The sequence below is a fragment of the Cricetulus griseus genome, chromosome 3, assembly GCF_003668045.3.
Source record: "Cricetulus griseus strain 17A/GY chromosome 3, alternate assembly CriGri-PICRH-1.0, whole genome shotgun sequence".
Lineage (NCBI taxonomy): Eukaryota > Metazoa > Chordata > Mammalia > Rodentia > Cricetidae > Cricetulus > Cricetulus griseus.
In genome coordinates this window covers 273,772,184-273,842,026 of record NC_048596.1, presented here as the reverse complement: position 1 = coordinate 273,842,026, position 69,843 = coordinate 273,772,184, and the positions used below count along the sequence as shown (strand labels likewise).

Genomic DNA, 69,843 nt, shown 5'->3' with positions numbered 1-69,843 from the left:
CTGTGCCCATCTGCCACACCCTGGTGCTGGCATCATGGCCCCCAGCTGTAGAGGAAAGGCAAGTCATTCAGGTGTAGCAAGCCCGTGGGTGTAGAGCCTGCATGTTCTGTTGCATCTCTGCTGGCCTTGCCTGTTCATCTCTCCGCCACTTCCTCCCACGGGCAGCTAGCCCACAGTCTGGGCATCGCAGTCCTCTCAGGACCTGAACCCACCTATTTGCCCTCCTCTGCCCATATGTGCTGGCTCTTCTTTGTGCAGAGTTCCTGATCACCTGCACCATTCTGCTCATCAGCTGAGCCCAACCTCTAACTCTCTTTGTCCCCCCAGTCACGTGACACCAACAGAGTGCCGAGGACAATGTCAAGTGTCAGATCCTGCCCTTACAGAGTTCATACTCCGAAGGTGGAGAAAGACAATATACAAATAGCCAAATAAATGGGACCACACACAGCAGGATCAATGCTGTGACCAAAAGCAACAGGCCACCTTCAGGTGAACCTGGCTAAGAGGTCGTGGTGGGAGAATGGCAGATATTCACATGATGCTCCCAGAATTCTAGGTGTGTTACCTGGCCAAAGGGAAGTGAGTTTGAAGATGGATTAAGGATACAGAGAATTGGGCTGGCCTGGTGCTGGGTTCCCTATCTAAAAGTCTGGAATCTGCAGGCAACATCTCTGTCCTCTGTGCTAGAATTCCCATTTTTTGTGCTAATGAGGTCAGTGCCAGGTTGGCTGTGTGGGGAAAACCAACTACATGATTGGAAGGTTGGAGGCATAAGTCAAAAGGTATCAACCCAACCTCCAGTGCCGGGGGGGGGGGGTTAAGCTAAAGACAGACCGGCCAGTGAGCCAACTGACCCCTGTAAAAAGAAACCCTGACACAAACTCAAGAAAGCCTCCCTGGGCTAGCAGTGCTCTGTACAGCCACCCATGGACACCCAGGAACTCATTCTTGCTGTTCAGAAGGCAGCGAAGGCTGGGGAACCTCACAGGCCACCACCCCACCCCCTGCAGGCCTCCGGTGTGGCTCGCTTTCTTGGTTCCGATTCATATCTTTTTTGCATTTGTAAGTACAACCCTTGCCGGAGCCCTAACAGTCTTCACCTTCCCCCTCTTGAGTTCCAGTTGAGGGGGTGGTCAACTCCCAAATTTGTAGCTGGGCTGTCAACGATGAGGGTGGTGCTGAGACACGTGGACATGTGATGGGTGTCTGAAGGGGAGGGCTTATCTTTAATCTCTGCAGTCTACCTTGATTCTGGTCATTGGTGTCAGAAGTTATTGTATCTTGCTAATCAGTTGTCTTTGGGTCACAGCGATGACCCTGAGTGACCTGCCACGCCACCATTCCTACATGGTTCCTTCAGAACGGAAGCACGAATTCCTAGCACAGATAACACCCAGTTAGTTAACAATAATGCAGCTCTGGAGGAGAGGGTAAGGGGAAGACATGAAGGGGGGACAAGGAGTTTGTGGGACGGAGGAAGAGAAAGAACCAGATACTGTGGGGAGGATTCAGCCCGGGATGCTGGCTGTGAGCATCCAGAAGGCTAGAGGCTTGTAGCTCCGAGAAGCTAGGAAAGTTCTCAGGCCTCCAAAGGGAACACCGCTCTCAACATCTCGATTTTAGCCTGAGAGGAGCCACCTCTCCTCACCTCCAGAACAAACTGTGCTCTCTTAAACTTAGTGTGTGGTGGTTTCAAGTCTTAATTTTCCATTTACTTAGTGTGTGTGCTTATGTCACAGAAACACCTTGCTGGCTATTGTAGTCAGTTTTGTTCGTTTGTCAGTAGGGAATAGATATCGGGGGATTATTTCATCAGGGAAGGGTCAAGGAAGACCTGGGCAAAAGGTGAAAAATAAGATGACAAATGAATCTCTCCCCATGCCTTGGAAGTCACACCGTCCCTGATCTGTCCATAATACCCTCAGAAACATAAATTTTAACTATTTCAGTTAAAACTCACCAAAGACCTAGGAGGGATGTCCTGAGTGATTTTCTTGCACTTACAGTGTTTGTTTTCTTTAAAGACTAGAGTGTGGGTGCTGGAGAAACGGCTCAGCAGTTATACACACTGGCTGCTTTTCCCGTCTCCCAGAGGACCCACAAGGCTGCTCACAACCTGCCTTTAATTACAGTTCCAGAGGATCTGATGCCTTCCTCTGGACTCTGGGTACAATGCACGTATGTGGTGCACAGATACAAGCAGGCCAAACACCCAATACCTAAGATAAAAATTAAATCTAAATCTTAAAAACCTAATAAATTAAATTTAAAAACCCTAAAGTGTACTTGTCTTTATGTGGTATGTGTTCTTTGATCCTCACACACACATCCATGTGTGGTTACCACAGTGGTAGATACAAGAGAGATGGAGAATGGTGCCAGTGCTACGGCCTTCTCCCACCCCCCGACCTAACACCATTGGTTCCTCGGGAGTTTTGCTTTGAAAAGAATGCCCCTCAGATGCAATGACCCAGGTAGCCTATGAGACTGGCTTCTCTCTGCACGCCGAGGTTGAAAATCTGTTGAGGTTCTATGAATTAATAGTGTGTTGCTTCTTATTACAGAGTGGTGTCCAGTGGATGAATGGATATCTAGGCTGTTCCAGATATTTGGAATTCCAGTTTTCACAAGACCCTAAAATTTGAGGTTGTCAGGTCACATGGGAACTATACAGTTAACTGTACAGGAAGCGTGAGAATTGTCTTGAATTCCCACCAGCAATATATAGGCAGCCCAGTTGTTCTGTGTCCTTGTCAGCACTTGGTACTGGCAAGATTTCTGTTTTATACATTCTAATAGTGTGTGATTAAAACGTATCTCCCTAGAGGCTGATAGCATTAAGCATCTTTCATGTGCTTACTGGCAGTCCCACAATCCTCTCTGGTGAAGTGTCTGCTTAAACCTTTTGCAGTTTTTATTTGATTGATTGATTGAAGATTGATTGACTGATTGATTTTTCTGTGTTGCCCTGTCTGTCCTGGAACTCACTCAGTAAATCAGGCTGGCCTCAAACTCAAAGATCCACCTGTTTCTGCCTCCTGAGCTGAGATTAAAGGTACAAGCCACCATGCCCAGCTTTTTGTTTTTATTTTTAGGATTTATCTTATTTTTAATAATGTGTATGTTTCTGTGTCTGTGTGTAGCATGCACACATGAGTGCAGGTGGCTGTGAAGGCCTGCAGAGGGCGCCAAATACCTTAGAGCTGGAGTTACAGGCGATTGTGAGCAGTCCATCTTCAGTCCTGGGAACCAAATTCTGATCCATCTACAAGAGCAGTATGTGTTCTTAACCACTGAGCCATCTCCAGCCTCCAACACTTTTGCTCAATTTCTAATTGGGTTCTTTGTTTCTTCCTGTTGTGGAGTTGTTTTGTTTTGTTTTGTTTTGAGGTGGGCACATTGAGACAGGGTTTCTCTGTGTAGCCCTGGCTGTCCTAGAACTTGCTCTGTAACCAGACTGGCGTCAAACTCACAGAGATGCACCTGCCTCTGCCTCCTGGGCGCTGGGATTAAAGGTGTGAGCCACCACTGCCCATCTCCTGCTATGTTCTGAGGGTTCTTTGTAACTCTAATTATGCATTCACTAGCTTTGGGGCCACACACATTTTCAAGTAAAGAGTGTCTCTTCCATCTCAGGCAGAAGTTTCCCTGTGAGGAAGTCCAGTTACCCTACTCTGGTTGTACTTTGGATATTGTCTAAGACTTGGTGACCACTCCTTAGTCAGGAAGGGTTTTTCCTATGTTGTTCCAATAGTTTTTAGCTTATAATCGATTAGAGTTCACTTTTGTAAAGGTTTAATGCAAGATTCTTTTTGCCTATTAAAGCATTTTACCTACTGTGGGCTTGTTTATTTTGAGACAAGGTTTTCTGTAGCCCAGGCTGGCCTCAGAGTCACTATGCAATCAAAGAGGCCTTGAATTTCTAATCCCTCTGTTTTTACCTCCCAAGTGCTAGGTCACCTATGTGCACAGTCACACCTGGTCTGGGTAGTGCTAGGTCACCTACGTGCACAGTCACACCTGGTCTGGGTAGTGCTAGGTCACCTATGTGCACAGTCACACCTGGTCTGGGTAGTGCTAGGTCACCTACGTGCACAGTCACACCTGGTCTGGGTAGTGCTAGGTCACCTATGTGCACAGTCACACCTGGTCTGTGTAGTGCTAGGTCACCTATGTGCACAGTCACACCTGGTCTGTGTAGTGCTAGGTCACCTATGTGCTCAGTCACACCTGGTCTGTGTGGCGCTAGGGATTAAACCCAGGGCTTCATTTGTGCTAGACAAAGACTCCAGCAACTGAGCCATCTGCCCAGCTCCTTCAGCTTGCTCGTGTCATTCTTTCGAGTCTTTTATTTTCTTAGAGACAGTTTCTCCTTATGTAATCCCAGGCTGACTTTAAATTCACAGCAATCCTCCTGCCTCTTTATTCCAAGTTGCTGGGATTTGGGCTGTGAGCCATCACTCCTGGCTCTGTTTTTTTTTTTTTCTTGTATTTATTTATTTGTGTGTCTGTGTGTCTGCCTGTATGTCTGTACGCACATACTACAACGCATGTGTGGAGGTCAGAGGATGACTTACAAGAGGCCCTTCTGTTTTGCAATATTATTTCAACATTCAAAGGTGTGTTACATTTGCTTATGCTGTATTTGTTTAGCAATGTAAGGATGTATGTTTAATTATGTAAAGATGTGTTACTGTTTCACTTTATCTGCCTAAGGTATCTGATTGGTCTAATAAAGAGCTGAGCATCCAATAGCCAGGCAGGAGAGGGATGGGTGGGGCTGGCAGGCAGAGAGAATAAATAGGCGGAGAAGCCTAGGCTCTGGAGAGGAACAACAGTAGAAGGAGGAGAAGAGAACGCAGGACACACCTAGGGCCAGAAGCCAGGCAGCTGCCAGACAGACAGACAGCAGTAAAACTAAGATATACAGAAGGAAAGAAAAAGTAAAAAGCCCGGAGGCAAAAGATAGATAAAGAGAAATTTAAGTTAAAAGGGCTAGCCAGAAAGGAGCCTAAGCTAGGCAGACCATTCAAATAAGTCTTGGCTTCATAATTTGGGAGCTGGTCAGTGGCCCCAAAAGAAAAAGCCTGGAACACCTCTCCTTCCACTGCTGGGTTCTAGGATCGAACCAAACTCGGGTCCCCAGGTTTGGCTTCTAATTTTTTTCTGTATCTCTTTTTTTGTGGGGGCCTACAATAGACATGCTAACTTTTCTTTGTCTGTGTAAAGTTGCTGTCCGCCCATTCCCCCTCACCTGCCCCCTTTACACTGTGTCTATCTTCTGGATAACACTGTTACCATTGGAAACCCAGATAGTAATAGCAGAAGAGAAGCAGCCTGGGATACTTACCCAGATAATGGTCATTTCTGCTGCTCCCGCTTTGGTTTCTTCCTGATAACATCACGCACTTGCTACCTAAGTGACTCCTCCCAGAAGCCCCGGTGCAGGTCTCCCAGCAACGGGTTCTCATGGCCTCCATCTAAAAACCACTCATACCCTCTCTTGAGGTCTGAGGTCACAGTTCTTTTACTTCAGCACTTGAAGAATATTATTCCAAAGTCTGGAGAGATGGCTCAGTAGTTAAGAGCAATGGCTGCTCTCACAGAGGACCCAGGTCTGGTTCCTAGCACCCACACAGTTCCTGTTCTCCATCTATAGCTAAGGTTCCAAGGAATCCGATGCCCTCTTCTGACCTCCACGGCACCAGGCATGCAGGTGATGCCTGTGTATACATGCCAACAAAACACTCACACACATCAAATAAATAAATCTACGTTTAAAAACTTTTTAAAGAGACAGGAATTGGAGGAGGGAAACGAAACTCAGAAGGAAAGCTGTATGGGTGAAAGGGGTAGGGGGCGGGGGGGGGATAGGGGAGTCTGGGCTAAAGATAGACTGAACAGAGAGAGGTGAAGATACACGACCAGATAACGTAGAGCAGTCTCGTCTCTCCAAGACCTTGAAAACCAGGCCACTCTCTGTTCTTTGGGAGAGTAAGGAACAAAAAACAAAATTATATAGGGCAGGACAGGGTTGGCATCCCAACTTGACATTGGGTATTCAATAAAGGAGTTGATGTGGAGTGGGAAGATAGAGATACAGTGTAGCACAAATTCTAGTCGGTCCTCAAAATAATAGCCTGGAGTCAGATACTAATGGGAGAAAGCTGAAAGATCAGAGAAGCAAAGCAGCCAGCCACTGGCTCGGAACGGAGGGGCGATGCTGTCCGCACACTGCATCTCCAGACGTGAACCCCAGACTGACCTGAGCGCCTGTCTCCTCCCACCTCAGATTCCTCTCTAGTGCTGGGATCAAAGGCGTGGGATCCTAAGTACTGGGATCACCTCTGTGTGAGCTCTGTTTCTCTTTTAGACAGATTCAATCTTATGTAGCCCACTGTGGCCTTAAACTAACACAGATCCCTCTGCCTCTGGCTCCCGAGTCCTGGGATTAAAGTGTGTGCTACCACTCCCTGGCCTCTAGTGGCTTAGCTCTGCACTCTGACCTTCAGGCAAGCTTTATTTGTTAAAACACAAACAAAATATCACTAAACACAGGATGTAGAAACTGACTGGCCTGGCTGGTAGGACTCAGTCTCACGTCTCTTGGCATCCCTTCCCCCGCTCCCAGAAGCCTGCCTCACCCCAGGACACCCCTCAGTAGTGGGCGATGGGCAATGGGCGACCCTGTTCTCTTCTGGGGATCTTCCTTTGGATGATCAGATTACTGATGCTGGCCCAGTTGTCCCTTCAAGGTTCCAATATCCTTTCCCAATCTAGTAGCAAATGTTGGCCCCACCCCTGTGCTGCCCTGACAGAGTTCATAGGACAGCTCCCTTACAGGCTTTGCTTCCCACCAGATTTCCAGCTGGCTGAACACTGTGTGGACTTGGGTCAAAGTTTCTTACCCACAGTCTACCAGGCTTCAGCACGTGGCCCCATCGCCCTTCTGCCGGGTTTCCCAAGAGTACTTCGGAGGATCTCTGGCTGCTGAGCCACTGTACAGCAGGGGCTTTGAAATGGCTTCTCACTTCGGCTCCATCGGATGCACCAAGGAGAGAGAGTTTTGTGTTGGAGCAGCTGAGTTTAAACCTGCTGGCCCTCTTTCTAGCTGTGTGATAAAGGCAAAAAATCTCAAAGTCTATAACCCCAGCTTTGCTTCCTGTGAGACAGGGACCCTTATGGAAGTGTGTCAGGGATAAGGTACAACCACGTCTATAGAGTTCTTTCTCTTGGGATGCATGCTCAAGAAGCCATAGCTGGGGGCTGGAGAGATGGCTCAGCAGTGAAGAGCACTGGCTGCTCTTCCAAAGGATCTGGGTTCAATTGCCAGCAACCACATGGTAGCTCACAGCTGTCTGTAACTCCAATTCTAGGGAATCTGACACCCTCACACAGACATACATACATGCAGAACACCAATGTAATAAAAACAAATAAAATTTTTAAAGTCATAGCTGCTCTTGATGTTATCATGATCATTTATGTTGTTCAGTTGAAGAGTTCTGAGCTGGCAACTACAGAGTTCAGAATCTGTTCATGTTAAACAAAATGGGAAGATTCTATTTGGGGCCCTAGATTGCCAGGCAACTGTGGGACAAGGTAAGAGGACACTAGGGACTGAAGGCTACTGTGAGGTTCTCAGTTTGGGACACTCCCTGCCCTGCAGTATGACACAAGCTCCTGTTGGACATAGGAAGCAGGCTCCCTTCTTGTCAAGACCACACTCAGTGAGGGAAGATCTTTCCAGAGAGAAGTGGAGACAAGGGAGGGACGAGGTGAGGATTCCTAGAAGCCCCTGCTCTTCCTTCTTAGAGCTACGACCATAAGCAGTTAGCTCAGTCTCTCAGCTTTAAATCAAGGCTACTAGTGGTAGAGACTGAAGACTTCAGCCAATGATGTAAAGAAGGAAGTATAAATTGGGCTGGGACACTGAGCTAGTGCCTGATTATAAAATATTATTATTATTATTATTATTATTATTATTATTATTATTACACATGGCTGCTCTTTCAGTCCCCACTCCCACCCCCGGGTCTTATTGACCTTGCTTTCCAGATAGAGAAACTTACAGGGACTCATTGATTTAGCCAAGAACACGACAGAACCTCGGTTCCAAACACAGGGACTATTTGAAAGGTAGCTTGCTTCCTCACAAGCACGACCCATTATCAAGGTGGGGAGGGTAGTGAGGGTGCTCTACTGTTGGGGGAGGCTCTCAGGATGAGCAGATGACCAGAATATAACAGGCGTGGGGTGAAGGGTCTTGTGAAATGGAGGGTATGGGGGTCCCTCCATCTGAGATCCTCCATATGTTGAAACAAGGTGTTCTACACAGAGTGGTCCCCTTGTGTGTGCAAAGCGTGTCTGCTGTCAGCACACATGTACCTTGCTCTGCACATTTCCTTTTGGTTTTTCCAGACAGCGTTTCTCTGTGTAGTCCTGGCTATCCTCACTCCAGAAACCAGGCTGGCCTCGAACTCACAGAGATCACCTGCCTCTGCCTCCCACTGCTGGGATTAAAGGCGTGTGCCACCACCACCCGGCTGCACTTTTCTAATCAAGAATGACAACTGTTTTTCAAGAATTCTGTTAAAATGCCTAGCCAGCTGTGCCTGCGGGCTAAGATAGGGTTCTAGGGTTGGAGGTCACAAGGGTTAAAGGAGGCCTGAGCCAAGCAGACATTACTGTCCTATCCAAAGGGCATAGCTAGGGAAGGCAGGATGCCAGGGACCAGAGGGACAGGGACCAGAGGGACATCAGGCAGTTAGAATGTGATTCTGCTGGGAGCAGCTGAGCAGGGCTGGCCACACAGGGGCAGGGTGGTTGTCAGGGGATATGACAACACTCAGACAGTGTTGTCTGTCTTTCCTGTTTTTACTTTTCTTTTCTTTCTTCCTTTTTCTCCACTTAGGAAAACACTGTAATGAGACAAGGCCATGGAACAGAAAGATTGATTGTGTCACTATGGCCTTTAAGGGGAGAAAGGGAAAAAATCAAATTATTGGACAGGGTGTTTTTAAGGAGCTGCTGCTTTAATTTATTTTCTTATATTTTGTCAATAGCTGTTGTTTTTTCTTAAACAAGTGCAGTGCTTAACAAATGGATTTTGCTTGGGCAAAACCAACAGTCATTTCACACTCTTCCTTCTTAGCTTCCTTGAAACATGGGGAGTGGCTGAGCTAGCCATGGAGGGGTCTGACCGCCATGGCCACAGGTAAGTTGGCGGGGGGTGAGGAGGAGGAGTGCTGTGCGGGTGCCAATATGACTCCCAAGTCACCTGGAGAACGTTTCTTCCGATGTCTAGCCCCCTTCTGGAGTCTGGTTCTGGGGGCTGAACTGGATCCCCAAGCTAATTTATCACACTCAGAAAGTTGAATAAAAGCAGCAATGAGGCTCCAGCCCCAGCTCCTCAACCCAGCCTCCCTGTCACCCAGGCTGACTTCATCTCCTCCCAAATGCTGGCCTCTGCTTCCTGCCTGCCTGGAGCTCAAGCTCCCTGAAGAGGCAAAGTTTGGTCAGCCTGAACACTCTGGGCCATCACCACCATGCATTCATGCGGTGGTTTGTTGGAGGGGTGTATATTGTCACCACATCCATTCACGAGGTGGTTTGTTGGAGGGGTGTATATTGTCACCATCCACTCACTCAGTGGTTTGCTGGAGGGGTGTATATTGTCACCACCATCCACTCACGTGGTGGTTTGCTGGAGGGGTGTATATTGTCACCATCCACTCACTCGGTGGTTTGTTGGAGGGGTGTATATTGTCACCATCCACTCACTCAGTGGTTTGCTGGAGGGGTGTAGATTGTCACTATCCACTCACTCGGTGGTTTGTTGGAGGGGTGTATATTGTCACCATCCACTCACTCGGTGGTTTGTTGGAGGGGTGTATATTGTCACCACATCCATTCACGAGGTGGTTTGTTGGAGGGGTGTATATTGTCACCATCCACTCACTCGGTGGTTTGCTGGAGGGGTGTATATTGTCACCACCATCCACTCACGTGGTGGTTTGCTGGAGGGGTGTATATTGTCACCACCATCCACTCACATGGTGGTTTGCTGGAGGGGTGTATATTGTCACCATCCACTCACTCGGTGGTTTGTTGGAGGGGTGTATATTGTCACCATCCACTCACTCGGTGGTTTGTTGGAGGGGTGTATATTGTCACCATCCACTCACTCGGTGGTTTGTTGGAGGGGTGTATATTGTCACCATCTACTCACTCGGTGGTTTGCTGGAGGGGTGTATATTGTCACCACATCCACTCACGAGGTGGTTTGTTGGAGGGGTGTATATTGTCACCACCATCCACTCACTCGGTGGTTTGCTGGAGGGTTGCATATTGTCACCATCCACTCACTCGGTGGTTTGTTGGAGGGGTGTATATTGTCACCATCCACTCACGAGGTGGTTTGTTGGAGGGGTGTATATTGTCACCACATCCACTCACTCGGTGGTTTGTTGGAGGGGTGTATATTGTCACCATCCACTCACTCGGTGGTTTGCTGGAGGGGTGTATATTGTCACCACATCCACTCACGAGGTGGTTTGCTGGAGGGGTGTATATTGTCACCATCCACTCACTCGGTGGTTTGCTGGAGGGGTGTATATTGTCACCATCCACTCACGAGGTGGTTTGCTGGAGGGGTGTAGATTGTCACTATCCACTCACTCGGTGGTTTGCTGGAGGGGTGTATATTGTCACCATCCACTCACGAGGTGGTTTGTTGGAGGGGTGTATATTGTCACCACCATCCACTCACGTGGTGGTTTGCTGGAGGGTTGCATATTGTCACCATCCACTCACTCGGTGGTTTGTTGGAGGGGTGTATATTGTCACCATCCACTCACTCGGTGGTTTGTTGGAGGGGTGTATATTGTCACCACATCCACTCACTCGGTGGTTTGTTGGAGGGGTGTATATTGTCACCATCCACTCACTCGGTGGTTTGCTGGAGGGGTGTATATTGTCACCACATCCACTCACGAGGTGGTTTGCTGGAGGGGTGTATATTGTCACCATCCACTCACTCGGTGGTTTGTTGGAGGGGTGTATATTGTCACCATCCACTCACGAGGTGGTTTGCTGGAGGGGTGTAGATTGTCACTATCCACTCACTCGGTGGTTTGCTGGAGGGGTGTATATTGTCACCATCCACTCACGAGGTGGTTTGTTGGAGGGGTGTATATTGTCACCACATCCACTCACGAGGTGGTTTGTTGGAGGGGTGTATATTGTCACCATCCACTCACGCGGTGGTTTGCTGGAGGGGTGTATATTGTCACCACCATCCACTCACGCGGTGGTTTGCTGGAGGGGTGTATAGTCACACTTGGGTGAGGGGCACTGCACATGGCATTCAATAAGCAGTGACCAAATACACAGAGAAAAGGCAGAGTAGCCTTCCCCACAGAACAACCGGCCCACAGACTTCACCACACAGTGCCAAACAGAGCAGGGGTCTCAAACCCAAAGATTCCCTCGGATCCAGCAAGCAGTTAGGTGAAAGGAAAACTAGGCAAGACAGTGTCTTGGGTTTTCTAACTGGGTCTACTGTCCGAGTCTGCCTTGTAGAATGCCATCCCATAGGTAGGTAGACATCAAAAGCCAAACCGTTCATGCATCTCTATGACCTGAACTACCACCATCCCTGTACCCACTACCTTCCCCCCACCCCACCCCACCCCACCCCACCCTACCCCACCCCACCTCCCGCCACCCCCACCCCACCCCCGCCACTTCTCTGCTCCGTTTTTTTTTTCCGTATTTATTTTTATGCTCATTGATTGGTGTTTTGCCTGCATGTATGCCTGTGTGGGAATGTTGGATCCCTGAAACTGCAGTTACAGACAGTTGTAAACTGCCATATGGGTGCTAGGAATTGAACCTGGGTCCTCTGGAAGAGCAGCCAATGTTCTTTTTGTTTTTGTTTGTTTGAGACAGGGTTTCTCTGTGTAGCTTTGTAGACCAGGCTGGCTTCGAACTCACAGAGATCCGCCGGCCTCTGCCTCCCGTGTGCTGAGATTAAAGGCGTGCGCCACCACCGCCTGACGCAGCCAATGTTCTTAAGCCTGCCTCTGCTCTGTTTCTTAAAAGGCATCTTTGATTTGCAGTTTGCTTTAAGCCCGCCCTCCCAGGAGGCCACACCCCCCTCCCCTCCCACTCCCATGCTCATCCGCGACCCCAGCACCCTTTACCTCTGTGAGTCTTAAGCCCTCCAGGAGCAGAGCTGAAGCCACCCTCTGCCGGAGACGCTGTGACCAGGTGGCCTGTCCCTCGAGCCAGCTTGGCACAGCAATCGCCCTAGGACATCCCAGCCTGGGGCTCCGTAGCCAGCACAATGCCAGAGGGTCCTGCAGGGCCCGGGTGAGTTTGCACGACTGTGGGGCTACCAGAGACGAAGGCAAGTGCGCCTCCCGGGAGCACTGCTCCTACCGACTTAAAATAATAAATTGCTGGCGCGCTGGGAGGAAGCAGTGCGGAGCAGCAGCTGTTATGGTAAATTCCCAGGGGCTCAGAGAAGTGAGAGGCTGCAGGGCAGGGCTAGGCCTGGAACCCAAGCTGCCAGGCCTGAAGCATACCTGCAACACTGCCCCCGTGCGTCTAAACCAGGAATCTACTTGGTTCTGGTACTTGAGGTAAGGAAATAAATGAGTCTCACTCTGGACCCAAGCTGGCCTGGAACCCACGATTATAGGCCAGACTGACCTCCTCCTCATGGTGACCTTCTTGGCTCCATCTCCTGGAGACCCGAACCCATGTCCAGCTCCTTCCTGACTCTTCTTACGTTGAGGCAAAACCCCAAGGTCCCTGCACTGAGACCCCCTAACAACTGTGCTGACTGGGCCCTGAGACTGAAGGCCCTAGAGTCAGCAGACTGTCCCCTTCAACCGCCCTTGGACATGGATGGAGGAGGAAGAAAAGAGAGACCATTGACAGTTTAAAAGGTTGTTCCAGACAGTGGTCAGGGCTGTGAAGAATAGCAAGCAAGAGGAGCAAGGGGGGCTTGCCTGTTTCTAAGCTTGAGGACCTGAGTTCAACCCCCAGCACTTCCCAAAAACATAACTAGGCATGGGTGCTGGAGAGGTGGCTCGGTGGTTAAGAGCACTGGCTGCTCTTGCAGAGGACCTGAGTTCTGCTCCCAGCACCCACATGGTAGCTCACAACCATCTAAAACTGCAGTTCTAGGGGATCCAACAACCTCCTGTGACTTCATAGGCACCAGGCATCACGTGGCACACATACACACACACAATACGTAAAAAATATGTGTAATACAATGTTTAATTCATTTAAAAGACTCAGTGTGGTGGTGGATCACTTGTAATTGCAGGGCTGGCAGACACTTCTGCATGAGCACCGGCATACAAACACACACACACAGTCATGCATACACACACACACACACACACAGTCACACACACAGTCACACACATACACACATACAGAGTCACACATACACACAGTCACACATACACACACACAGTCACACATATACACACACACAGAGTCACACATACACACACACAGAGTCACACATACACACAGAGTCACACATACACACACACACAGTCACACATACACACACACACATACACAGAGTCACACATACACACAGTCACACATATACACACACACAGAGTCACACATACACACACACAGAGTCACACATATACACACACAGAGTCACACATACACACAGAGTCACACATACACACACACACAGTCACACATACACACACACACATACACAGAGTCACACGTACACACAGTCACACATATACACACACAGTCACACATACACACAGAGTCACACATATACACACACAGTCACACATACACACAGTCACACATACACATAGTCACACACAGAGTCACACACATACACACATATACACACACACACAGAGAAACACACACAGACACACAGAAACACACACACATACACACAGAGACACACAGAAACACACACATACACACACACACACACACACATAAACACACACAGACATACAGAAACACACACACAGAGACACACACACACACAGACACACAGAAACATACACACACACACACAGTCACACATACACACACACACATACACAGAGTCACACGTACACACAGTCACACATATACACACACAGTCACACATACACACAGAGTCACACATATACACACACAGTCACACATACACACAGTCACACATACACATAGTCACACACAGAGTCACACACATACACACATATACACACACACACAGAGAAACACACACAGACACACAGAGACACACAGAAACACACACATACACACACACACATAAACACACACAGACATACAGAAACACACACACAGAGACACACACACACACAGACACACAGAAACATACACACACACACACACACACACACACACACACACACACACACACGGTGTGTATGGGGGATAACAAGCAAGAACCAGAACTAATGGTACAGATCTGTAATCCCAGCCATCCTGGATGCTGAGGCAGGAGGTTTGACAGTTTTAGGCCTGCTTGAGCTACAGAGCGAGTTCAAGGCCGGTCTAGGCAAGATCCTATCTCAAAATTAAAAAGCGAACAAAAGGTCAGGGAATGTTGCTCAGTGAGCCAGCACTAGCTTAGCATGGGCAAGGCCCTGGAACAACCCTAAAGAAAATGAGGTACTGCTGTCTGACAGAGCACTTTAGGGTGCTTTGGAAAGTGCAGAAACACCCTCCACAAGGGACCACTGGGTTGTCTCAAGTGTAGATGAGATGAAGCAAGCATTCTAGAAGAGGGGGCTGTGGGTGTAAAGGGCCTGGAGTGGGCCTTAGTCTAGCTTCAGCAGCAGGGAGGACCCCAGTACAGAGCCAGCTAGCTCTCCTGGCCAATGAGTCCAACAAAAGTGCAAGAATAAGTTGTTGGCTGGGCCCTCTTACATAGCCACGTGTACCAGTCAGTTTAGCATCACTGTAACAAAAGATCTGAGGCAATGCATGTGCAAAGGCTTATATAGCTCACAATTCTGGAGGGTCCAGCTCAAGAAAAGACAACCCTAACTCTGAGTGGGTTCCTGTGTGATGAATCCATCTGCACGGGTATGCTTCCGTGTTTACTCCTTGCTGTCTGCCTGCAGCAGAAAGTAAGTTTAGGTCATCAGAACATTTCTGATTTAGACTCGGTTCATCAGGGTCTCTTTATCCCATCTCCTTTCCCTGGATTCCCAGAGAATATAGGTGAAGTGGCTCCCCAAAGTCACTCACCAGGACGGCTGGTGCCTGGATGCCACCTCCCTCCTCCATTGACAGGCAATCGATGAGGGGTCTGTAAACCCACCTGGTTTCTGTAAGGACCAAGGCAGTTTGGCTGTGGCCTCACCTCAGCAACAACTTAGAGATCCCTGAAGGCCCTCCCTGGGAACTGGGCTGCTCTCTCCAGGCCCTGGGGGATGGAAAGCTCACCAGGCTGTCCCCCACACCACCAACTATCATAGTGGGGCACAGGATCAGGGGGCACTGGAGCCTCACCCTGTCCCGGAAGGGAGATTCCCTCCAGTCAGATCCACAGCTGCACACGAGGGGCTTACCCTCCCCAAGCCCATCTCTGGAGATTAGGCCTAAAGTGCACAGTGACTCCCCACCATGTCCCTGTAACTTGGGAAAGCTCCAACCAGAGTTGTCTGTCACTGGCGTTCTTTCTTGTTCCTGCCAGAGTTTTAACCCTGTTCTTTAAATCTCTGTGACAAGTTTAGAAATGACCAGAGAGCACCCAAACCTGCCATCTGTGATGGGACCTGGGCTTTGGTGTGACGGTGTTGCTTTCTCCGATTATCCACTCAGTCTGCACCTCAGACCTCAGTTCTAGGTCCTGGGGTGGGGATAGAGTGGGGGAGGACTAGCCACTGCGGTAGGGTAGAGTCAAAGTGTGGCCCAGCCCAATCTGAAGGGAGGAGCTGAAGGTGGGGGCCGCCTCTGGGGCAGGTCTCTGAAGGCATGCCTGAGGAATGAGTGACTACAGAATTAGAAGGAAGGAGCCCCAGGGAATGAAATGCTGAAGCAGCATCCAGGCTGTCAGTGAGAGGAGTCCCTCACAGGGCTCTCACCTCAGAGGAAGGGCTGGCAGATTCCTGACCCTGAGTTCATTATGCCCTCACCTAGCCCCTGGCAGGCTCCTCGTCTCTGAAGCCTCGGGAGTAGCAGTGGCATTGGTCAACCATTTTTCAGTTCCAAGTGACCATGACTGTCTTTTCACAGAAGAAATATACTGTCTCACAGCCGAAGATCAAGAGGGCACACCTTGGTCGTTCAGAGCTTTTCAGGAGGGACTAAGGTTAGATTAGGAGGTGGCTGGAGCTGCTGGAATAGCCAGAGTCCATCGGAGAACAAGCTAACCCAGGTGAACTGAAAAGGCTCGCCCCTCCTGGGTAATTCTCAAGGCCTACTTTTGGCCATCCCTCTCCTCCCCATGAGGCCCCAAGCTTGATACTCCAGAACTGCTGCCACTTGCCAGTGGAAGATATGTTTGTCCATGAGAACAAGGGGAGCGCACTCGCGTGTACACACACACACACACACACACACACACACACACACACACACACACACACACAAAGCCACGAGTCAGCAAGTCTAGTACTCACCCCCTCTGGAGAAAACCGTATTCTTGTACCTGGAATGAGTACAAAGGATGTTCCTTAAATCACATCTGTAGTTGTGATAAGAAACTACCCAAGTGTGTATTGAGGGGACAGGAAATCCACAGACAGGAACCCTGCAGGACAGTTCTGGGAGAAGCCTGCAACCACAGGCACCTATGAAGAACTTGGAAGCGTCCTGAGTGAAAATAGGTAGAATGGGGCAGTGTAAGAAGGGGAACTGCCCACAAAGGCAGAACTGCCGTGTTTATAGCACCTGTGAATTATAAAATCAAGAGGGGAAAGTCCTTGCCCCTGGGTTGGGGCAGAGGGGTGCGACTGGGGCAAAAAATGGGCAACGGAAGTTTCACCTGTAATGTTATTAACTTTTTCAAAAGGAGAATGAATCCTTTATGACGTGTGTAATTCATCACAATCAAACAAAAGCAGGGACTTCCAGCTGCTGTCCCTCTCAAGGACCCTCCTGGCTGCCCTGCACTGCCCCATCTGTTCCCTGTCACCCCCTCCAACCCTCCCCGTGTCCTGCCTCTCTGTGGACCCAGAGCCGAAGGCTGTTAGGTCTTCCATTTAAAACTCCTCAAGCTTGCTGCACAGGGGAGTTTCTTATTCCCTCTCAGATGTAGCTGTCTGTCAGCAGTAATAGTCTCTTTCGATTTCATTTCCTTCAGCTCCTGCCAGCCACTGCCAGAGCTTCCTTCCCGTCCCAGCCTCACCCCTCCCCAGCCCCCAAGTCAAGGGAAAAAAATACATTTTTGCCTTTACTATGATGTATGTGATCCCATAAAATAGTGAAACAGATATGAAAGGTTGAGAGAAGGTAGATAAATGGCTCCTATTATTCTACCAATCAAATGAAATACCTCTCCACATCCTCATTTGAATGATAATAAAACTCGGAGAGGCTGCGGTTCGCTGTTGTCACCACTGCTAGCAGCCTCGGTGGCGGTGGCGAGTCACAGGCCAAGGTAACCTTGGGGTGTCCTCCGCAGAGGCCGGCTTTTGGCTCCATCCCATTCCTCGAGTGTCCACCTCCCCCACCAAGGAATCCCCGTCTTCACATACAGCCCCCCTCCTCCGCCCTTCCCTGCCCTGAAACTGGGCTGCTCTGGACTATTGCACACCCATCTGCTCAAGTCCCAGCACCCTCCAAGATCCACAGGGTAGAATCAAAAGCCAGAGTCCCCGGAGGGTGCCATTCTCTCTTCCACAGCCTGCCACTTAGGGTCTCAGCCTCCCCAATGGCCTCCTCAGAAAGCCCCTGCCTGTCTGTCTACCCAACCTAGGCAGTGCCACAAGCCCCATCCACGATAGGGCATAGCCTTGTGTTTAGTTCAACTCTAAATTCCTGGGGGCCTGGGGCCACCCAGAGTGCCCATGACTTTCATTCATTCCATGTGCACCGTGAGAACAGGCATGCAGCCCTCCTGCCCTCAGGAGGTCCTGGTGGGACCGAGACCACCTCCCTCTGAGCCTTCGATTGCTTCTGCCTCAGAGGCTCCGGTGCAGCTTCACAGGTGTCCCTTGTGAGCTGAGCATGCCTGATGCCAGTCCCCACCCTCATCCAGGGGGGACACTTAGGGCTTTGTATTCCATTCCCTCCCTCACCTCACCATCCCTCACCTCACCAGCAACTAACACCGCAGGAACCCTTTCCTACCGCCTCAAGCCTGCAGCCCCTCCCTCCGCCCTGATGGTACTAACCCTGGCCAGGGAGCCAGTCTGAACCCTCTTTGCTCTCTCAGTCCTCAGCAGGATTTCTCATCCTGGGGGCCACACTCTAAAGAGACTGTCTTTTAACTTGTCATGGCAGATGGTCCTTTATGTCAATGGTTTAGCCTGGAATTTTTCACTTTTACAATGGTGGAAGAGCCTATGCAGACAACGGGGCTGTTTCTCACTTTCAGCGCGATGTTCAATAAATTTCCTGTGATGTTCAGCACTTTATTTTAAATAGGCTTGTGTTAATGATTTGCCCAATGATGCTGATGAACGGCACACTAGGCTGAGTAAGCCACGATGCTCTGCAGGTCTGGAAAAGTTAGTGTGCTTCCCGCTTAACAATATTCTTGACTTACAATGGGTTTAAAGGCAAGTACTGGACTTAGATTTCCCATTCTGGCCTAACTTTCACAGTTACTTTGCTTAATTAAGGTGGCCAAGTTCCTGGCCAGAGACTGACCAAGGTATGACAGTACCCAAGCTGGCCTCAAGGAATTGGGACTTCCCATGCCACCTGCTGAACTGGGACACTCAGAACCTCTCTTCCTTACATCTGCAACAAATCCCTCTTCTCTCCAGTACTGGGACATGCAGCAGCCACCAAGACAGTGGTAGTAGCTCCTGTTTTAGAAGCAAATAAAGTGAGCCCTTGAGAGCCAATGGCAAGTCAGGGCCCAGACCCTTTCCCTCTTTGCCTATACCTCAGTCTCCTCATGAGCATGGGGGCCAGGATCCTGGTTCCTCCTCCCAGAGTTTCCTGAGGCCAAGAAATGGACAGGAAGCAGAGGTTAGAGGGGATTTCCACAGGACAAGCTGTCACTAAAGACTCCCAGTCGACGAAGGAGGGGAATGTAAACTACAGTGTACAGGATAGCTGAGCACAAGCCACAAAAATTTTTAGATGTGCTGGGAGAGACTTCCATGTTTATTGACAGTATGTCTGAAAGCCTGCTGGGACTTTGAACCTGGGAAGATTTAGGGGGCAGGGGCAGGATAAGCTGTTTAGAGCCTGCTCCAGCCATTTCTCACTCTCTGTGAGCTCAGGACCCAAGGCAGCCCCCAACAGAGATGTGTCAGTTAGTAGAATTGGCATGGGGCTTTGGGAAGCCTTGAGGGAGAGTCCCACTACAGTGTATGATGGAGGAGGAGGGGCCCCAAAGCAAGCATAAGCTCTCATGCTGACCCCTGACAGGGAGATAAATCGGGAACAATTTTGTCGCAGCCCAGCCTCCAGAGTGGGCAAGTGGGCACAGCCTGCCCCTTGCTCAGGCATATGACAGGCCTGGAATCACAGACCTGGACAACCAAATGGTTTCCTTAGAGGGACTGAAATGGCACACTTTGCATCTCGGGAGCGTAAAGGCAACTGCCCTATCCCTAAGGGAATGCTATAGACTAGGGATTCATAAAGAAGAGTGTTTGGCTCATAGCTCTGAGAACTAGAAGTACCCATCTCAGGCATCTGCCAAGAGTCTTGCCCCAACAGAATGTACTGGAGGCATCACACAGCAGGACAGAGTCCACTTTTATTAAAAAGCCACTCCACAGTGCCCCACCAGTCTCTGATGGGCTAATCAATTCAGAAGGGCAGTCGCCATGTCCCAGCCATCTCTCAAAGGCCCCTTTCTCAACACTATGGCATTGGCAGCCAAGCTCCCAGCACACAAACTTTTGACACATTCAACCATAGTACCAACAAAAGGCACACTGACAGAGCCAAGGCCCTTCCCATGTCACTACAGGGCTGACTGAACAGGGACACTCCGGTACCACCAAAGAACTAGTGTACAGGACTGACAGTTGTGAGCTATGGGACACCCCACACGTCCCTGAAGCTCCATCTGTACCTCAAATCAGGGTACTTCACCCAGTCATAGGGTTAAACAAATACTGTATTTACTCACACGAAAATATACAGACTAGAAGTGAAAACATATGTCCACGTAACAATTTGTACACAAAAGTTAATAGCAGCTTTTTGTAATTGCTCAAACAACCCAAATGCTGCAACAATGGTGGATGAATAAACAATGGTGCAGTCTCAGGGCCATTACTACCAATAAGAAGAAAACACCTCTGGGACTCCTAGGAGCGTAAGCCAACCTCCAAAACCTCATGGGAGTACAGAAGCTCAAAAAGCGGTGGATTCATGAACAGTCATGTCCCACTTTCTGTAATAATGGCCTTTGAAGTCCCGGAAACACAAATCGCAGGTACAATGGATCTGTTACTCCTACAGAAAATGGGGTTAGACTCCTGCAGGCCTCTGCTTACGTTTTTGTCAGTTGATCAGTATGTAACTTAGTGATGTGTGTTTTTTATTGAAAGGTACGACACTTTAGTGTGTGTGTGTGTGTGTGTGTGTGTGAGAGAGAGAGAGAGAGAGAGAGAGAGTTAGCATTGAACTTGTGTCCCAAAGCCCACAGGTCACACCTGAATGAGATTTATTTAGCATGTGTGCTGTCTGCGAGATACAAAGCAAACTTCTTCTCATGATTAGGACCACCTACCAGAATTTCTGCCTTACATTTTGGCCTATTTAAAACAAGGACATTGTCAAGAAAAAGCACCAAATGACTACAAAAGGTAGCACTAAATAAATCGTGAAAGAGCTGCTTGTTTGGTGTGAGCATTGGTTTGAGTTGCTTAAATATTCATGTTTCATATGAAGTCACCACCCAACTGAAAGTTACTCTTTGTTTTTTAAAGGTTTATTTATTTACATGCATGTGTTCAGGTCTGCTTGCGTGAGTTGATGTGCCCAACAGGCAGGCACGGTGCCTCAGGAGGCCAGAGGGTATTCTCCCCTGGAACCAGAGCTACAGAAGGTTGTGAGCCATCTGATGTGGGTGCAGGGAACTGAACTCAGGTCCTCTGCAAGAGCTGTAAGTGCTGTAACCACTGAGCCTCCTCTTCAGCCCCTAGAGTAGTTGTTTAGGAAGGGAACGTTGTTTGGTTCAGCCATATCTGGAAGCATGCACGTGAGAGCAACTGACAATCCCGGCCACAGAGGACCACAAAAGCTGACATTCCAAACCACTAGTGGCCACAGAGGACCACAAAAGCACTGCAAACACTAATTTGGAGTTACAGATACCTTACTGATAGTAGGCAAATTTGAAAATATGGAACCCCCAAATTCTGAGGGTTAGCTGTGCAGTTGGCACTCCACTACCAAGGCAGACTGGTTCCAGCCCCTCCCCACAGCAGACACCAACAGTGGAGGATGCTCTAGCATCCTGCCCAGTGGTCTGGATTTGCACAGAGCTGACTCACATCCTCCCCCGGTGCTCCAGCACTTCTGGATGACTCATAATCCCTGATACAATGTACTCGTTATGTAAATAGTTGATGTACATGTTATGTAAATAATTGGATCTTTTAGAGAATAATGGCAATGAAAAATGTGTGTACATGTTCAAGAAAGGTGTAATGTTTTAAATGTTTCTGATGAGAAGTTGGCTGAATGTGAGGTTGAGAAACTGGCAGATATAGAGATCCAATTGTTTATTAAATTCCAAAGAAAACAGACTCAACCCACGGTGGCAGAAAGCAGCCTGGTGCCATGTGGCACGTGAGGAAAAGCAGAGGTTCTGTTGAGGCAGCACAGGCACCTTCTGGGTGACGGGAGGGTCTCAACCCTGATGGTGGTGGGAGTCAACAGAGACAAATGCATATATAAAATGCGTTGAAACACATACTTAAAATGGGTACATTTCACCATTTGTAAGTTGTGTCTTAAGCTGACTTTACAAAAACTAGCACTTAGTCCAACCTGTGGCCATGCCTTCACTCCTCTGATAAAGAGAGAGGAAGAGGCAGGGATTGCCAGCTTGTAAATCCATTTGGAAGCTCTGTTTGCACCTGTCTCCATATGTAAGGACAGGTCCAAGCCAGCCCTCAGCGTCTCCCATTTTCCTATTTCATCAATCAAGACTCTTCTTTATTTTTATTACGTGTATGTGTGTATGTGTGTATGTATGTGTGTATGTGTGTATGTATGTGTGTATGTATGTATGTGTGTATGTATGTCTGTGTGTATGTATGTGTGTATGTATGTGTGTATGTATGTGTGTATGTATGTGTGTATGTATGTCTGTGTGTATGTATGTATGTATGTATGTGTGTGTGTGTGTGTGCATGTGTGTATGTGTGTATGTATGTATATGTGTGTATGTGTGTATGTGTGTATGTGTGTGTGTATGTGTGTATGTGTGTATGTGTGTGTGTATGTGTGTGTGTGTGTATGTCTGTGTGTGTGTATGTGTGTATGTATGTCTGTGTGTATGTATGTGTGTATGTGTGTATGTATGTCTGTGTGTGTGTATGTGTGTATATATGTCTCTGTGTGTGTATGTGTGTATGTATGTATGTGTGTGTGTATGTGTGTATGTATGTGTGTATGTATGTATTATTAGGTAGAAGAGGGTTGCTACAGTGTGTATATAGAGGTCAGAGGTCAACTTTCTTTCCAAAGCTGGGTAATCTCCTTCCAACGTAGGGATTCCGGGAATCAAACTCTGGTCTTCAGGCTTGGTTACAAGCGCCTGTACCCTTTGAGCCATTCTCTTGGCCCTTAGTCAAGACTGTTGATTGAAGGTGGCAGAAAACAAAAAACAAAAAGGGGACAATAACAAAAAAGAAAGGAAGAAAGAAAGAAAAAAGAAACAGCTCTGCCATCAGACATGGCTAGATCTAAGGACTCAAGGGTGGTCGCCAAGGTTGGCCATGTTTTACTGGCCTTGTGTTTCTCCATGTCATTCTTGCAGAGGACCATGAGTAGAAAAGCGGTCATGGGCACATCTGGAGCTTCAAGGAGAAGCATCAGCCATTTGCCTGCTCTCCATGGCCAGAAAACTGGAACATGCTGCTGCTAGCCTGGGTTCTGTGCATCCTCCTCTCTGAGATCTCCACAAAGGAATACCCAGTGGATGAGCAAGAGGTGGGGACCAGGCAGGAACAGCAGATGCCTGACACTTGGTGATCCATGAGCCATCTGTACTTTGCGAGCACATCACCGACATCCTAAGAACCCAAACATGGCAGGAAATGAATGAGAGACAAGAAACTGACTCTATTTCTGAGCCCTGTAGAAAACAGTAGAATATTCTGACTCTGTATGACTCAGGAAAAGGAGAACGTATGTGTGTATGTGTGTATGTATGTCTGTGTGTGTGTATGTGTGTATGTATGTATGTGTGTATGTGTGTATGTGTGTATGTATGTCTGTGTGTGTGTATGTGTGTATGTGTGTATGTATGTCTGTGTGTGTGTATGTGTGTATGTGTGTATGTATGCCTGTGTGTGTGTATGTGTGTATGTATGTATGTGTGTATGTCTGCCTCTGCCTCTCAAGTGCTGGGATTAAAGGCGTGCGTCACCACCTGAATCGAAGCCTCTAATTACTGCAGCTCCTCCTGGCTGGAGCACTTTCCATATGGTCTGTGCTCCGTGCTCCCAGATACTGCAGCTCCTCCTGGCTGGAGCACACTTTCCAACTGGTCCCTGCTCCGTGCTCCCAGTCTGGAACCCAGGACTCATCTCTTCTCTCACCACAGAGATCCCACTGACCAGAGCATCTCATCTGCCTTCTATACCAACACTAATTCCCTTCTGGTCACAGAAAGCAATGTCACCATCATTCTGGCCAACCCATTTGAACCTGTCAAATACATGAACTTTCTCAGGCTCTTGGTATTAAAGGGTTTCCTTAAGTCCTTTAGAATCTTCTTATGGACTCGCTGAATTTTCACTCAATTTAATAAGCACTAAGTATCTGTTAAGTTGGAAATGAGACAAAAGATAGTTCCTGCCCTATCTCTTCCCTTCTAAGTTTTATGCTTATTTATTTTCCTATGTTGTTGCATCAGCAATGAAGTACTAAGAGTCAGTAGCCCCACCCTCAACTGATGTCTCAATGTTAAGAATAAAGGTGGTGACGCACGCCTTTAATCCCAGCACTCGAGAGGCAGAGGCAGGCGGATCTCTGTGAGTTCGAGACCAGCCTAGTCTCCAGAGCTAGTTCCAGGACAGCCTCCAAAGCCACAGAGAAACCCCTGTCTCGGAAAAAAAAAAAAAAAAAAAAAAAAAAAAAAAAAAAGGATTTTTGCTGTTGTTTTTTGAAATGGGGTTTCATGCAGCTCAAGCTGGCCTTGCATTCCCTATGCAGCCAATTCTGGCCTCAAACTCCTGGCCCAGCTGCCTCTACTTCCCAAGTGCTGTGATTAAAGGTAGAAAAGAAGTTCTGGCTCTTTATTTCAGTGAGCCTCAGTCCAGGATGACGGGAGGCGTGGCCGCAGGGGTGGGTGACCATGTGATAAGACTGTGCATCTCAGCAGACTGGGGAGCAGAATGCTCAGGCCAGAACAGGAAGTAGATGTCAGTCTCGAGGCCACCCCAGTGACCTGTGTCCATCAGGTAGGTGCTCAAAATTTTATAGTCTCTCAATTCAGCACCAGCAGCTAGGGGCCAAGTGTTTGCACCCATGAGCATGTGGGAGGCATTTCACATCCCAACAATAACATCCATAGATGTATTTTAAATCATCTCCAGATTAGTTATTATACTTAACAAACAGTATGTAGATAGTTATTATACTATATTGTTTAGAGAATAATGACAGGGAGGAAAACTGCCCATGCTCAATGCAGATATAATTTTCGAAATGTTTGAGCCATGACTGGTTGAATTAACAGCTGCAGAACCCACTGATCCAGAGGGCCAACTGGACTGTCATTTTCCCTGGAAAAGGTTATGGAGAAGCCTAAAGGAAAGTCAGAGGCAGTAAGGGACAGGAAGGAATATTTGGGTGGGATAGCTACAATCTAGTTGTAAAATGTCCCCACCGGCATCCCCAGGTGGTGGCACTACTTAGAAATGCTTGGACCAGAAGGGTGGTGTCCAGGTCAATGGATTAATCCATTGGATGAAGAAAGTCACTGGGGGTGTGCCTTCAAACAGTATGTCTTGTGTCCAGACACTTCCTTACTTTCTCTCTCTCTCTCTCTCTCTCTCTCTCTCTCTCTCTCTCTCTCTCTCCCTCTCTCTCCCTCTCCTTCCTGGGTGCCATCTCTCTCTCTCCCTCTCCTTCCTGGGTGCCATAAAGTAGGCAGCTTCCTCCATCACTTGTACCCCCTGACAAAGATATTCTGCCTCATCTCAGGCCTGCAACGATGGAACCAGGAGACTTCGTTCTGAAATCTCTAAAACCATGAGCCAAATAAGCATTGCTCCTTTAGGTAGACACTCTATGGTATTCTGTGACAGCAACAGAGCCCTGCAAACAACTTCAAGGGTAAGATGGCATAGCAACACACACCTGCAATTGTAGCAAGAGGATCACAAGTTCCGGCCAGCCTGGGCTACATAGTAAGACTGTCTCAGAGAGAGAACGAGAGGAAGAAATGAAGGGCAGAAAGGAGGGAGAGAGAGAAGAAGGAAGGGAGGAAGAGAGAGAAGGACGGACCGATGGACAGATGGAGGGAAAGAGGGACTGACCAGGCACCAATGGAGATGCAGCCTCATGGGGTAAGGAGCAAACTAAGCAAGGCTATGGGGGTGTCAGCATGCTGTGAGAGCAGGGAGTGAGTCACTATGCTCCCCTCACATGAGCCGTCACCCTGGAATCCCAACACTTGCTCACGGTGGTCTGCGGCCTCTTAGCCCCACAAGAACCTTGACAACACCATCCAACTTGGGCATCCAACAGCAAAATCAGTGCATATGGCAGAAATCAAGAGAACAGTCAACATTACCCTTGAAAATCACTTAAATTGCCCATAAAAAGCATACGTGGGTTTAATGTCTGAGGTCCTGAAAAAATTCTAGAACACTCCTGCTTGTCTGCCAGGCTGGCTGCACCCTGCTCCAGTGTGAGGCTTTACCACGCCTCTTCAACACACATTTATAGACATTCAGGCTGTTGGGAGGATTGGATGAGGCAGGCTCACAAGTCAGCCAGAGGCTGGACAAGGCAGAAAGCCTGAGCTATTCATGACTTCTAAGGCTGGCTGAGGCTAGCCCGAATACCTGAGTGTTTCTGCTCAGCATCGCTGGCACAACGGCTGTCCCCTAAGCCTGACTTCCCTGAGGTTTTCAGGCACAGTGAACTCCCATGCCTCTGCGATTAGCCAGCATCACATCAGAAGGATGTAACTCCTTAGACCTGGAAACTTGCCTTTTGGCCTTTTTCAACCAATTTCTGGTCTTATCTCTTCCTCATGGGCCCTCAGCTGTAGGGGCCCCCTTCTGTCTTCTCAAACATACCCATCCCATCATCCCATCACTGCCTTGGCCTGTCTTCTCTGCTTGGAATGTTTTCTTGGTCACCATTCAAGTCTTAGAATACATACCTCCCAGCCAGATCCTTTTTTTTTTTTTTTTTTTTTTTTTTTTTTTTTTTTTTGGTTTCTTTGGTCTTTCGAGACAGGGTTTCTCTGTATTGTTTTGGAGGCCGACCTGGAACTCACTCTGTAGACCAAGCTGGCCTTGAACTCACAGAGATCCGCTTGCCTCTGTCTCCCAAGTGCTGGGATTAAAGGCGTGTGCCACCAACGCCTGGCGCCAGATCCCTTCTTAAATAGTAATTTAAGAATAGTAATTTAGAATTTTGGTACCCAGCACCAAACCTCGTCTGACTTCTTCTGACCATCCCTTACTACTCTTCTCCCCTACCTCGTGTCCACCAGCTCCTTGCACAGAGCCTGGCTTGCAGTAAGCCCTTGGTAAATACTGTTGACTGCCTGAACAAGAGGATCCTATCATGACCTGTTTCAGGTCTGCCCCCATAGCTGCCCTATCCTGGAAAATCCCCACAGTGAGTAACTAGAGATGTCACCTTGAGCCTGGAGAGCTCACAGCCTCACCAGGACTTTTCTAGAACTGGGGTCTCACTTCCAGGACTGGCCTCTGTGCCTGGGGCCAGTGGCTGCTGAATTCCAGGGCCACCTTCCACCTGTCAGCCTGTCCTGCTGTAGGGCCAGGGTAAGGGCAGGATGAGCAGAGGCAGCCATGGAAACTAGACTTTCAGACCAACCAGCTCAGCGTCTTCATCTCCTGCCTGTGTCTGCTCCCTGTGTGGGCCTCCAAGTGACCATCCCTCACGGCACCGCCTGCCCCATTCATCCCCATTAGCTGATGTCCACCCTGGGCCAGAGGGAGATCAATTACCAGGCTGGCCACTGAACCGTGTTAATGAGGATGTACGCTGCTGGCTGTTGGAGCAGGGGAGGGGCGGAAGGTCAAGAGAGGCAGAGAGAGGCCCCCAGCCTTCCTCACGGGAGCTTTGGGGAAGGATCCCTCCACAAGATGCCCTTTTTAGGTGTGAGGAATGCCTCTCTGCCTGGAATTGCGTTATAACTCTAGCTGGGGCCGTGCGGAGGAAGCAGCCTACCTGGAGCTGGGTGTCAGGGACTCAGGAACAAATGATGGACAGAGGGACATCCAGACATCCCCACCTCCCATCCCCCTGTGCCTTTGCTAGGCCCTTCTCTCTGCCAGAGTGCCCCCCCCCGCATCTACTCCCCCTACAACAAGGGCCTCAGCACTCTTAACCCTTCTGCCAGACAGAAGCGCTGCTGCAGTGCTGGGCTCCCCTGCCCTGGGGCTCCCTCTGCTTCATTCTGTCTGTGCCTCATTCCGTAGATCTGTGTGAAACAGACTCAGCCACACTCCGGGCGGGGGGGGGGGCAGCTATGAGGAAGATAGCTTCCCTCATCACACTGGCAAAGATGGAAAGGATATAAGTCCACTAACAACAGGGCAAGGTGTCACCTTGCATTATCTGTGGGACTGAAATGGCTGTGACTTCTTCAGAGGGCAAAGCAGGGATGTTATGTAAACAAAAACTACCCATGTCCTTTAACCCAGCAATTCACTTCCAAGCATTCGTGCCACGGGCATATGAGTGTGCAAAGGTCACGGCTGCCTGTACACACAACCCAAAGGAACCCAGCAGGCCTGGGCTCTGTGCATCATGGGAAGACAGAACTATTTCCTTCAGTTGTGCCAAGTGGGCCAGTTCAGGTAAAGAAAATGCTGTGAGGAGCAGCCAGCGCACAGTGGAACCGAGCTCTCTGTCATCGGTTTGCGGTTGCTGAAGGGCTCAGGAACAACTCCACGTACTGATGGGCAATTATCTCCCCGAGATGCTGGGCAGGACAAAATCAGCAGTGAGAGTCTGCGTCTGGCTTGCTTCATTTCTTGAGATTTGCTTTCTGGTAAATATGCCGTCTCCAGGTGGGGCAGGGGCACAAACAGAGGTGGTGACAGTAGCCTCACCCCCCCTGACAGAAAGATTGGAAGATGGCAGGGAGAGGGGTGCTTTCCATGCAGTTTAGGGATTTTGGTGAGCTGAACACCATGCATTAGAACATGTAAATCGTGAATCACTTCTAAAGACTAGTGCTGAGTTTTTGAGCCCTGACTGTGAGCCCCCAGGACAGGGGGAGGCCCACACCTGAGTTCCAGCTCCAGAATGATTACAGTGCATTTCCCTCACAGGAAGAAGGGTGCCCTGGCACGGCCTGGGAAGGAAGGGCTGGGCTCACTGCCGGCTGCCTTTCTCCAGGTAGCAAGTCAGCCGGACAGCCAATCCCCACACAGCACAAACACTATACAGGACCCAGGCACACAATGTGCCCAAGCCTCCAGGCACCCAAGGAAGCTGCCAGTGACACTTGGGCCATAGCACAGGTCGATCTGCATACAGGGTAGTGATGTCCCCATCTCTGTATATCAACAAAGGAGACAGGAGACATTGTTGTGGCAACAGCCTTCCAGTTAATTGTGTGGCTTATACATGTTTTTTGGGACTCAGATCTAGTAATGTGAGGTGGGTATCAGAGTGAGAAGCAGAAGTGAGACCCTAGCTGGCCTTTGCTGGAATCACCTCGGCCATCAGCAAAGACTTGGGGCCACCTCCTCCCCTGTCCTTCAAATGAAGCAGTAGCTGCTCCAGGCCTGGGCCCCAGATGAGAAGGTTTGACCACCCCTCCAGACTAACCTAGTGGAAAGAGCTACCCACCCCTCCCCACCCCGCCAGGCTGGAAGGGCCCAGTGCTGCCATTTGCTGAGAGGCAAAGCCTGCAGATGAGCTACCAACTGCCTGCCGCATACCATGTGGTGGTAATGGGTAGGGACAGAAAGCAGGTGGCAATGAGGGGAACAGTGCCCTGGCATTCATAACACACAGGGAATGACATTAAATATTCTCTATGGGTGCACAAAATGAATGCAAATTTTAAAGTGTGTGAAAGTTCTGGCAAGAGCAACAGCTGGCCCTTTGCACTAGTCCCCTCGGGTCTGCATGTAAGGAGGCCGACGACCCAGGTGAGAACCCTGAAGGACCAACACTACTCTGCTGCCAACATGTGCTCCAAAGTCAGGCCTGTGGTGGCTGCATCTACCCTAAGTCACTTTCCCTCTTTTTAAAAATGTTTATTTACTTAGAGGGGAGTGTGCACTTGTGTGGAGGTCAAGGTACAATCTGCACCTCTCACCATGAAGGCTTCAGGGATTGAACTCAGGTCATCAGCCTTGATGGCCAGCACCTTATCAACTGAGCCACTGTGCAGACTTTTTCCCTTCTCGTGATTCCTCAAGCAAAGCAACCATTTGCATAGCGTCTGCTTCTATTTTATCTCATAAGTAATTTAGAGACGTTGATTTAATGTACAAAGGAGGAACTGGAGAGATGGCTCAGTGGTTAAGATCACTTGCTGCTCTGCTCTTGCAAAGGACCCGGGTTCAATTCCCAGCACCACAGGGTAACTCCTGTTCCAGGGAATCTGGCTCCCTCTTCTGGCCTCTATGAGCATTGCATACACACAGTGCACATGCATACATACAGGCAAAACACCAATACATGTTTTAAAAAGTAAACAAGTCTTTTAAAAGAATGAAATTTGGAGTATTTACTGACCTAGCAGGGAAAAAGAGAATGAAATCTTTTAGTTTGCAGCAGTGTAGGTGTCAAGTGAAATAAGCCAGACTCAGAAAAACAAGCACCACGTGATGTCATAGAGGCTCATTTCCTGGTGTTGAGAGTGGGTTTAGAGGCTCATTTCCTGGTGTTGAGAGTGGGTAGGTGGCTCCCGGAGCCTGGCAGAGTCGGAAGAGGGTGATGGGAAATGGTGATCACTGGTGCTGGGTTACAGTTATATAGGAGCAGAGGGCTCTACACAGCAAGGCCCTGAGAGCCACTGTGAGGTCCTTTCCAGAAGGAAACATTCGACGTAGACAGCTGGGTGGGGTAAGAGCACCTGTTTGTTATGATAAATCTTTCCGCCAAAAGCTGCCGAGCCCCACGGCCACGTGTGCACTTTTGGCCAGCCACCCGGCCGAGTTAGGCCCAAATGAATACACAGAAACTTGTATTAGGTTCAATGCTGCTTGGCCAATGACTAGGATTCTCATCTGCTAGCTCAGTCTTAATTATCATAAATCTATATATGTTATAAGATTTATCTTATCGGATGCCTTATTGGCGTCCCTCCTCGCCGGTGGATCACATCCTGCCACTGGAGAAGGAGCAGAGGGGAAAAGAGACACACTTCCTGTTTCCTTGCTTAGATATGAGTTTCCTTGCCATGTCACTTCCTGTCTGGATCATCACTTCTCTACTACATTTCCCAGAATCCTCTTTGACTCTTAGTCCTTGCTTGACATTGGCCAAACAGTATTTTATTCAACAATCAATAAGATAAACATACAAAGAAGTACATTCCCCATCACCTGTTGGTCTTGCAAAGGGCCCTATGATGGCTCCATGACTCCAGTTCCAGAGGGCCCAATGCTCTCTGGTGCCATAGGCACCAGGCAAACACATGGTGTTCATATGGACATGTAAGTAAAATATTCACACATAAATTTTTTAAGATCTAATAAAATTTTTAAATATTACATAGTACTCCACTAATGTATGCAATTTTATGCCTTTATGTGTTAGTTAAAATAAACTAAATAAGTCGTGGGCTAGCTGGCGAGGCGGGCCAGCAGTTAAGGGCACTGGCTGCTCTTGCAGGATTCCTGGGTTCCATGCCCAACACTCATTGGTGGCTCACAGCCATCTGTACCCAGTCCCAGGGCATCTGACACCGTGTTCCGGCCTCTGCAGGCACCAAGTGTGTATGTACATTGTGCAGACACACACATGCAGGCAAAACAGCCACACACATTTAAAAAGGGCAAAAAGGGCTGAGGATGCTGCCCCTTTACACAAAGACTTGAGCACCGTGGATGCTGCATGGATGCTGAGGGAGACTGAGCACGGCTTAGGGCGTTGGAGGACAGAGGGGACATCTGTTTGTTTTTAGCTAAAATAAGTCCCTTTTTTTACCTGTACTATCAAAAATTCTTTTTTTCTAATTGTATTTATTTATTTATAGATTTTACTTAAATTAGAAAGTCTTATTTTACATATCAATCCCAGTTCCCTCTTCCTCCCATGTCCGCCACCAACCCCCAAAAATACCTTAAAATTAAAAGTCTTTACTACATCTTGCCTTCACAGTGAGGCCCACTTGACCACTCCATTTCTTTATTGGTGCTGGGGAGGAAACCCAAGGCCTCATCCATGCTATGCAAGTGCTAGATGGCCAACCAGACTCTAGCCCTGACACCCTACAACACTAAGGCTAGCCCCCCCACCGACTCCCACCCACCAGAACATCTGTGGCTCCCAGAGTTTGGTTCCTGGTGGTGTTTCTTTGTCCCTGTCCTCAGACCAGGGAACAGAAAAACTCCAGGCTGTGAGGCAAATCCAACCTGTAGCCTGTTTTAACCAAGCTCCAGAGCTAAAGATAATTTTCTGTATTTTAATGTTAGAGAAATCAAAAGGAAGGCAAAGATTTATGACAGCTGAAAACAAGATCGCATCCCAGCTTCTGCAACTGCAGATCCTGTCCCTGGAACCCGGCCATGGGTACTTGTTTACATCCTGTCTCTGGCTGCTTTCTGCCATGGAGGCAGAACTGAGGGACTCTGTGGCTATGTGACTCTGTCTCAGAGTATTTGGCTCCTTGAAGACAAAGTCTGCTGACCCCTACGTCTGGATATCTCCATGGAAACGTAGAGGATCCCCTCCCTTTTGTATTCCAAGTACCGAGAACACTGCCAGCACACAGTAGGTGCTTAGCAAACCTACCTGAGTGAATGGAGGTGCGTGTGGAGCCTGTTGCTTCAGCCTGCTAAGGATTGTGATCAAGACACACACAACCCCGCCACCATTACCATCACATTCTCCAGTTCTGTCTGGCATACAGCACTACACAGTCTCCTTAAGCACTGGGAAAGGCATCCCCGGGGGTGCCAGTTGCTCCAAGTCCCTGGAGGAGGTCATGGAGAGGGCGGCAAGTCCTGACCTTGGCACCAGTAGGGTGGGCCTCTGTGTCTCTGGGATGGGGCATGCCTGGCTTGTTCAAAGGGATCACTTGTCACCTGCTGTTGGCCAGGGTTGATGGGCTATGCTGTGTGGGTTGCACTTTGCTGCTCTCTGGTGGTCATTTGGAGAGGCTGTCACCAAGGAACATGTGATTGAGCTTCGTGGGACACCTGCCTTCAAACCCATTAGACCAACTTACCAGAAATGTAGGAACTTGTCAGCCTGGGCTCTGTCCCTCCCGGCTCCCCACTCACTGATCCTGTCCCTGGAACTCCCTCCCCTTCGGGTATCAGGAGTCACGGCAAGTCGTCAGGCTAGTCTGAGATGCTAGCTACCTCTCTCTCCTAGGGCTCTGGAGGACATCCAGCTTGACGCTACTAGTGTGCACTCCATCCTGACAGTTGGAAGGTGGCCTTGATCCCTACTGACCAGAGAGCACCTAGAGGGCTGCGCGGTGGAAGCCTTGTCTGTTCCTTGTGTTTTCTGCATATCTGGAAAGACCCCTCTGATGGTGAGGACTGCTTGGTGCAGAAAACTGACTGCTCCATGAGCTGTTGTGAGAATGGGGAGTGGGTCTTCAACCAACCCCAACGTGCACTGAGGAGTGGTTTATGGTTTGGATTCAAAATATTCTCCCAAAGGCTTAGGCATTTGAAGGCTTGAATCTTTTTGTTTTGTTTTGTTTTGTTTTTGTTTTTTTGTTTTTTGTTTTTTGTTTTTTGAAACAGGGTTTCTCTGTATTGCTTTGGAACCTGTTCTGGAACTCACTCTATAGAGCAGGCTGGCCAGAGATCCGCCTGCCTCTGCCTCTGCCTCCTGAGTGCTGGGATTAAAGGCATGGGCCACCAACGCCTGGCCGAAGGCTTGATTCTTACACAGCAGTGTATAGACGTAAGACCTTTGGGAAATGACAGGCTTATAAGAGCTCTGGCTTCACTGATGGATTAACCCATTGATGACTTCATAACTTGAAGAGAGGTGATAAGAGGGGGGACTGGCTGAAGGGAGTGGGTCCTGGTGCACGTCCTTGGGAGTTATACCGGTCCCAAGCCCTTCCCCAGGTGCTTCCTGGCTGCCCTGAGTCAAGCAGCTGCTCCACCATGCCCTCCCTAGCACTAACTACAAGGCCCAAGAAACGAAGGACCAGATCCTCTCAAACTGTGAGCCAAAAGAAACAGTTCTTGATTTTTCTGAGGCATCTTGGCAGGACAATACGTTGACTCAGGATAATCACATGCTTCTCACCACATCCTCGCACCACCAGCAGCTGCTCCTTGCCTGCCTCTGCCTCAGAAACCCCAGGCTCTGCCTAGGGGGCCCCGCCCCCGCCCCCCCCCGTGGGCAACGGTGTGTTTGTGATAAGCAGGGAGGGTGCGTGGAAGATGGGTGGGCAGATGCGTGAGTGGAGGGAGCACTGAGATCCTGTAAGAGGATGAGCTGAGCTCTGCAGAACTCTGGGCCTGGCCCAGGTCCCCACTCCTCTACCGTCTGGCCACTTTGGGTTCTAAATACCCTGGCCCCTCCACTCCCTGTGCCCGCGCCATCCACTCTTCACCCACTCCCACCTTCCCTGCCATCCCGGCTCCCTCACACCAAGCCCACCACGGCCATGGAGACCTTACAGAAGCTGTCACCAAATGTAGATCACTGTTCCCCAGAGATGGCACCTTTCCCAACCCTCCACCCAGGCTCCCCAGCTGCCACTCATCTTCATAGCACATATCACCAACAAAAATGCTTGCCTCCTCACCATCTGTCCCCCCATGAGGAGGCAGCACAGGGCAGGGACTTTGCCTTTCTCCCCCGTGTCACTACCTAAGTAGATTCTGACCTCACCTTTGGCGAATAAAGATAACTTTACACCCTTACGCCCTTGGTTGCTAGTTCAGCATACAGTCTCACCAGACTGATCAAGAAGACACATGCAATGCCAAACTCCAGCACAAGGGGGCGGTAGGATCTGTGCGCCTCATATGCACTAGGCAGCCTCCCTCCCCTCTCTGGGTCTGTTTCCTCATCAGAAAAAGAAACTGCAATTCACAAGGGAGAAGTGAAACCATCTGAAATGAGAAAACAAGGCTTTTTGAGCTGTATTTATTGCAGCGTACATACCACCACAGTCAGCACCATCAAGAGCTCTGAGCAGCCTATGCCAGGGGACAAGGTGACCAGGTGCATGCTGCCTAATCAACCTACATGGCTTAGGAGTCAGGGCCACTGGGGGTGATGTTAACACAGGAGCTGGAGCTGGGCCCCAGTTCTTGGTGCTGCCTGCAGGTCTGAGTTAAAATCTGGCTATCTTACAAGAGCTGCAGATTGCCAGCCTCTCTGAGATTTCTGCTGTCAGCCCTGCATTCCCACACTCAACAGCCCCTGTGGGTGAGGACGGTCTCGACAGTTCCCACTGTACCCCCTGCACCCCCAAGCTGATGGTTATCACCATCCGGACTGCACATAGCTCACCATTGCGTCTCTCTGTCTGGTCTCCGGTACTGATCAAGGCCAAGGCAAAGCAGGTCCCACTACTCTATCCCACTCATGTGACTCATGGAGGGAAAAGAGGGCACCTGAGCTGTGGCCTTTGACCCAGCCCACCCCTCCAGCAAAGGGAAAGGGTAGAGACGGGTCGTTTCACTCATACCATCCCTCCAGGCAGCTACATTGCCTAAGCCTGAGCTGGTTTGCTTTAGAAGTTCGCAGGTTGGGTTCTGAGGAGAGGGTGTAAGTCTGAGGCTGACTGTAGTGTTGGTGTGCCCTCTGGTGGCCTCTGGGTACCACTGCAGGCCATGGAGGAGGTTTTTAAACCAACAGCTGATGGACCTCAAAACAGACTGGGGGGAAGCTCACAGACACCAAGACATGGGCTTCGGGGCACTCCCCTTGCACGATCCTCTTGCCTCGCTCCCAACACTTAGTCACTCTCCTGGACATTGTGACTGCCACCCCAGTGCCCAGCATAGCTAGGGCCTGCCAGGCTACACCCTTTAGGGGCAGTCTCCAGTACCCATTCTTCAGATCTCTATGACTTTCTTGAGGCTGACACAGAGGAGCCCCGGGTGTTTTCCTGGGATAGTCCGTAGGGGATGGAGAGGGCAACGCTCAGGTGCTGGGGGGTCAGGCACACACAGCAGGCCAGGTGAGGCGTCTCTATGTCCTGCTGGAGATGGCACTGATACTGAGAAGCCTGTGCCCACAGAGTCATTCTTCAGGAGGTGCGGCCTTTGAGGCAATACATCCATTTAAAAGGCTACCTCAGGTGCGTAAGTCACCCAGACCTGTGAGGCCTTGTTAGGCAGTTGGGTTCAGGCCAGGGCCCTCACTGAGGAGCTCTGGGGCTGTGCTGCCAACAGAACTTTCGAAGACGGTGAGTATAAGCCACGGTTTTTCAAAGTGTTCTTTATTGAGTAGTTTGTAGCCATCACCATGGGGGACCCTGAGAGGCAAGGGAGAGAGAAAATTCTTGGACTCATTTCAGAGGTTGTGACACTGAGACCAAGGCAGGCTCCTGGCAGGCTCAAGGTCATAGTGAATAGCCACCACAGATGCATCTCACAGTAGACCAGGGGATACAGGTGCGTTCCCTCTCCACCTGGCCACATCTTCCCATAGAGCCCTGAGAGGGCCATCACCTCACAGCATTGGGGTGGTGACTCCAGGTGCACTTACAAGCATGTACACACACACTCACACACACACACACACACACACACACACACACACACACACACACACACACACACACACACACACACACACAGAGCTCTGTGGCAAACAGCCCAGTGGCTCCCCCAGCAGGCAACTCACACCTGCTCATAAAGCCTCAGAGCTCAGGTCATAACAGATGCCCTGCAGGCCTTGTGAGCGAAACAGACATCCTAAGAGGTCCTCAGCAGAGGCCCATCAGGCCAGGCGTGTGGCCGTCACCCCTGGCAGCCTCACCAGTTGGCCTTCACTGCCTTGATGTCACTCATGAGGTTCTGGGCCAAGCAGATGCCAAATATCTGTAAGACAGAGAGCATGTAAGGAAAAGCAGACGGCTTTGGGTGGGCGGAGGGGAAGTAAGGCGAGGCTGTACCTGGAGGAGGGCAATGCCCACCAAGACCCCAGCCACCACAATCAGGTTGTCTTGTAGCCACTTCTCAAACTGGCCCACACAGCCTTTGGTGTAGATGGAGCCCTGCTGCTCAAGCTCCTGAGGACACACAGGACCAAGCTCAGCCTGCCCGCCCCTGTGTGCCTCAGCCCAGGTCTATACCTCTTCTCTCTTCCCAAGCCCATGCCCATACCAGTGTCCTCCCCAACTTCTGGTCCCTGGAATTCTGCCACAAGGCCTTTATAAAGATGGCTCCTTCTCCTCGGGTCTTAGCCTGGCTCTCTGCTCTGAAGAGGCTTTCTCTGAGCACACAGACCCTACCTTATCAACCTCCCAAGTTGTCATGACTATCCATATCAATGTCTCTCCACGTTCACTGTCTTTGAGTACAGAGACAATGCATTAGCACTGGGTCACCAAGGTCTAGAGCAATGCCAACCACAGCAGGTACTCCACAGGGATGGAATGAGCAACCCGAGACCTCAGACCGGGCCAGTTCCACCCCAAAGAAGCCCTGAGACCTGCCAAGTGAGCTTATGAGAGGCCACTATGCCACCCCTGTATCCCAGGTACCCTCAACCCTGTCCCCACCCCTCTCACCAGTTTGAGTCGGATGTCATAGCCACACTGGGTATTGAGGACATCTTCCTGAGGGGGAGACAGACCATTAGCAACATGCTAAGGGGACCCCATGGTCTCACTGGGTCCTGGACTACACAGAGAGGCAAACAGAAGCTTGGGTTTTGTGGTGCCCACTCATCTACTGTGAACTCAGCTCTCTCATGGACGGACACCAGAGCACAGTGGCATGCACCTCTTATTACTCCGAGATCCTGCCTCCGCCCATGGTCCCACTCACCGCAGGGTCCCTAACACAGCAGGAAAAGGGCACCCCACAGCGCTCACGGCTTGGGTTCAAGTCAGTGCAGTTGAAGTAGATATTGAGGTTCCAGTCATTGGGCCCTCGGGCACCACAGCAAGACCACTAGGGAGAGAGGAGAATCTGTGGTTCAGGGGTACACAGAAGGCAACCAGGTCTAACCCTAGAGCTTCATCCTCCCTGTTTGGGGCAAACCCAAAGGAGAGGGCGGGCTGACTGGAAGGGGCAAGCCCAATCCCCCCATCAGACAGGATTGAGCCCATAGGAATCAGAGTGGGTAGATGACTGAGAGGGTGAGGCTTTGCTTGAAGGCTGTGGCTTCCTCATGGATCTCTCTGAGGGACAGGAGCAAGACCAAGCCCTGAGGGACAGAGGCACTATAGACCCTGATATCTGCAGTAGGTCTCTCCACACTTGCCCCAGAGGTTTTGCAAAACCTTCACCACAGGGACAGGAGAGAAACCCAGGCAGCTCTCCCATCCCAGCCCACTCCACAAATGTCTCCTGGCATCACGCCGGAGCCACCGTCCCCCTCCCCAGAACACCCTTGCTAACCTTCCCACATGTGGCCATGGCAAGCCCAAGTCTGCAGTGCAAGAGGCATAGTGTGAACGGTACCAGCTGCTGAAAAGCTCACTGTGAGGGCTGGGGAAGCTCCAGGATGAGCAAGAGACAGCTCTAGTGACAGACACAAGCCCTGTGAGCAGAGCCAGGAGCATGATGCCCAGCCATGTGGCTGTGTGTGCAGGACTCAGACACAACTGAGCCAGCACCTGCCCCATCACCTGCTAAGTGCCTGCTGGCCCTGCTGGGGAACAGTCTTGTTCTTCACACCACCCACTCCTTCTTTCCCTCCTCAGGGAGGCATCAAGGTCACATTCAGGGGCTTCCCTCCCCGCCTTCTCTGCTTCAGCCCTCGCCCCCACTTTCCCCACCTCCCCTCTTCGCCCCGTTCTGTATGCTCAGCATCGTCTCCCGACTTCATTACCACACTGCCATCACGAAGGGAACAGGCCGCACATTTTAAAATCACTGAATCTCCCCGCACCTGGCTCAGGGCCTGTCCTACTTCCATACTGAATAGAGACAGAAAGCACATGGGAACTTCAGGCTACATGGCTGCTTCTGCCCCTGGCAGCTCCAAGACACTGCTGAATCCCACGGCCAAATCTTAATGAAGGTAACTGGGTGTGACAGGGTATGGCCCCAAGGAACCGTGAGGACTGGAGTGTACAGGTGGGAATGGTTTCATGGCTATAAGTCTAGAACTTGAAATTATAGACTGTGCACAATACTTGACGAAAATAAGCAACTATGCTCCAGCTGGAGAGACAGACAGTGGTTAAGAGCACTGGCTGCTCTTCCCAAGGACACAGGTTCAATTCCCAGCACCCACGTGGTGACTCACAGTTATCTGTAACTCCGGTTCCAAGGATCCAATGCCCTCTCCTGCCCTCTTCAGGTATCAGGCACACACATGGTGCGTGCACGCGCACACACACACATGTATGTATGTATGTGCATATATACATTATATATATGCAAGCAAAACTCATATACATAAAATTGAAAAGAGAGACTAACAACTGTGTGGTTCTGATGTCTGCACAAGGACAAACTCATCCAGCAATGTATTTCTCAGAGGGGCTCTGTTACCAAACCTAAGTGGCTATGTGGGAAGTGAAAGAAGGCTGTAATTTCATATAAAATCTGAGGCACGGTAATGGGGCATCAGCAACATAGCCACTGCAGGTACTCTGGGCCCAGACTGAGGAGAAAAAGAGACTTCATTGTATGTTCCATTTCCTCCTCTGGCCACAGTTTCACAAGCCTGTGTCCCTACAGGGCTAAAGCCTGGGGAATGAGCAGGAGCTGGCTTCTCCTGGGACAGGGACTCTCCTAGGTTAGTTCCTTCCCTAGCATCTGCTGGCCTGGGTAGTGAGGAAGTGGTCCGTGCACACAGAGAATTTACTCCCTCTCATGTGCCCATCAGTGATGGCTAGTATGGGGCCCATGATGAATAGATATTGCACTCACATATTCCTGAGCAAAGTCGATAAGGTTCTGAAGGTCAATATCATCCCGGTAGGCTTTGACATTGCTGTTGATGAAGAGATTGAGCTGGTCTCGAATCCAGTCTTTGAAGACAAAGGCCAGGATCCCTGCCGCCAGCTCCAGGAAGAAGATGAGGCCAAGGAACACGGAGAACTGGGTTGGGGGCATACAGACGGTAGGCATTGGATTGGCAGGTCAGGGGGCTCCACAGGCAAGAGCTCCCCACTACCTCTGCCAAAAACCAAGGGAGCTGCAGTCTCCAGTCCCTACCCGCTATTTGCCCCCCTCCCAGTGCTGCATAATGGAACCCAGAGGCCTGCGTGTGCTAGGCAAGTGCTCTACCACTGAGCTTGCTCCCTGCCCTTTAATACTGCTTTGTGTTGACAAAAGACTGTGGTTTACCTGTTCCTTGTCTGGTCACCATGCCTAGGCAAGAACTGAATGGAAAGTAGTCAGGGGTCTCCAGTGTGTCTGGGGTAGAGAGACACTTACAAACTTGAGCAGAAAGGTGTTTTCCCGGAGGGCTCCAATACAGCCAGCGAAGCCCAGCACCGACATGACACCCCCAACCACCACAAACAGCCACACAGGATCAAGGCCACCTAGATCTGTCAGTGCTGAGATGTTGGAGAGAACACCCTGCAACAGGGGAGTGGACAGTGAGGGGGTGATCCCCCTCCCACTTCACCCCTGAGCCCCACTCTCTTACCTTCTCGCCCCAGGCCCAGAGGCCAATGGCCAGGAACAGGGCTCCCAGCACCTGCAAAAACAGCAAGAGCTCAGAGTAGGGCACCAGCACCAGGACGGACTCTTCCTTACACCCCATCCTTGAAGACCATCAGGAAGCTGAGGGAGAAGGGCCCAGGCTGTGAATGGGACTTGGCAGTGCACCTCCCTAGGAGGATACTTCTCGGGGAGTCTTTCAAATAGGCTAGCTAGAGGAACTGAAGCCACCCAAGCCTCAGACTGGACATCAGCCCCTTCCTGGACTCTCTCCACATAGAGCAGAATCCTGCTGAGAGGCTCCCCAGGCCCAGAAAGCATCTGACCTCAGGTGTACTTGTGCCTTTGTTTTGGTTTTGGTTTTTTGAGACAGGGTCTCAACATAGTCAAGACTAGCCTCCAACTCACAGTGTAGCTGAAGATGACCGTGGATCTTGGCCTTTTTGGGTGCTCTACCCAGAACCTTTCTCTCCCTCTCGTGCCTCCTCGCCACTCAAACCCCAGCTGAAGCCCACCAGCCGCTCCAGCCACCTGGATATCTCTTCATTTGCTTGGATAAGCACCACGGGGCCAAGAGCAGGGCTGGCCTCTTCTCTGGTATGCTCACAGGACTAGCAACTGCCTGGGGCACTGAGGGGTCTGAAACGGGGGTGGGGGGAAGATGTGGGGTCTGGACCCAGAGAGAGGCCAGCATCCCAACAGGCTGAACTGACTGTGGAGAGGAAGGGGGATGGGCGGTTAGGGCTGGAACCCAGGGTGAAGGGCAAAGACAGGGCAGAGGGAGAAGGCGGTGGAGGCTGGGGAAGTTAGAAGAGGAGGAGGAATGGGCTTGGGCTGAACAGGGAGGGGTTTGGGAAAAACAAAATGTTAGTGGGTCTCTTGCCCAAAGATGAGATGATCAGATGGGATGGGGCTGGAGAAGAGATGCTTTGGTTGTGTGCCCGCATACCAGCACAGAGAAGGCATTTCCAGGAGAAGCCAGCAGTGGACAGAACCCAGGGCCAGGGAAGGAAAAGATGGATGGCGGGGGAGTGTCTCACTGTACTCTAACGGTGTGTCCTCCTCACAGAGGAGGGAGCTACCTGGGGTCAGGGGGGAGAGTGTGGTTGGCCTTGACTATCATGGCTCTCCAAGCAAGGAACTGAGGCAAGATAATGAGAAGGACTGATGCAGGGAACACAGGCTGCCCAGATGAAGAGTCTGTTGATGCCCAGATGGTAGAGCCAGGAAGAGCGGCACAGACCTATAACCCCCACACTTGGGAGTGGAGCATCAGGGATTCAAGCTCCCAGACCCTCCAAATTTCCAGATCCTCTGTCACCCTCCCATATAGCTGCAGCCAGCTAGATCTGACCCAATTCTGCTCCATGCTGCCCAAGCACAGAACCTCAATGCTCTCCCACCTTCACTCCCCTGCCCAGACCACGGAACAAAGCCAGGAAGGACTTCATGCCCCTCCCCAGCCTGGCAAAGAATACACACTCAGAGTTACTGTGTGCTTGCTCCTCTGCCTTACCTCCAGCCACTGATAAGCATCTGCTGCTCTCAGCAAATGACTTAACGTCTCAGTGTCTATTCATTCAGTTCCCTATCTGTAACTATAGATAATAACAAGGTAGTTGGGAGAATGTGCCTCATTAGAACTCCTTTAATATGAAACTCGGTGTGATGGCTCACACCTGTAATCCCAGCACTCAGGAAGCTCAGACAGGAAAACTGCAGCAAATTCCAAGCCAGGATGGGCTACAGGGTGAGACCCTGTCTCAACAAAAATTATTATTTAATCTAACAACCAAGAAGGACAAACTCCAATACCACCCACTCCTAGGCTGGAAAACTGAGGCCCAGAGAGTAAAGGTGTCTTGCCCAAAAGCCTCTGGACAAGGCCTGCTACACTCAGGCCCTCTGACTTCAGGGCAGTGCTCCCGGCAGCTGCACATATCCCCCAGGGCCCACTTCTGGGATCCAAGGGCACCCACCACAGGGCAAAACCAGCAGCACGTGGGTGAACACAGTCCTTGAACGCTGCTGAAAACAAGTTGGAAAGGCCTGGCGTGAAGGAGAGCATGAAGAGCCCGCCTTGACAATAGATGGAGAGAAAGAAAAGAAAGATGACTTGGCAGGCCAAGACACAGATGCTACCCTCGAAGGGAAGCCTCTGTTCCAGCAGCTATGGAATGCTGAATTCTGTGCCCAAGGGACAGCTCCCTACTCTCAACCGAGTTCCTTCTCCCTGCAGCCCCAGAGGCCTTGGCTTTTGCTCACTTCCTGCCCTCCTGGCTCACAAGCTTCTCCACCGTGGGGTAGACTAGGGCTAGGACCCAACCGCAGGAACCTCACGCACCACGCCGGGCGGGAGCTGGAGTGCCCAGGGGGCGGGGCGGGGCTCATCCCGCAACCACCGCGCCCTTGCAGTCTTCCGGCAAGCGCCGCCCCTTTTTCGCCCAAACTTGGGGCTGCGACGCGAAACTCCCAAACCCCCTCTGCTGGGCCTGGGTCCCGCCCCCCAGGAATCCCAGCAGGTTCCCCCCAGGAGAGCTCTTGGGGACTGGGAATCGGGATGGAAGGAGCCGGGGAACAGCCCCTGAGGAGGGTCTCCCCCGCAGAAACTGAGGCTGCCTCCCTCACCCCCCTCCCCAGCGCAGGGCACGAAGCGGACCCCGCGCTCACCCAGAAGACAATGTTGAAGCCAAACAGGAAGTATTTCCCGCAGCAGCCGACTTCAGGGTCCTGGAAATGCTGGTGCTTGCCGGGCATGGTGAGTGGTCACCCGCCGCCCCGGGAACCGGAGCCGGGGACCGGCTCAGCCCTCCGCGGGCCGCCCAGGCCTGGAGCCGCCCCGGGCCTAGCCCGGCGACTGCCGCCGCTTCATGCCCAAGGCCACCCAGCTCGCCGGCCGCCCCGCCCGCCGTGGCGCCGCCCCCGGCGCTCGGGCCACCACACCCTGAGTGCGGTGCCCTCATCCGACCCCGCCTCCGCACGGCGTTCCGGCCCCGCCCACGGAGTCAGCCCACGCCCCTCCCAGCAGGGGTCGGTCTTCATGGAGCTCCGCCCATGCCCCCGTCCCAGCCACGTTCTGTCCTCCCGGAGCCCCGCCCATGCCCACGACTCCGCCCCCAGCCGGGTTTAAGATCCCAGGCTCCTTGAATGTCCAGCCAGCGTCCTCCCAGAGCCCCGCCCACTCCCACCCAAGACTCCGCCCCTGCCCCGCCTCCGTTCTCCCTGAGCCCCGCCTCTGGGCCGCCCAGACCCCGCCCCAATAGGTCTGGGCCCTTCTGGAGCTCCACCCTCGTCAGCCTCAGTTCTGAGCCACGCTCCTCCTCCTTGGAGCCACGCCCCAGACTTCGTTTCCCTCCTCCGCTCACCAGCGGGCCTCACTCCTCCTCAGACCCTGTTTCTGGACCACGCTTTGGCTATACCTCCAGCCAGACCAACCCCACCTCTGAGGCACCCCCACTCTCCATCTCCCTTCCACCTGCCATCGCAGCAAGCGTCAGTCAGCATTCCTCCAGAGGCTCCAGATGAGCCAACTGGCAGTGCTGGTGATGGAAGTGTGAAGACCCTGGACCTCCAGTCTAAGGCTCAGAACCAGTGGAGTCCCTCCCCAGGGATGAGCGGCTGGGGATGAACATGAGCACATCAAGACCTGAGCGCCATGCCTGTTCCGTTTTGACTTTTCCTATCATAGCCCCTTTCTGATACCGACTTGGGCTTTCTCTGGTTTCCTTGGTAAGCTTGGACTCACTGGACAGGACAGATCCGGGTTTAGAGAAGCCTGGATCTTAAATGTTTAGATTCCACATTTATTCAAAAGTATTTATTTAGAACACATACCAAAAAAGCACAAAGTGTTGGCCATGGGATTCTCCTGTCCTGATTTGGTGGGGTTGAGCCAGGACTTTGCTTCACCCTGCCTTTGCCAAATGGCCACACACAGAGTTAAGGATCAAGTGTGGTTTGTAAGAATTGGCCAGCTGCCACAAGGCCTGGGCCCAACAAATGATGAAGAAACTAGTATGAATCCAGACGCAATGGTGAGCCCCTGTTATCCCAGATATTTAGTCTGGAGCAGGGGGATGTCTCAAGCCCATAAATACGAGGCTAACCTGGGCTGTAACATAGTGAGACCTTATCCAAGGGGTGGAGTGTTTATATGTATTGTAAGACGGGTGAAGAATCGAGCTGTCTGCCCAGGATCCCCAGTGTTGTCTTCCCAGTCACCAAACAGCAGTAAGTGGGTGTCCGATGAGTATTGGCTGAAGTCTGCCTCACACCACAAACCTGTTCTTGGCTAAAGAGTTGCTCTTGGCAGCAGTGTCTGCATGGGCCTGGTACCCAATGATGGTCTTTGAAGACAGGCCCAGACGCTCTTTGTATACATGCCTGGAGTAGAGACGGAAAGATGGCTCCCTGGTCCCAGCCACAGCCTCACCTGTTTTGCATGTCTTACTCATAGGTAAGACCAGCACCCACACAACCCCTCTGTGAAAATGAAGTCTGCTTTAGTTAAAGTGGTTTGGGTTTACATTCCGACCCCTTTTATACGAATGGGTAAGGAAGATGGAAGAGCCAGTATGGAGGGCTCCAGAGGTCTCCTTGCAGGCCAAGCCACACCCACCCAGCCCCCAGAACCCATGCAGGGAGGGCTCTCACCCGATGTGCAACACTCCTGCTTGGTCCTCTGCTTCACTTGTCCACACAGCAATCTTGTCCCCCTTGGTGCGGATGTTGACAACGGCTCCACAGACCTCCTTACTGTATTCCTCAAAACTCTCCCCAAGCAGGCATAGCAACTAGGCCCAAAAGGGGAATGGTAAGTGCTCTGGCTTGGGTACAGGGTCCACCCCACCAGCTCTGAGACCACTGCCTCCTGCAGGCCCACACAAGCACCCTTTCCACCACTCACCGTCTCCAGCCACAGACGGTCCAGTTCAATATGGCGCTGTTGTTTGGCAAGACTGAGCAGCCAGCGGCCACCCCGCTTGTTCCTGTTGTCTTCCCACATGGGCTGGATGCCTTCCTGTGGGGAGTGACAGATCAACTGCCTTCCTTTGTTTAAAGGGAAGCAGGCACCAAGTTCCCTCTGCACAAAGCCTTGTTGGTTCTGTACCCAGGCCTTAACTAGCCTTGCTTCTCTTACCTACATCCCCTCTGCACAAGCAGGTGCTGCCACCAATGACTCAGCCTCCCTCGAACCCAGGCCCCTTCCAAACCTCACAAGCCGCTGAGCCTCCCTCTTGTCACCTTTGCAACCTTATCTGTGTGCTTGTCACCTCTACTGAACAGGGTGACTCTGGGCCAGAATTTCTGTGAGCTAAGGTAGACATCCCAGGCATGGCTCTGTGGTCCCCAAACCTAGAGATCCTCTTCCTCCAGACTCAAGCATCCATAGCTGCCCACGCCCCAGTCATCCATGAGGGGAAAGCCCTGGAATGAGTCCCTTGAGCAGAGCCTACCTTGAACAGAGCATAGTCACAACCAGAAGAGAGCTTACTGGCCAGCTTGATATTGCTGTACATCCTGCAAAGACCCACACAGAGTTCAAGTTCAAGGCTTCGCAGCACAACGGCTCGCCTGACCCTGACTTTCTAGCTCCTCATCAGAACTAGCTTCCTATCACCTGCTTCCTTTCTCCCAGGGCCGCCCACCCCTCCACACACACCACCTGGGCCCTGCTGCCTGGAACCCCTTCTCTGGAAGCCTGACCCAACTGAGAAAGCCTGATGAAGTCCACACCAGCGAGGCATTCCAGCTGGGCATCCTTCCTGAGTTTATGTGGCCTTCCTCGGCTCTCTTCTCTGGCACATAAACGCTAAAGCAGCAGCCTGCTCCTCACTATGGCTGAGCCAATTTACCAGAGAGAAAGAAACCTGCTCAGGGTCACAGGGCCACAAAGTAGCAGGCTTCACTCCTACTACTTCTGGGGTCTGAGGTTCTCCCTAAACCCAAGAAGCTTTTTTTTTGGGGGGGGGATCTGGCCAGAACCTGACAACCCCCAGCTCCCAGCAAATACTAACAAGCCCCTGAGAAGGTGGCAGTCTATGGTGCCTTTGACCCCCAGCTCAGATCTCCTCCCCCCTCCCCCCGCCCAGGGCACTCACGCCCAGAAGTCCTCCACGGTGTTAAACTTGGTGACTGGCTTCAGATTGTCCTGCCAGGGCCGGCTTCGGTCATTCTTGAAGAACCACAGAACCCACCTGGGGAATGGGGAAAGGAGGGTCAAGGTCCTGTGTCCACCTCTGCAGCACCTGGGTTGGCAGGTGTGTGAGGTAGGGGTGAAATCTGGGACACACAGCCCTAAAGACATGGGAAGTCACTATCCCTCAAGGCCCGGTGAGAGGGTATTTAAAAAATCTGAGGGCTGGAGAGATGGCTCAGAGGTGAAGAGCACTGGCTGCTCTTCTGGAGGTCCTGAGTTCAATTCCCAGCAACCACATGGTGGCTCACAGCCATCTATAGTGGGATCTGATGCCCTCTTCTGGCCTGCAGACCTACAGGAAGGCAGAGCACTCAGATAAATAAATAAATAAATAAATAAATAAATAAATAAATAATTTTTTTAAAGTCCACTGAGTGGGAGGCAGGTTCAAGGGTCTAGGGTAGCTCAAGTGGCATAGCCCCTGGCCTCACACAGGGCTGGGACTCTGTGGCCCCCCTACCTGTACTGCAGGGGGTGTTTCTGTTTCAGGACCTGGAGCGGACATTCTCTGTGGCCCTTCCTCCTTGGAGTCCGAAGGGGTCCAGGAAGGTCTCTGACTTCTCTTGGGAGGACCTCCACACCGGCTTCGGATGGCTTTTCTTTCTCTGCCTCCTCCTGCTGCTGCTCTTCAACCTCAGCTTTGATTGTCTGACCAGAGTAAAGAATAAGAGTGAGCCAGAGCTGGGGCAGTGGTACCGCACCCCTTTAATCCTAGCACTCTCGGGAGGCAGAGGCAGGCAGATCTCTTTGAGTTCGAAGTCAGCCTAGTCTCCAGAGTGAGTCCCAGGACAGCCAGCTACACAGAGAAACCCTGTCTTGAAAATTAAAAACAAAACCAAAACTGATCCATAAGTTCTGGCTCTGGCTGGCCCCAGCTAGTCAATGGCTCTGGGATAGGCAGGTGGGTAGACTCACAGCTTGTGAAGTAGCCATGATGGAAGTGGCCATGACAAGGATCCACCAGCAACTAAGAGGCCCACAGGGCCTTGCTTTTAACCCACCAGAGAACCCAGTCCCACCTGGGCAGACAGGTGGGTGGAGGAGTTTGTGAGGACTGGGTAGGGTGGGATGGGATAGGATTTACCCGAATCCTTCAGTTAGAAGGTAAGTGCTGGTCACCCTGCACAGCTGTGACAAGAAAAGCCATCCTTGGGCAGTGGGTAGAACTCAGACAACTGAAAATTAAGAGCCAACATTTGGGGTCTGCTCTTAGGGTATTTGAGACCTACTGAGGGAAACCTGACTTTGAAGCAGGCTGCTGTTCTACAGATGACAAAGGTAACAACATTTATATAACACCCCCGCCCTGGTTCTGTTTACACCTTCAGTTTACGACTTTGATTATCATACAATGGCATTTATCTGGCTCTAGAAGCAACCGAGTTGTTTTTGTGTTTTTGAAGGCACTGAACGGTGTAACGCATGCCTGTAATCATAGCATCCAGGCCACAGGAGCAGGAGGATCAGGAGTTCAAGGCCAGTCTCAAGGACTGAGGGAGTTTGTGGCTGGCTTGAGCTATAAGAGAGCTCGCCTTAACAAAACAAAAGGGTAGCCATTTGTTAACGTTTAAAGACGGGCAGGCTTTTGTGTTAAAAGCCACACTCCTAATTTGTCCTGAGCATTTGGAGGGTTTGGCACTCTGAGGCCCTCCACCTTGTAGGGCCCCATCCACTATGGGGCTACCCTCCTTGTCTCGTGCCAAGAACATTCATCTGAGTGTCTCTCCCCTGGGCATCGCTGGTAAGGCACAGTGCCAGAGTCCCAGCATGTTTAAGTCCTTCCCTGAACTGATCCAAGTTACTGAACCCATGGAGGCTCATTTCCCCCGGTTTGCAGACCAGGAGATTGATCTATGACGGAGATCGATATAGGACTCAGAACTGCACATGAGGCCCAGAGAATAAGGCCTGGCTCGCTGCTCAATGGATAGCAGGTGAAAGCTCTGTCCCAGCAGGGGAGGGGACCAAATGAGAAGATAAGAGGCTAAGCTTTGCAGCCTCCATATTCTAAAGGTTGCTCAACCTCCTCTCACAGAAGGCACAGGGTGGAATGATGAGCTTGAGGCTGGCAGTCTGCCGTTGTCAGCCCATGCCTCTAACCACACCACAGTACTTGAGCCACGAGGCTAGGTACTTACTGGCTTGCAATAATGGGCTCCAAATGAGCGGGTGGAGCTGAGAAGCCCCGGTTTCCAGCCCAAGTTGCACTCTCTGTGCTGGGGTCTGGTGGGAACAAGACTCCTCTGTGACCTTGAGCACAGACCTCAGTCCACACCAGCACAAGCTTCTGCCAGAAAAAATGTAAGGGCTAGGAGGAGGAAGTCTAGGGTCTGACCTGGGCCTTAGAGCGGGTCTTATATGCATGATCAGAATTGGCCGCTGGGGGCTAACACTGTGGCTCAGCGGATAAAGTCACTTGCCTCCAATCTCCTGAGCACTGAGTCCCTGCAACCCAGATGGTAGAAGGAGAAAATCAGCTCCTTTAAGTTGTCTTCAGATCCCACATGGTGGTGCACACGTACACACCCACGGGCACGCACATACTGTAAAAAACGTTTTTATTTAAAGACTACTGGGGTCCTGCTTCCAGGTTTCTGGTTGCTTAGGTCTGAGTTCAACCTGCAGATTTGCATTTCCAGTTAGTTCATTTGGGCTCCCAGTCCAGAGGATTCAGTCCTTTGTGTCTGGGAAGGCACAGCCCACATGTTTGTGGCTCAGAAGCAGAGAAAGGGGACCGTGGGCGCTCAGCTGGCCGCCTCCTTTTTCCTTTTTCTTCATTCTGTGACCCAAGGCTAACCCACAGAATGGTGCTAGCCTTCCCCTGTCAGACAAGCCTCTCTGGGAATGACTTCACAGACACACTCAAGGTATAACTCACTAATGCTCTAGATGCTTTTTAATCCAGCTTAATAGGTAATGAAAATTAACTGCCACAAAGCTGGGTGTGACAGCACACACCTTTAATCCCAGCAGAGGAAGGAGGAGCTTGAGTTTGAGGCCAATCTACAGGACTCACTCTGAGTGAGTTCCAGGACAGCCAGGGCTACATAGAGAGACCCCCGGGGAGGGTGGGGGGACTAACCACCACAGCCAGGTTCTCAGACAACTGCTCAAGACTGTAGCCATGAAAATAATTAAGCGGACACCCACCAGGATGTTAATGTGTGCCATTTAGAAGAGGCAGCAGAGAAGATGAATAAGTGATATGTCAAGGGGTATTGGAAGACAAGAGGACCACAGTCTGCCTTCCTGTTGCCATATAACATATACCGCAGCCAGTCCTCGTGAGACTCGAATCGTGAGAGTAAGAATCATTCACTATGCTTGCAGACCTGTAGTACCCGTGGGATCAGCTCAACTCAGCTCCAAAGCAAGATAGGCTAGGCTGGCTCACAGCTTGGGGCTGAGGGCATCTGTCACTCACATGGGGTAGCTAGTGCAGCTGTCAGCAGGAACCTCAGCTCTGTGTGGCTTCTCCATGTGCTCAGCTTTCACAGTGTGGTGGCCAGTCCCCACGGGTTCCCATGGCAAACATTCCCAAAGACAGGAATCAGACGTTGCCAGAGCCTTCACGTTAGGTCTGAAACCTGGCTCACCCTTAGGCCTGCTGTGTTCCCCTCAAGTGCAAGGATGTAAATTCAAGGCAGGGATAGAGCTCTTCAAGGGCACTATTGGATGCTCAGACCCAGGCAGCCTTGGAGGAGGTCCAGGCAGGGACAATGCTATGGACCTGTATTTGATGGACCAAGGGAGATGCTGTCTCCAAGGCTGGGCATGCTCTCAGCTGCAACAGAGAGTGACCAGGCCTCTCCCTGGCACAAGGTAGCTTCCAGGCATGACCCAGGCCCAACAGCACCTTCTACAGCTCCTGGAGTCAGGGCTTGTGGTGGCTAGGAAGAAGCACTGAAAGTCCCTGGACCTGCTGGGAATCTGGCTCTTTGCCAATGACAGCCTAGTGACCAGCTAAGCAGGGTTGACAAGCTGGAGCTCTTGAATCCCAGCACGCTTCTGAAATTTTTTTCTTTCTTTTTAAAACTTTTACTTTATTTGTACTTACACTTTTGGTCAGTCAGTACCAAGCTATGGGGCTTTTTGATTTTGCTTTTGTTTGGAAAGCTTGAGCCACTTGGTATTCTAGTCCCTCCATGATAGAAACTTTCAACATTTGTGGGTCACGACCCTTTGGGGTCGCATAGCAGATATCCTGTATATCAGATATTTATGTTATGATTCATAACAGTAGCAAAATTAGTTATGAAGTAGCGAGGAAATGTGTTAAAGGATTGCAGCATTAGGAAGGTTGACAGCCAAGGCTCCATGGTAACCACCCCTCTCTTTTAGAGTTCCTCATCCTTTGTCAGTTTGCCAGTCATGGTTTGTAAATAAGGACCTTGGGGGGCGAGGGAGGGGGCAGCCTGTCCTAGAATCAAGAGTCTGTGTGGCAGTGCAGGAAGAGGCATGTGATACCCGCCCTGGACCACAACACAGTCCTGTGTGTCTGGATGGGTGACCGACCCGTCATCACAAGGAGGATCATGCCCCTTGATGAGTGTGAGTCTGCAGGACTGTCAGAAGTGCAGTGAGGGAGGGGGATTAGGGGACCTCATGGATGGCTCAGCAGTTAAGAGCACAGCTGCACTTGCAGAGGGTCCACATAGCTAAGACCCATCTGTAACTCCAGTACCAAGGGACCCAGTGCCCCCTTCTGGTGGTGCACAGACAGACATGCAGGCAAAGCACTCATACACGAGATATAAATAAATCTTTTTATAAAGGCATGCCAAGTATATTTTTAAATACTTTAACTGCTTTTTTAAATTAAAAGACGTATTACACTAGGGGTGGTGACACACACCTGTAATCCCAGCACTTGGGAGGCAGAGACAGGCGGATCTCCGTGAGTTCAAGGCCACCCTGGCCTACAAAAGGAGTTCCAGGACAGCCAAAGCTACACAGAGAGACCCTTTCTCAAAAAACAACCAAACAAACAAAAACATTGCATTACATCTATTTAAATTCTTTTACCATTTACTGATTGGTCTTTGTTGTTGCTCTGTGTATGAGTGTGTGTGCATGTGTATTTTAGCTTCTTTTACAATGCTGTGAAGAGACACTATGACAAAGGCAACTTATGGGAAGCATTTAATGGGAGCTTATCCTTTCAGAGTGTGAGTCCATGATAATCACATGATAATCACAGCAGGGGGCAGGGCAGCAGTCAGGCGCGGGGCTGGAGCAGTCACTAACAGCTGACGCCTAATGCTCAAGCATGAAGTGAGAGAGGGCTAACTGGAGTGGCCTAGACTTTTGAAAACTGAAAGCCCACCCTCAGTAACACACCTCCTCCAACCAGGCCACACCCACTCCAACAAGGCCACACCCTCCTAAGCCTTTCCAAACAATTCCACAACTTGGGACCAAGCATTCAAATATATGAGCCTATGGAGGCCGTTCTCGTTCAAGCTTCCACTGTGTGTGTGTGTGTGTGTGTGTGATGTGTACGTGTGCACGTGGGCACGCTCACGCACACACATACATGCTCGTGCATCCACAGGTGGGTCACAGAACAGCTTGGTGGAGGCAGTTCTCTTCCTATCATGAGGACTTCAGAGACTGAATTCAAGTTGTCAGGCAAACAAGCACCTTTATCCACTGAGGCATCTCACTGGCCCTACAATTTTTTACTGATTTATTTATTTGTAGTGGGTAGTAGTGTACGTGAATGAGCATAGCACACACATGTGGAAGTCTGAGGACAGCTTGCAGCAGTCAGCTCTTCACCGTGTGGTGCTGAGGACCAGACTCAAGTCATCAGGCTTGGCAGCAAGCACCTTCACCTGCTGAACCCCTCATGGCCCCTCTCTCAAGTTTTCAAATATAAATAAGTTTTAAAAATACCTGGTAATTGTTGGTATAATATTACTTTAAGGTGTGAGACTTTTATTTATGCTGCGTTTGTTTAACTCTGTGAAGCTGTGTTTCTGTGCCTGTCTAAAACACCTGATGGTCCTGACAAAGAGCAGAAGGGTCAATAGTGAGGAAGGAGCAAGGATAGGTGGGGCCGGCAGGCAGACAGGATAGAGGAACAAATGAGGGTTGAGGAGGAACGAGAGGGGGGAGGAGGATGTCAGGGCCAGCAACCCAGCCACCCACAGAGTACAAAGAAAAGTAAGATATACAAAAGTAAGAAAATAAGCCGGGCGGTAGTGGCGCACACCTTTAATCCCAGCACTTGGGAGGCAGAGGCAGGCCGATCTCTGTGAGTTCGAGACCAGCCTGGTCTACAAGAGCTAGTTCCAGGACAGCCTCCAAAGCCACAGAGAAACCCTGTCTCAAAAAAAAAAAAAAAAAAAAAAAAGTAAGAAAATAAAATCCCAGAAGGAAAAGGAAAAACAGGTTAATTTAAGAAAAGCTAGCTAAAAAACAGCCAAGCTAAGGCCAGGCATTCCTAACTAAAAATGTCTCTGTATGTGATTTATTTGGGAGCTGGGTGGTGGGCCCCTCAAAAAAAGCCAAAAAAGTAAAGATAAAAGATTCACACAACGGGCTGGAGAGATGGCTCAGTTAAAAGCACTGACTGCTCTTCCAGATGTCATGAGTTCAATTCCCAGCAACCACATGGTGGCTCACAGCCATCTGTTATGAGATCTGGTACCCTCTTCTAGTGTGCAGATATACATGGAAGCAGAATGTTGTATTCATAATAAATAAATAAATTATTTTAACCTCCTTGTGTGATAGAAATTCCTCAGCCACCACAGCATCCTGTCTCTTTCTCTTACACACACACACATACACACACACACACACACATGCACTCTTCCAGGAGAAGAGTGCTTGGCTTCTAGGAAAAGCTGAGAGATGGAGCAGTTGACGTGAGATTTAGTAAGGTGGACATCACCGTTGATGCTGACAAGAGGAACACGATCCCAGTACGATCCCAGGACCGTATACAGCCCTGTTCACTCATGATCTCGTCTCCCTGCTAGAAAGTGAGTATCCTGGGGCTGCTGAGATGGCTCAGAGGTTAAGAGCACTGACTGCTCTTCCAGATGTCCTGAGTTCAATTCCCAGCAACCACATGGTGGCTCACAAACCATCCATTATGAGATCTGGTGTCCTCTTCTGATGTGCAGATATACATGGAAGCAGAATGTTGTATACATAATAAATAAATAAAATCTTTAAAAAAAAAAGTGGGTATCCCCTCATCTTGTTCTCAGCTGAAGCCATTATGCCTGGCACCCAATGGACACCCAGGAGACACTGAGTACAGGAAAAGATGCCAGCGACATATTTGTGGGCAATACTGTCAACTGACCTAGGAGACAAACCCTCATGCCTGTCTGTGAGGAAGTGTCCAGACTTGGTTAATTAAGCTAGAAAAAGGCACCTTAAACGTGGGCAGCACCATTTGCTGCGCTGGTTCAAAAGAACTGAACAACCGCATCCACCTCCTTGCTGTGGACACAATGTGGCTGGCCACCTCACACTGCCGTTGCCGTGCCTTCCCCACCACGATGGACTGTACCCTTGAAGTAACTTACAAAGTAGAATTTTAGTCCGGCATGGAAGTGCATCCCCTTAATCCCAGCAGTCATGAGGCAGAGGCAGGCAGATCTCTGCAAGTCTGGTCCAGTCTGGCAATACAGTGAGACTTTGTCTCAAAGCAAACAAAAAACACATCTTCTTGTTTCCTGCAGTATTCAGTGCAAACTCTTTATCTCTGTCTCCCGACTTCTTATCTCTTCTCCCTCTTGGCAGGCACACCCTCCCTTACTCCTCACTTTACTGGCATGCAGAATTCTGAGTGCAGACTACAGAAATCCTGCAGCGCATCTAAGGCACCTATGACCAAACACCAGGCCACTCCGTCTCTGCAGCCTGGAGTGACACTAAACCCCCTGCTGAGTGATCCGGCAGCCTGGAATGCCGCTGAACCCCCTGCTGAGCAGGCCCTGAGGACTTTCAGGACACCAGGGTTCTGGACAGAGTCTCCCAAGCTAGGGAAAATAATCAGACAGCATACACACACACACACACACACACACACACACACACACACACACACACACACACACACACACACACACACACACACACGGTGAAGAAACAAAAGCCCAACCCTGAGCCTGCCCACTTTGTGCCCAGGAGCAATTCAGTTCCTGGCGTTGTGGCTGTCGTCCTGTGTTTCTCTGGCTGTGGATGTATACAAACAACCCTTGGTATTCTCAGAGCTTGAGTCCAGGACCCACGGCAGGCAGTGGAGTCAGGAGATGCTCAAGGCCTCATGTGTAATGCTATGGCACTGCACCCAGGCCAATCTTCCTGGAGGACTTCTAAGGCCTGATGCAGTGCAGGGCTGGCAACTATTGCTTAAAAGGCAATGGCAAGGAGATTGTATGTGTTCAGCAGCATAGATAGCATTTGCTTTCACAAATCTTCTTCTTGCTGGGCGTTGGTGGCGCACGCCTTTAATCCCAGCACTCGGGAGGCAGAGGAAGGTGGATCTCTGTGAGTTTGCGACCAGCCTGGTCTACAAGAGCTGGTTCCAGGACAGCCTCCAAAGCCACAGAGAAACCCTCTCTCAAAAAACAAACAAAAAAATTTCTTCTTAGTTACAATCTGATTAAAATTTTTGTATTATGCTTGTATAAGTGGGTCTGCTCACATGCGCACACTGCCTGTAGAGGCCAGAAGGTCCCCTGGAGCTGGAATTACAAATGGGGGGGAGTGGCCTTATGTGGCTGCTGGGAACCAAACTCTGGTCTTCTGGAAGAGCAGTACACTCACTCAGTTGCTGAGCCGTCTCTCCAGCTGGTCTTCTTGATCAGTTGTTGGTTGAATCTAAGGATGCAGAACCCTTTGATAGGGAAGGGAACTGTATGTGTATATTTGTACTGAACATGTCTGTATTTAATGCATGCAGCATGTGAAATATACATATAACATGTACACACTAGTGCTTATATATAACAAATACATATTGACATACAGAAAACTGTTCTTACATATAACTTGCTAAATATGTATGTATGTAATGTAACTTTCTATGTATCAAAGTTAGCTACAAGCTTTTCATTAACGCCACGTCTTCCTTCATTAGTGTCTTGGTCACACAGGGTCTGGCTCCTGGCTCCTCTAGGAGAACGTTTAGAACATTGCCATGTGTTCTACAATGGCCATCCCTGCACACACACGTGTCAATGTGCTCATAGGGATCTACAGAGCGAGTCCCTGGAAGGGGAGCTGCTGATCCAAGAGGGGTGTGCGATCAGACTCCTGAGAAGAGCTGCCAAAGTGGCCTTCTAAAACCTCTGCCAACTTACAGTCCTGCCAGAGCCGTGAGCGTTTCCTTGCCCATGCCCTGCTGTCTGCAGTTGGCACACCTTACCTCATCACCCTCTCTCAAACACCCCGCACTTCTGTCCCCACTGTCTTTGTCTGTGTTATATCCGCAGCTTAAAACACCCTTCCGAGCTTGCTCCTGAGGGAAAATCTTACCCATCCCGGGAACCTCACATTAATTCTCCTTTTCACTTATTCCCCTGACTCCCTGAACTGGCACGGTCCCTTTCATCGCGAATTCCACACCTGCATGGACGTAATTCCATCATAGAATGGACTGGGGTCCTACTGTGCGTCTGGCATCCCCACCCGTAACTGTACTCAAAGGTCTGTGTCCGCTTCTCTTCAGCTCCCGTTCTAGGTCGCACTGCCTTCTGACTGTGCCCCGGCCTTTGTACTTGAAGATCCTGCCCTGTGGGTGACCCTCTCCTGGCTTGGCCTACCTTGCTGTTTCTCCTGGATCTCTCTACTCCAGGTCATTTCTTCGCAGACGCCTTCCCTGTCTTCCTATCACCTCTCACAGTGAAACAGCCCTGTTTAGTTTAAGTGTGGATGCATTGGTTTTGTTTCCTGCCTCTCATCTCTGCGTGGGCATCTCCCTGGGGTCAGAACCTTGGTTCTCTTCCCCAGTCGCCCCCCACCCCACCCCCGCCCCTGAACCGCGCATCTAAGCGCCCTAGACAGGCTCCGGCTCCCTCCTTGCTTTCTCAGAAGAGGGGCCTACCTGGCGATTCAAAGGGCTAGCTGAGCAGTTCAGGATCCCACCGTTACTAACAAACGCAGCTGGGGTTCCAATCTACCTGAACTCCCCAGCCAACCGCAGCATTTCTTCCCACTCCTCTCTCGCCGCATTGCCCCCGCCCACGCTCCCCAAAGACTACGTCCCAAGCACCAGGGTCCCCGCCTGCACCAGAGGCCCTCCCCTGGAGGTCGCTTGCTCTGGGGAGATGTCATCCTCCCCGCCCCCTGTCAGTCAGGCGGAAGGGGCGGTGCGGCCACCAGGGGGGGTGCTGAGCTCAGAGCTGCCGCAGCGCCCGAGCAGGAGCCGGAGCTGAGCGCGGGAGTAGCATCCTTGGTGGCAGCGCACCCAGGACCGGAGCACTGCTACGCTCCTGCTCAGGGCGGGTGACGCGAGCGACCGACCACGGCCGGACCCCGCTGGCCCCGAGCCCAACCCTGCCCGGCATAGCCCAGCCCCGGCGTCTGCTCGCCGCCGCCGCCACAGCTCCGTCCCCAGCCCGGCCCCGAAACCCAGGTGAGGAGCAAGGAAGGGGGTCGAACTGAGGGTCCACAGGGACCGAGGGTGAGGTGAGGAAGGGAATCGAGACTGCATTTGGGGGAAACGCGGGCACAGAGATAGCAGGCGCCGGGCAGACGCGGGCAGGTGCGCCGCAGGATGCGAGTGTCCCTCCTCTCCGCTTGCTACAGTCGGGAGGATGTGCGGACGTGCGCCCGCGCCCGTGTGTCCGAGGGTCCATGCGCTTCTGAACGTGTCCTGTGCGTGTGCACGTGAGCATGTCCATGGTGTGTGTTTGTGTGCAGACCGTGTGACTGCCGTGTGTGCAGACAGGCCCGGGTGTTCGTGCTGAGCCCAGCTTCCGGTTCTGCGGGACTGCAGGTTGCAGGTCTCCGGATAACCGAGGTGGCGGCCCCTCCCGCGTCCCGGCGTTTCAAGGACGCCAGGACTCACCGCAGCATGGCCCTGAGGCCTAGAGCTGGGGAGTGCAGTGGGTAGGAGGGGGGTCTGGGCCCAGAAGCGCGCCAATTCTCAGGGATGGAGGGAGGGGACACCAGATCCACCGGGAGGGCCAGAGTGAGGGTGTGGAGCCAGCTCCTGGCACTTGTGTGTTCGCCCTCCCCAGGCCGCCAGGATGGACGTGTTCATGAAGGGCCTGTCCATGGCCAAGGAGGGCGTTGTGGCTGCAGCCGAGAAAACCAAGCAGGGGGTCACCGAGGCAGCAGAGAAAACCAAGGAGGGCGTCCTCTACGTCGGTGGGCAAGAGGCTGCAGGGCTGGGTGTCTCCTGGGGGTGTCAGGAAGGGTGCTCAGAGGAATTGAGGGGTCTGGGCTTGGGAATATGAGTCAGCAGATGGACGAGATCAGTAGGGGTCACTGGGGACACAGCCAGCTTGTGGAATTGACCAGTGGGAGGCGGGAACAGGGTGGGAGCCAGTGAAGGTGGTGTTCAAATGAAAGACCCATGTAGTGAGCTCATCAAAGTTCCCTTTTTCTTATCCTGTCATCACTATTAATAGTGACCTGATGGGGAACCTTTTCTTAAGGCCAAGAGCTGTGAAATGCCACAGTATTTAATGCTCCTGGCCTTTTTCCTACAGCTCAGGGACACTGAGGCCCTCTGCTAACCACTCTGCCCAAGGTCATACAGCTGTGAAAGCTTGAAGCTGGGGTATGAATCCAGCTGGGAAGCCCCACCTTCCCTGGGTATTGGCGGGCTCTCTCCGGCTACCCCCCTACACACACACACACACACACACACACACACACACACACACACACACTGCCTATGGGTTTACCTCCCTCCGCAGTCCCTCCAGTTCATCCTCCTCTCAGCTGCCAGCTGGTGTCAGGACAAAGGCCAGGAGGTTAATGTCTCTCACCCAAAGTGTGAAAGAACTTTGTGGGTTATTTGCATAACGAGGGAAAAGGCTGGAGATAGAAGCTAGCCCACTTGTTTTGGAGCTCACATGGTGGGCCGGGACTTGCTCTTGTAGAAAAGATATGAAAGAGCTGGATCATTTGCCCAAGGTCAGAGTAAATTTGGATTGTGATCATTAAAAACATACCGTGTGCCAAGCATTGTGTGGATGCTGAGCTGTGACGATGAAAGGGACAGCATTGCAAACTTCTCATGGCTACGCACAGCATTTCAGTGATGGGTCTGGCATCGGGTAGCAAGTGTGGGAACCATTTAGGGGAACAAAGCCAAAGGGGAGCTACCTGTAAAGGTCGTCCGTTCATGCATGCATGCATGCGTGCGTGCGTGCATGCATGCGTGCATGCAGGATCAGCCCTGAGCACTAAGGAGCCCAGAAGGCAGGAAGGCAGGATACAGCAGCCATAGATACAGCCTAGAAAGCAGAGGGCAGGAGTCATGGTGAAGGATGGGCTCAGGTTGGTGGGCAAGAGCCAGTTCACAAGAAGACTTGCATGTCTGGCTGGAGCATCCTCTAATTACCATTAGATGCTATAAGGGAGAGGCTGACGTGATCTGGCTGGTTCAGAATGGTCCCTCCAACCTCCAGGGGCAGAGCAGTTTGCAGGGAGGCCAGGAAGCATTGCCACCTGAGACAAGAGCCGTGGTAATTAAGCCCAGCCTTGAGCCCACATCTGCCTAGCCAGGCTCTGGCCTCCTTTCTTCACTCCTCCCTCGTCTCTTTCACCTCTTAAACCCCTGGAACCCCAGTATTTTCTCTCTGCTAGTGGGCTGTGCCTCTCCAAGCCATGGCAGGCACTTCTAGCTGTCCCTTGCCCGGGAACCTCTGCACTGAGGCCTGAGTTCCTGTAGCCAGCCTATCCTGCAGCACCCCCATGGCCCTGCTTCAGGCTGCATTCCCAGCACTGCTCTTCACCATACCCAGTGTTGCTGGTACTCCGGTGCTTCCACGCTTTTGGTTCCTCCTCCCTAATCTCATTTTAGAATATCCATGTGTTCCCCATTCCTCAGATCCCAGGCAGTGGTCCCCACGTCTTGCAGTCCCTGGGGTCTAAATACTCTTTCCCTACCATTCGAGGTCAGACAGTAAGCCAGGCCCAGGCTTTGCGCATAAAATGTGCAAACGATTTGCGGATGAGTGAATAGCACGCAGCATGACTCTCGTCCCCTCTGCCTCCAAATTCTCGCTGGCCGTGGTTTGGGGCACACGTCATGCCAGCCTGGCCTCACCCTTGGCTCCGGCTAACCCAGCCTCATCCTTTCTGTATCGGCCATAGCCAAGATTTGCCAGCCTTTGTCTGGCTGCTCAGTCTTCACGTGACAGATTGCCCGGACCCGAGAGGACACTCACCCTGTGGCAGAAAGTCTCCAGTGTTGCTCCGGCATCCTTACGAAGACCCACCCAGTGTCACGAGTGCCTTCTGCAATCTGAACATCACCTTTACACTCATGTGCACCTAACATTCCCCACTTTAGTCAAAAGGAGGAACTAGCCCTTGTTCGGAGGAGACACTCGTGAGAGACATCCATGAGACATGCATGGGCACCAGGGGCGTCTTGCAAACGCATGGCTCTGTCCCTCCCAGCACCACTGCCTCCAGACTTGGGCTACACATTTGTGCAGTATCTGGGAGCAAGAGTTTCAAGTTGGCCGTGAATGCTCACTCAGCCACTGACTGACTGCAGGGCCCTTACTGAGCTTCTGTTTTCCAACTATGAAGAAAGAAAAACCCCTACACACACACACACACACACACACACACACACACACACACACACTGCTGCACACACACACACACACACACACACACACACTGCTGCCCAGGCTGTAGAACAGAAGGAAGACAAGAGCTTTGCATTAGCCCTCAGCCAGTCCCCAGTGGGAGGTATGGGTGTTGGGGCAGGGGACCAGAAGGCCTGAGGAAATATGTGTAAGGATTGAGTGTATTTGGCATGGGGGTGAGAATTTTGGGATATGGGGGTCAGGGAGGCAGGTCAAGGGACCCATTGCTACCTGGGTCCTCTTCTCACTGCATGACCCCTGCATTGGGTTGGAATCTCTGTTCACTGTGCTTAAACTCCTTAAATGCGTGCCTCTTTCTTCCTATAGGAAGCAAGACCAAAGAGGGAGTGGTACAAGGTGTGGCTTCAGGTACCAGACCTGTCCTAGTGTTTTATGGGGAGGAGGGGCCTAGGTACTCCTGAGGCTTCTGTGGGGGGGTTGCCCCTGGGGAGGAAAGGCTCTTTCTGGGACACTATGTGGGGTCCCCTGGCACTGAACTGGCACCCCCACCCCGCCACTCCCTGCTCCAGTGGCTGAGAAAACCAAGGAGCAGGCATCACATCTGGGAGGAGCCGTGTTCTCGGGGGCTGGGAACATTGCAGCAGCCACAGGCCTGGTGAAGAAGGAGGAGTTCCCCACAGACCTGAAGGCAAGTGATCCCCCGCTACACACTGTGCATTCTGGGCACACATGCCCGCCACCATCCGCTCCACCTCTACTCCCCCAGCCTGGGGCACAAGCTTGCTTGTCTCCTTTCCGACAATCTGTGCTACCCTCAGCTCAGAATGCAGCTGTGGGGTATGTGTGTGTGTGCTATGCTCCCTGTGAAGGGACCCGGAATGGGCTGTGGTGCATAGCCCACTTACCAGCGTGATTCTAGATACTCCAGGCCACGTCTGAACACGCCGTGGTGTGTTCCTTCATTTCCTTTCATTGAATGTATGTCCACACCAGTGAAGACGTGTTCTCTGTGGCTCCACAGTGGGTGAGCCCCTGCATCCATGCTACCGAGGTAGTGAGAGAACACAGTATAAGGTCAGCCAGTGTGCATGATAGTGTCAGATAGTGTCAGTGAAGAAGGGGACCCTGTGATGGGGTAAAACACTACAACAGGACTATTTGAGCCAGGAGAGTTTCCCTGGGGAGGTGACATCCAAAGGATCAAGGAAAAACAGCCCTGAGGAGATATTCGGTTTTAAACAGGAGACACACAGGTCCTGAGGCAGAAGTGAGGGATTAAAGTCCACAGGTGACCTTATTGCTGCAGTTCTAGAGACCACACCTTTCTAGCAGCAGTGAACCTGTGACCTGTCAGGGCTCTGTAAGACTCTCTCTTATGGGACTGCAGAGATGGCCCAGCAGTTAAAAGCACTTGTTGCTCTTGCAGAGGACCTGAGTTAGGTTCCCAGCATCCACAGAGTGGCTCACAACCATCCAAAGGATCCAATGTCCTCATCTGGCCTCTTTAGGCACCAAGCCCACACAGACATACATGCAGACAAGCACTCACACATATAAAAATATATCTTTTTTAAAGACTGCTTTAACACCCCCCACACCCACACACACACACACCAAAAAGAAAGGCATTTTGGAAAGGGATCTCCCCAATGAAGGTAGCAGCCAGTTCAAGACACAAAACACCAGCAGCCTCTAGAATCCCTGCACTACGCTGCCTTTACAATCCCTTATCTTAGCCAGGCCTACGTGAGGCTGTGGAATGTGCCTCCCAAACATCTGCATCCCATGTACCCTCTTAGCTCCCTTCAGTCTAGGTCCTGCCTGTCCCCTCCCCCCAAGGGCACCTACTTCCCGAGTTGATCACTGCAAGCTGGTGGGAGCTTTTTCATCTCACGCACATGCCATCATGAAGAGTACATGCTCTTCCATATTCTGCTTTTCATAATCCAGTGGGACATAATCCAGTGTAAGCCGGCTATCGTTTGCGCTGCCATTCTCCATTCCCAATGGTCCATGTCCCACTGTGGTTAGGTCATGTGCCCAGGGCCATTCTACTACCTTGTTGTGTCCACTTCCAAAGGGCTCAGATGGCATTTACTTGGGACGGGGTTGCTGCAGATTGAGCCAAGGCCTTTAGCACGCTACACACATGTTCTAGCATGAAGCTATTCCCTGAAGGCCTCAAGCTGAGACTTTGAACGATGTCTTTCCTGGGTTCTGGTCGTAGCTGGGTAACTTGGGACAAACTAATATTTCTCATCTCTTTGGTCATCTCCACAAAGAGAGGAATGAGCTGTCATCCTCACTTACAGGAGATGTAAAGCCTGGACCCAAAGGTGTGCAGATAGACGATACTCCAAGGACCTGAAGCTCCCGGTGGGGCTAAGGCAACTGGAAGCACCAACTTCTCAGTACTACAGCTCCAGGGTCCTAGGCATGTGCCAGGCCACATGTGGCCTTCTACAGCCATGCATATACCATGTGTTTACATATATGTGCTCAATTGCAGGTGGCCAGCCATGTGTTTAGCAGGCCTCTACATGCATTACTCATTGGTCTGTGCCCATCTGGGCAGCAGATGCTGGGGGGAGGGGAGAGTCTTAGCTCACACATCCAAGCAACACCATGAGCTGTTGCTTCCAGCTTATCTTAAAATAGCTACAGTGAAGAAATCAGGCCAAGCTCAGCCCTGGGGGAGGGAGGGATGGGTGGAAAGCAGAGGAGAGAATGGCACCGAGCCCCTCTCCAGCCCCGTACCTGAGCCTGCAGCTCCCTGCTGCCTGGGAGGGGAGCTCCAGAGTTCTCTCCTGGGTCCTAGTTAGTCCAGCGGTTTGACTATGCGTAAACAGGAGACCCGTTTGCTGTGTCCCTGCCTATTCAGTCTCAGAGACAGAGGTAGAGGCTGCCAGGTTCTGGGCTGAGGGGAGCACTCATCGCTCTCCATGCTCCTAACTCCCCCACCCCCATGATTGGGGGGAGGGGATTTACCATTCACAACTCTATCTCACTTCTCACTTTTAAGACCCCCAAATAAACTCACCTAAACACCTCTTGCACTGCCAAGCCACCCTAGTCTACCTCAGTCTTCCAAGCAACCCATAGCATACTAGCATGGGTTTTAAGGAGTGTCCAGCTGCCCACACAGCACTACTCTTGTCTGTTCACAGCCAGAGGAGGTGGCCCAAGAAGCGGCTGAAGAGCCACTGATTGAACCCCTGATGGAACCTGAAGGGGAGAGTTATGAGGAAACACCCCAGGTGAGGAGGCAACAGGGCTGGGGGAAGGGCTTCCCTGAAGACTGAAGTCATCCCGAGCTGGGTGGGAAGTCCCCAGCCTTATAAAGTTGGGCTGGGTGGACTTCAATAGCTGAGGCTCCAGGAGTAGGTGCCTAACAACACGCCTCAGACACAACCGCCTTGGTGTGTCTCAGCTGAACCCAACTCCAGGTTTCTCCTGGAGGGACAACCCTTGTTCCTCCTGGGTGGGGAGGGATCTGGTAGGCTGCACTTGACCATCCAAGTCTCCAACACTTCCTTTACGCTCTTCTCTCTTCCGCCCCCTCCCTCTGATGCAGGAGGAATATCAGGAGTATGAGCCAGAGGCCTAAGGGTCCAGGAGGGCCTCGCACCAGCAGCACAATTCTTCCCTCTCCCTGCCCCACCCCTCACCCCCCAGAGCCAGGGCTGTCCTTCTACCTTTCCCCCAAAACACGAGATCTTCCTTCGGCCCGAGGCACCTCCCCCGGGCCTGCGTTAGTGTCTGCCCTGCCCTTCCGTCTGTCTCACCTGCCCGCGTTCGTCCCTGAGGCGTGGACTGAAGTCGGGCAGAGGTTCCACTGGGAGCCCCGCCCCACCAGTGTTACCCCTCACCCTCCATCTGGTCCGGTGTCTGCGCGGTTGTAGCATGTTCTATGTATTTTTAAACCAAGATGGGAAAGCTATGGCTCCTTCCCCATCCCAACAGAGGTTCTCCGAGGGGCCCCCGGGCAGCCCCACTTCGACCCCTAAAATGTTTTTTTAACCCAAACCAGGAGCCAGGTTGTGCCATGCCCCTCCCTCAGCCCGCTCGGCCCGAGCGCGGGCGTCGTGTGTTGTGATTGTGGCATGGAGAGCCCCCCACCCACCGTGTGAGCGTGTCCCGGGTGGGCCGGCCCAGCCGCCCCCCAGCGTGTCCATGAATAAAGCCAATCTGTCTGTAGCTGGCGCCACCTGGGCAGGGCTGGGCTTCAGGGCCCCGGGCTGCCCCTCCGCTCTTTGGGCCCTGGAACACTCGGCACAGGTGCATGCATGGCTGGCTACCTGGGACCTCAGCTTATCCATCTCCTACTCCAAGCCAGCTCCTCACGACCCGCAGGGTGATGGCCCCCACTGCCACGCGCGCACGGGGACCGAAGTTGCCTGGGAGGCGGGAGGTTAGCATTGGGCGCCACCTCCTGGCAGGAAAATGGGTGCAGTGCCAGGAGACGCCAAAGGCCCGCACCAGCACGGTGAACACGCATGCACGAGCGTGCGCGCGCGCCAGGCTCTACGCGCGAGCCCCGGGGCCAGCATCAGGGCCAGAGCGCACGTGCAGACCTGCGCTCTCGGTCGCCGCTGCAGCTGCGCCGCAAAACGACGTCGCTAGCCGTTAGCAGGGCCCTCCCACTCCGGGCCTGTGCATACACATCTACGCACACCTGCCCAGCGCAAACAAACAGAACCGTTGGCGTCATCAGCCAGGAGAGGGCACAGTTCCCAGCAGGTGGTACTTTTCCGCTCCCAGAAGCGCCACTGCAAGTTCGAGATTTCAGCGGAGTAGGGGAGGGTCTGCAGGAAACGGGAAGCCCGCCAGACACCTGGAGCAAACCAGGATCAGCACTAGGGGGCCCCGGCGACTCAGAGTTAGGAGGGAACCTCGAAAAGACCCGCATTGCGTGCAGGCTCCGCCTGCAACCACGCCGCTTTTATTGGCACAGAGCGCCGGGCTCGAGGCTCCGCCCCCATTTGTGCGGCGTTCGCGTTTGCAGTAGAACCTGGTCCTGTCTGCGAACGCCGGGCAGACGCCCGATTTTACCGCAGAGAAGCCCCCTCAGCCTCGCCTTGACCTCCAGCTATGGAGCGGACAGCAGCTTGCTCTATTCAGTCAGCCCCTTTACCCTTTACCCTTTCCCGAGAGTCTTTGGAGGGAGAGGAGATGGCAAGTCTGGGCAAACAATTAACCCTGTGGGAGATCAGTGTGTTCTGGTCACCTGGGCCTTCACGTCTGGAAGCAGGAAGCCGCTAACAGATGGCCCTGTAGAACAGACTGGCGGGCTCGGATGAGTGCGAGCGATAGGAGCTGGAAACCCCTTTCTGCTCAGTTACACTACTTACAACCTGCTATCTTCTAGAACAGTGATTCTCAGCCTTCGAAATGCTTCGACCCTTTAATACAGTTGTGTGGTGGTGGACGCCCCCCCCCCAACCATACAATTATCTCCGTTGCTACCTCTTAACTGTAGTTTTGCAACTATTATGAGTCGTAATGTAATACTTTTGGAGATAGAAGTTTGTCAAATGGGTCGCGACTTACGAGTTGAGAACCATTGTTCTAAACACAACAGATGCATGGCCCTCTGGCTGAATTTTGGCCTCTAGATAGGGTTAATTTACCAGCACGCTATATTTTTCTAAGTGTGAATATCTGTGGTTTATGCACAGCTTTTCCAGCCCTGTCTGTCCTGATTTTATTACACCCAGTCTGCGGGCTTGGTGTGTGTGTGTGTGTGTGTGTGTGTGTGTGTGTGTGTGTGTGTGTGTGTATACCTGTTATCTTCAGCCCCAGATCCCCATTTTTAGATGTCAAAACCAGGTTTACCATCTGGCCTGTGAAGAGATTTATTTCCTCCTTCTCAAGTGCCAAATCCTACACCTGGCCCCACTGAGAATGATTCTACTCAGAGACAACATGCTCACCAGCCAGGGTCACCTTAAATGCATTCCAGGCACAAATCCAGAAGCAGAAGATGCCAACCCATGTCTGATGACTCTCTGTGTGTGTGTGTGTGTGTGTGTGTGTGTGTGTGTGTGTGTGTGTGTGTGTGTCCAGCTCATGGGGTCTGAGCTATTTCCCAAGCTCCCAATGCATCCCAAGCATGCATGTAGAACTTACTTTCACTAATTCCACTTAAAATCACCCTCAATGCTTCATTGCTACAACCTCAACCTACAAAGGAGGGAATAGGACTTAGAGAGGCAATAATGCTATGTGCCCAGGGTTGGTTGCTGAAAAATGTCAAAAGTCAGATTGAGCCCTATTCTTGACTCCAAAGGCCAAGACCTTTGGAATTTCCAAAACCTGTATTCTCTGGCTTTGAAGAAAGCCAATGAAAAAATATGGATAGCAGCAAATGTGGACAGTGTCATGGAGACCATAATGGCACTACATACATGTTGACCTGTGATGATTGCACCAGTGATATGGATGTACACATGTGCTATGCTTGCATCTGTGCTCATGTATGCTTGTGGTGTTGTCTGTACGTGTTGTGTGCCTCATGGTCTGGTCTTACACTGGAGAGCTTTTGGTAAGCCCTGATTTTCTGACGGCTCAAAGCTCAGGAATCACAACTCGATCAACAAGGCCAAGTGTGGAGTTGAACCAGGAGGATCATGAGTTTGGGGCTAGCCTGTGTTACATGGCAAGACCCTGACCTTCTCAGCAAGAAAAGAAAAGGAGATAATCTCGAGCTTTGAGAGAAACAAAAGGATCTGACAAGGAGTCTGAAGGGGACGGGCGATGAACAACAATAAAAGGTGGCCACGGAGCAGCGCCCTGGCTCAGCGGGGGAGGTTCTGACTGCTATCCACCGCTGATGAGCTGAGTCTGGTCCCTGGAACTCACACGGTAGAAGAAGAAAACTAACCTCAGAAAACTGTTCTCTGACCTCCGTGAATGTGCTTCCCTATCCCAAAAATGAATAAATGTAAAAAAAAAAAGTCATAAAATTTAAAAATAAGTTGGCCAGGTCAAGCTCCTCTGACGTGAGATGCAGCTGACACCTGAATGAAGAGGGTGCCAGGAGGCTATCTGGAGAGCGTGAGTGTTTCGGGTAGGTCTGCCTATGTGTGCGGTCAGGAAGGCTGAGACCCGCCAGGCCTCCCCAGGTGCCCTGGGATACCCACCCTCACCAGGGCTGATCTTGGCTTTCTCTTCCTGTGTCTGCATTCTTTCCTCCTAAGCATCTGCTCTCAACTCCACTTTGTGGAGATGAAGCCTGTTCTTTTCTGAGATTTGCTATAGCTCTGAAGCCATTTCTTCTCACTACCTCACCACGCTCGTCCTTGTCAGCACACTGGAGACTCCCGCTGAGCAGCTAGCTGGGGAACTGCCTTGTTCCCCTAACGAAGGGTTAGGGGCTGTCCCCATGTCCTTATCATATCATTTGTCTGTCCCCACCCCCAGCCCCAGTAATGTGGCTTCAGGGATTTCTCTGGAACTTTATTTTTGTTTTCTCTCTTCCCTATTTATAGCTCTCTCCCCTCCAAACCATCTCTGCATCCATATGGTTGCCTAGAAACAGGCTCCTGGGCTGAGGGTGGGGGAAGGCCAGACAGAGCACAGGCAGGGGGAGGAAGAGATGTTACCCACTTCCTGAGCAGCACTGCCCCCAGGCTTCCAAAAGCCCACTCTGTCCTCTGTCCAGAACCCGTAGATATTTGTTAAATGGCAAAACCAAGTGTGAAAAGCAGTAGCAGACCTCTGTGGAGTCCTTCACAGCTTTGAAAGGGCAGGGTAGTGATTTCACTAAAGTCTCTTAATAGCTTACCTTTACAGGGGCTGGGGCTCATTTTTTTTTTTCATATAAGAAAACAGGTTTCTGGGAGTAAAGTCTCCAAAACCAAAGCATTCTCCAGGGAAACTCCATGCTCTGGATTTGTCAGTCTTTGAATGTTGATCTATGACAATCAAAGATTGGAAGGCACAGACAATTCCATAATCCATTAATTACAGGGAAGTAAAAAGTTCTAATAATCTTCCATACTAGCCCATACTAGCCAAGCCTCTCACTACCCTATCCCTGGCCCAACTATGCCACACCTCAGTACCCTTTTGATGCCCCATCAGGACCAAACACATCTTTGGCTAGCATCACCTCACATTCCCCACCCACATGCCAGGTCCTCTGTTCACCTGCTCAGTGCTCACCTCCACAAGCTGGACCAAGGAGGCCTGAGCTTTTGCCCTGGGTGTATCATCTCACCAACTGTGTGATATTGGCCAGCTCATACAAGCTCTCAGAACTTTGGTTTTCTCATCCAAAGTGAGGGTGTTCATTTCCACCCCCAGATGAAAAGGTACTTTATGAACTGCAGAGTAAGACCAGTTAACTGGGAGTGATCAATTAGAATAGTTAATAGTTAATGTTGTCAGTGTTATTTTATTAGGGCTATGAGGTGGGGGAAGGGAGCCAAAATGAGCTCAGGGCTTAGAAGGGAGCTCCTGGCCCATTTCCAAGCAAAACAGTCCCCACTCCTGGTGGCATAAGGAGGACAGCTTCCTGGGAAGCCTCTTAAACACTCTGTCCCCTACTGTCCCCCCACCAGCTCCCTATTCCTCCCCAAAACACCAAGGCCCACCCCTGCCCTCCAAATAGGCTCTCTGGGCAGAAGGGGGAGGGGCTGTCAAGAAGCAGCTGGGCCATGATTCAGCCTGAGTCACCCATCCAAATCCTGGGCCACCCCAGCCTTCAGCTGCTAGGGGCGGGGCATTGCAGAGGGTAGGGAAGGGGTCTGTGTGGGCATCAGATTGTGAGCTCTCTCTTTTACTTTTTTTTTTTCAGTACTGGGGATTGAACCCAGAGCCTCGCGTATGCTAGGCGAGCATTCTGCTGCTGCACTCAGCCACAGCCTGTTTTTATGTTTACTTCTAGACAGCCAGGTTCTTGCTCAACTGCCCAGGCTAGTCTAGAACTCACTATAACCCAGGTTAGCCTCGAGCTCTCAAACCTCCTGTCTCCTGAATATCAGGGATTACATGCCTGTGCCACCACACCCAGCAAGTTGCACTCAGGCCAAGCAAGTTCTCTGGTGAGTCTTGGGGGCAGCATGGTGAGGGCCTGAAAGCAACACATGCACATACACGGGGAGCTGCATGTGGACATGTGTGAGCACACTACAGCCCCTGGCTCTGTCCCATAGTGAACAAATGCGCGCCCTAGTGAGCTAATAATTATCCACCTCAACTGCCTTTCCCTAAGAATGAAATAAGACGAGGTGACAACTGTGGAAGGAGAGGCAGGGAGCCTGAGGAGTGTGCAGTCTGGGTGCCCCTGGGTGAGCGTGTGAGCATGAGCTGCACGTGTGCCCCGAAGCACATGAATTTGTGCAAGAATGTGCTGCTCCTG

The 69,843-nt window shown here is 51.2% G+C and overlaps 3 protein-coding genes across 5 annotated transcripts; 1 reads left to right on the top strand and 2 right to left on the bottom strand.

Moving 5' to 3' along the window:
- Positions 1-34,824: 34,824 nt before the first annotated feature.
- Tspan17 (tetraspanin 17) lies at positions 34,825-43,419 on the bottom strand. Of its 2 annotated transcripts, XM_027409844.2 has the most exons (9): positions 43,185-43,417; positions 40,501-40,551; positions 40,284-40,430; positions 39,774-39,944; positions 37,716-37,841; positions 37,457-37,504; positions 36,839-36,955; positions 36,703-36,764; positions 34,825-36,196 (listed from the first exon to the last, which is right to left on the bottom strand). In XM_027409844.2, exons 1-9 carry the CDS (start codon positions 43,269-43,271, stop codon positions 36,052-36,054), a joined length of 954 nt encoding a protein of 317 aa, XP_027265645.1. In that variant the 5' UTR covers positions 43,272-43,417; the 3' UTR covers positions 34,825-36,051. The 2 variants fall into 2 exon arrangements, with proteins under 2 accessions (XP_027265645.1, XP_027265646.1); XM_027409845.2 differs by lacking the exon at positions 36,839-36,955 and having other exon boundaries at positions 43,185-43,419.
- Positions 43,420-44,316: 897 nt separating this feature from the next.
- Eif4e1b (eukaryotic translation initiation factor 4E family member 1B) lies at positions 44,317-56,221 on the bottom strand. The gene is made up of 7 exons (XM_035441733.1): positions 56,043-56,221; positions 47,174-47,416; positions 46,616-46,711; positions 45,971-46,034; positions 45,421-45,534; positions 45,168-45,307; positions 44,317-44,897 (listed from the first exon to the last, which is right to left on the bottom strand). Exons 1-7 carry the CDS (start codon positions 56,219-56,221, stop codon positions 44,783-44,785), a joined length of 951 nt encoding a protein of 316 aa, XP_035297624.1. The 3' UTR covers positions 44,317-44,782.
- A 1,711-nt stretch (positions 56,222-57,932) lies between these two features.
- Positions 57,933-64,817, top strand: Sncb (synuclein beta). 2 transcript variants are annotated; one of them, XM_035442980.1, is made up of 5 exons: positions 57,933-58,053; positions 60,846-60,887; positions 61,049-61,167; positions 63,647-63,736; positions 64,054-64,817. In XM_035442980.1, exons 1-5 carry the CDS (start codon positions 57,933-57,935, stop codon positions 64,084-64,086), a joined length of 405 nt encoding a protein of 134 aa, XP_035298871.1. In that variant the 3' UTR covers positions 64,087-64,817. The 2 variants fall into 2 exon arrangements, 1 of the variants encoding a protein (XP_035298871.1); XR_004769421.1 differs by lacking the exons at positions 57,933-58,053; positions 60,846-60,887; positions 61,049-61,167 and adding an exon at positions 63,159-63,374.
- The last annotated feature ends 5,026 nt before the right edge of the window (positions 64,818-69,843 follow it).

What these genes read in the sequence shown, in the direction of transcription:
- Eif4e1b (XM_035441733.1), bottom strand. Translation starts at nt 56,221, where the DNA reads ATGGGTAAGATTTTCCCTCAGGAGCAAGCTCGGAAGGGTGTTTTAAGC. An exon ending in CTCACGGCTCTGGCAGGACT is followed by an intron (nt 47,417 to 56,042) that starts GTAAGTTGGCAG and finishes CTAGGATTAAAG; the next exon opens with GGGTGCGGTACCACTGCCCC. An exon ending in GCAGGAGTGTTGCACATCGG is followed by an intron (nt 44,898 to 45,167) that starts GTGAGAGCCCTC and finishes TCTCTACTCCAG; the next exon opens with GCATGTATACAAAGAGCGTC.
- Tspan17 (XM_027409844.2), bottom strand. Translation starts at nt 43,271, where the DNA reads ATGCCCGGCAAGCACCAGCATTTCCAGGACCCTGAAGTCGGCTGCTGC. An exon ending in GCTTCAACATTGTCTTCTGG is followed by an intron (nt 40,552 to 43,184) that starts GTGAGCGCGGGG and finishes CTGTTTTTGCAG; the next exon opens with GTGCTGGGAGCCCTGTTCCT. An exon ending in GCTGTGTTAGGGACCCTGCG is followed by an intron (nt 37,505 to 37,715) that starts GTGAGTGGGACC and finishes TCTCCCCCTCAG; the next exon opens with GAAGATGTCCTCAATACCCA.
- Sncb (XM_035442980.1), top strand. Translation starts at nt 57,933, where the DNA reads ATGGACGTGTTCATGAAGGGCCTGTCCATGGCCAAGGAGGGCGTTGTG. An exon ending in GGAGGGCGTCCTCTACGTCG is followed by an intron (nt 58,054 to 60,845) that starts GTGGGCAAGAGG and finishes TTCTTCCTATAG; the next exon opens with GAAGCAAGACCAAAGAGGGA. An exon ending in GGTACAAGGTGTGGCTTCAG is followed by an intron (nt 60,888 to 61,048) that starts GTACCAGACCTG and finishes TCCCTGCTCCAG; the next exon opens with TGGCTGAGAAAACCAAGGAG.